The sequence below is a fragment of the Solanum verrucosum genome, unplaced genomic scaffold (assembly GCF_900185275.1).
Source record: "Solanum verrucosum unplaced genomic scaffold, falcon-dt-bn FXZP01000040.1, whole genome shotgun sequence".
NCBI classification, from domain to species: Eukaryota; Viridiplantae; Streptophyta; class Magnoliopsida; order Solanales; family Solanaceae; genus Solanum; species Solanum verrucosum.
This window is the reverse complement of record NW_026020323.1, coordinates 902,557-963,504: the sequence shown is the minus strand read 5'-3', so window position 1 is coordinate 963,504 and position 60,948 is coordinate 902,557. Positions and strand designations below refer to the sequence as shown.

Genomic DNA, 60,948 nt, shown 5'->3' with positions numbered 1-60,948 from the left:
AGCTGCATTTTGCAATACCAATGTCTGGAGTGGTTCTTTGTACGTTAAATACTCGTCCTGATTCATCAATGGTAGCTGAGTTGTTGAAACATAGAGACAATGGAAAATGTGCCAGCTGATGGAAAGACCATTAATGTTGAGATTGTGTGCAAAGGAAATATATACTTGTGATGAATGGATATTTGAAAGATGTTAAAAAGAGGAGAAAATCACGACCTGTTACACATAATTTCTCAATACTTTCCATTATCTTCAAGTAACTTGTGACTACAGACTCCGTAATCATAAATGATTAAACTGTTAACCCTATAACTTGTAACACCTATAGTACAAGACAAAGCTAAGCAAATAAATCTATTGCCAAGTATATTAACTACCTCTAGTTAACATAAACTTCAATCAAACACACCACGACTTACTCTTAGCCATGGACTCAACTTCATGATGGTTACAAATGAAATGATCTATATTCCTCTATAGTTTAGGAATAGATCTTACAATGTACTAACACACAATACAACTTTCAACTAACAACTCAATTTTTTTTGCAGATCACTCGATTAGGTCCCTTGTTGTTCATGATAGATTATTCTTACTTCGAAAAGAGGATTTTGCTTTTTTGAAAATTCTGTCATGCAAAAACTAAGTTATTTCTTGTCAAAATATGCAATATATGATGGACAAAAATTACCTAGTAAACTCCCATTGGCCGAGTGTTGACACCCAATTTTGGACCTCCACAATATAAATTAATCATCGAGCTTCTTAAATTTCAAATGACTTGAAAAAATTGACTTTATAAAATTCAAATATTTTTTGCGAGTTATTTTCAAGTAATTTTATAATATTAAATAATTTTATATAATTATGTGTATAATTAGTATATTTTATAAATATTTGAAAATCATTTCAAAAAAAAATTAATTTTAGAAAGTATTTTATTAAATTAGTTTAGTTTAAATTATGGTTATAATTTTGAATCATTAATTTACAATTAAGTTCATTATTTTATTTTGTTAATATTAAGAAGCTCGTTAATTAATTTCTTATTAATTCATCTTATTTAACTTTTAGCCGAATCACCAACTAAACTCAATTCAGCTATTTCTTAAACTCCAAAATCTAATCAATCTTTGGCCCACCCTAAACCCATTTGGACAAACCAATTTTGGGCCTTTTATCTTTGCAAATTCAGCAGTCCAACACTAAAAGCAGCAGTCCAATACTCTTAAGACCAAATTCCCAGCCCACTCTTTAACATCCAACCTTCCCAATTCCATTGCCTACAATTCCCAACCCATTTTTTTTATATCCAAAAGACCCACCAGCATATAATACATACAACAATACACGTACAACAAGACCAAATACCACAAACACCACCCGACATTCTTCTTCTTCTTCCAGCCGAGAGGAAACCCAGAAAACTCCAGCGATCCAGCGAAATTGCAGCCCAGACCCGAGTCCATCGCACATCCTCTCCTCTCTCCTCATCATTTTCGTACAAGAGCATTCTAGAATCGGGACGGGTGTAGAAATCTCATGTGTTCTTCGTCCTTTGCTCAGAAATCGAACGGCTCTCCTCAAAATTCCGTTGGAATTAGTACTAGTTGGAGCTGACAGCCTTACCTTTTGAAGGAGTTTTGAATTTCAAATCTAAAATTCTAATCCTTTTCTACCCGATTCCCCCCTAAATCTCCCCGATATAAACTCTCCTCTTATTCTTTGTAAAAGGTCGGAAAAAAAAGGGTGGAGAAAATAGAGGAGGGAGGACGATTTTTAGGCAAAAGAACTGTGTTTTTATAACACCGAATCCATAGAACTTTGACCCCTAGTTTTTGATTTTATTTTTTTTCATCCGAGCTTTTCCTCGGAGCTCGCCAAAGCTAAAGGGTGGTGGTGGAATCGTCTTTGGAGTCTCGAGTCCCGGAGTCGCTGCTCCGAAGATGGTAATTCTCCTCACCTCTTAAATTTGTTTTGTCATTCTAGCTAGATTTAGATGTGCTTTATGTAACTTTAGTTCACTTTTGTGATTCGAGTTGATGATTTTATTTATTTTTATTTTTTATTTATTTTTTATGAAAGATGTGATTGCATATTGTTTAAAATGGACAAGTTTGTGATCTCATCACTGCCTACTGTTTTCTTTTGATATGATGCATACATCTAAGATACAAATCGATTTGAGTGTTATATGTTATTGTTGCTTTGATTTCATTTTATTTTGAAAAGAGATGGGTTGATGTATCCTACTAAATTCACCAAGAGTTTTCCCCTTTCTATAGCTTGCAAATATGTGATTGTTTGCTACAAGTTTAATTAGTTTGTCTTAACTTTAGGATGCTTTCTTTCATGCCTTGTTCTTGATGTCATAGTGTGAAGATATGAGGCAGTGTTGAACTCTATGTTTCAATTAGTATTGTCAAAAGGTGCCGAAAATGCTTATTTGAATTCCTTGTTTGGAAGGTTGATGCCATGTAAGACATTCTGTCATTATGCAAATTAGTCGGTATAAGCATCAAACATGTTTCTGTTTGAATGAGTTCTTTTGCTTTGACATTAATCTCATGTATGCATTTTTTCTAAAAAAATAATATGACAAATTGTGACTGAATAGTTTAGGCAAAGGTGTATGCCACCTACTCTAGGATAAGTAAAGTTTTTTTTTTGGCTAAGGTTTGCCTTCTAACAGTTTTCTCATTTCACAAATTTGAAGTGGTAATATGTTTGTCTCCTATTTTTTTTTTTTATGTATTGTTAATATGTGACATCTTGTGATATTGTTGCCAATTTGCTTTGATTTTATTTATCTTTCTTTTGACATGAAACTTATCTAAACCTATCTCGTTTCAATGTTACTTGGTTATTATATCAAATTCATTCATTAGTCATTTTCTAATCCTTGTCTTTATTTCTTGCATGAACTCCCTCGGTTTGAGTCCATTTGACTCCCTTTTATTCCTCTCCTTGCATCTCGAGTTGGTTTAAAACTCAACTCTCATCTCGAGTCAGTCCGTTCATAGAAAAGTCGGTGGACAGGTTGAAAGCTACAAATAAAGGCTGAAAACTAAAATTACAGTTTCCAAAAGGCCGAAAATAGGCTGAGATACGGCCTATATACGCCGATATACAGTGGCGTACGTTGATATACAAGTCACAAATTGCAGGGATACATGCCCGAAGGCAAAAATACAAATCAAAGCTGATATGCAGGGGTAATACAGGAAAACAAGCCTAAAATATGGCTCGTATACAAGGGTATACCTAAAGTGTATACACATATTTCTTGAAGGCAAATGGGGCCCAAAGCCTAAGGAAAATTCAGCAGGCCCAAGATTTGGAGGATTTGGGCCAGAGGCCCAAATTTGATATTCCCTTTTCTTCTCTTACTCATTTTATTGTATTTAACTAACACTCTAATTATCTTATGGTTTAATTTAATTAAATTCCCCAAGAATGGTCATTCCATTTTATTTTCGAATTAAAGTATATATATTTTATTAATTTTTTTTTTTATTTAAAAATTAGTCTTGTTGACATTTTAGGAACTATTTCCCCTTAGAAAATTTTTCTTTAGTTCGTTCCCCCTTAAGATAAGAAAATGATAGAAATAGTAGTAGTAATAAAATAATAAGTCAAAATAAATGAGTTATTTACTTAGCTAAAATTTCAAAAAAAAATTAGTTAAAATAAATGAGTTCTTTACCTACTTATAATTTCAAAAATTAATCAAAATAAATGAGTTCTTTTACTCAGTCAAATTTTCAAAATTAGTCAAAGTCATGATGATTTTTTTTACTTAAGTTAAAATTTCAAAATTAGTCAAAATCATTTTGGTCAAATCGCCGGTCAACCGCAAGTTAGCGGGCAATCCGAGGGCCTAACACCTTCTCGGAATGTATATTGAACTTCGAACCCGTTCTCAATTGATTTTATCTGTTTAAATCTTTTGAAAACCTTAAGTATTTTTTCTTGATTTTTTGCTAAAAATTAAGTGGCGACTCTGTCCTTTTGGAAACCCGATTTCTCTTAAACCATAAGTTTAATTGATTTTTCGAGAATTAAGTCATTTTTCCTTGTATATATCTTTTTTAAATAAAACACTGAGCTCTACCCCTAAGCTGTCGTGCTCACCTACCACAACAAGCGTGACAACTTTATAACTGTTGTCCATTCACTTTTCCTGAACGATAGACACTCGGGGGATCTATATAAACTTTGACAAATATTTTACGATGTATTTTTTCATCATATTGATATGCAAAAAATACGATTTATAGTACTTTTCGTATAGTCACTAAAAGAAATGTGATTTTTTGTGAAAACTTTTAGTGGCGACACATATAGGTGCCACAAAATAGGAGCTTTTGGGGCGACTTAAAATGGTTGCTGCAGAAGGTGATAGATTTAGTGGCGACCTTAAGAGTCGCCATTACATATGACATTTCTAGTGGCGACAATCCATAAGTGGTCACAAATATGAAATAATTTTTCCAATAAAATATCAATGAGAAAAGTATTTATGACGACCTATAAGAAGTCGCTACAAAAGGTCTTTTGAAGCGACACTGTCGCCACTGAAGGTGGAGCTATTGTAGTAGCTTAAAGTCGTCACAAAATCCTTTATTTCATATTAATTATATAATTTTGTATATAATTCAAAATTTTCTTAATAAATGTAAAGAAGTAATCAAACCTATATTCGGTCCTTTATAAGTACTAAAATAAGTATTTATAGTAATTTCACACATATAAAAATATATTTTTAACAGGGTGAAAATCATTTACATTCCTCAATCTAAATAGATGATCACATAGGAATTTATTATAAAATATTTGTTTTTTATTAATTTTTTTGTATTCTCTTTATTAAAATATATTTTAAAAGTTATTATTACCTATTATTGAATAAACAAATGTTAGAGATCTGATTATTAATATTAAATAAGTATTCCAAACATTGAAACTATTTGCGCACAACAATAATAATAACTATATTTTAGAGACATCTATTTATTTTGATTGATTTTATTTTATAAAAAATGCATTATTAAATTCTTAATTTAGATAATTTTAAAAAATAAATAATTGGACGACCAAGTCGCCACTAAGGGTGTGCTGAAGGAAAACATTTTCCGAAAAATGTTTTCCAATTTTCTCATCTTTGGTTGGATTAAATGTTTTAGAAAATGTTTTCCAAATCAACTCATTTTCCTCAAATTTAAGGAAAATGACTTCCCTTCAAAACTTAAGGAAAATATTTTCCAAAACTCTCTTCCAACTTTAAATTACAATTATTTTTCTGTTGAAAAATTCAATTTATTTTGTCCCTACCCTCAAATCAGCCCCCAACCACCCCCCAACAAAAATAATAATAATTTTCCCTACCCTCAAATCAGCCCCCCACCCCCTTCAAAAGAAAAAAAAATTAAGTTTGTTTTTTAAAAAATATTTTCAACTTCAAATTTTCATTTTTTTATCCCGATCCTCGTCCACCCCCCCCCAAAATAAATTGAGTTTGTTTTTAAAAAATATTTTCAACTTCAAAATTTTCTTGTTTCACCCCTACACTCAACTCCCACCCCATCCCCTACCAGCCCCCCACCCCCCAAAAAAAATAATTTAAGTTTGTTTTTAAAAAATATTTTCAACTTCAAAATTTCATTTTTTCACCCCTACCCTCAACCCTCCCACCCACCCCCTACCCAGCCCCCCACCCACCCACCCACCCCCTACCAGCCCCTCACCCCCCAAAAAAAATTAAGTTTGTTTTTTAAAAAATATTTTCAACATCAAAATTTCATTTTTTCACTCCTACCCTCGACCCCCCCCCCCCCCCCATGCACCCCTACCAACCCCCCCACCTCCAAAAAATAATTTTAAGTTTGTTTTTTTAAAAAATTTTCAACTTCAAAATTTCATTTTTTTTCATCCCTACCCTCGACCTCCCCACCCACCCCCCAAAAAATAAATTTAAGTTTGTTTTTAAAAATATTTTCAATTTCAAAAATTATTTTCTACTCTAGTAAAAATAAAAGATATTTCTCAAAAACATTTTTCATTCATAAATCAAACACTAAAAATCTTTTTCGAAAAATATTTTCTACTTACCAACCAAACATGAGAAAATAAGTCAAAATCAACTTGTTTTCCAGGAAAACATTTTCCAGGAAAACATTTTCTAGGAAAACATTTTCCATGAAAAATATTTTCCTTCGTACCAAACACACCCTAAGAGTCATTTTCCCAAATATATTTGCCTAATTCTAGACGCGACCAAGTCGCCACTAAATATGTACTTCTTGTGACGACACTAATAACATTTAGTTATGGAAGTACTAGCCACGCCACGATCCTAATGTCGCCACTAAATGTTATTTGTGGCGACTTTGTGGACTTTTGTAACAACTTTTGGCGCCACAAAATGTAAGATTTCTTGTAGTGAGTTTTTGAATATCTGAATTTTTGTTTAAAATATCAAATTAATATAATCTAATTTAACATTAAAAATTAGTCAAATTGACTTCCAAAGAACGCAACGTGATAAAAAAAAGAAAAAAAAAGAAAGAGCGCAACGTAACAAATAATAGTGGACGAAGAGAGTACTAGTGAGCTCAATCATGCTTTGCGAGGATTAGAATTTTTCTAATAGTATAGTTGTAGAAAATTAAAACTAAACACAACCAAATGAAATTTTAAAATGCACCTCGCTAACATATGACATTTTATCAAATTAAGCAAACTTTAGAGTTATTTATTCAAAACAATTTGTCTTCGTCACAATCTTAAGAATATTCGAGAAAAGTACTACTCCCGCTGTCCCTATTTATTTTTCAAATATTTTTTAATTTGATGTTCCTTTTTACTTGTTATTTTTGACAAATCAAGGAAGAAAAAAATTATTTTTCCTATTATACCCTCAATTTATTAACATTGAATTAATGTTTTTAAAAAATGTAATGAGTAAATATGTTTGAGATCATATCAATTAATAAATGTAAAATGGTAAACTCATTATACCAATTATTATTTTCTTAATAAGTGTGTCAAATCAAAATTTGACAAGTAAATAGGAACGGTGAGAGTAATACTTCCGTTTGAAAATATACATATGCAAGAGAATTGAATTTATATAAATGCAAAAGGAATCAAAATTAAATCAAATCCTCTCAAAAGTCCTACTCGATTAAGTGCCAAAACAAGTCATTCTAATTAAATAAAATGATACCTATAAAAGCTTGATATAATTTATTTGTTAGGCAGCCAGAATTAGTTAGGCAAAAAAGCTATTAATCAATGTGCAAACGCTCTTCAATATATTTCATGCTTTTAACGGCTAATTAATTAGAATTTTACCTTACTTTATTGGAATTTCATGAGAAACTTATAACTTTTGTGCAAGCAAAATACTCCCTCTATTCTATATTAATTGGATTTCCAGGGTTTTTTCTCTATTATTTAAAATAATTGAATTGTTCAAAGTTCAAGATGGATGTTTGGATTTTTTTCTTCATCTTAGCCCTTTCCTTTAATGAAGTTTGATATTTTTTAGGAAATAAGCTGTACTATTTACAAAGTTACATTTATGATAGAAAGTAAGATTTAAATTATGTCATTGAATGTTTTCTAAATAAGTGTGCATTGGTTCACGAATTCAGTTAATATGAAATAGAGGGAGTATTAAACGATGATCTGAATCCAAGTTGGAGAGGATTTTAATGGATCAATTACTAGGATTTACTAATGTTTTTAGAAAATTAAGTAAATCTTGATGACCAGATACTTATCACTACAACTAAAATAACTTTTATGGAGCTAAAATCTTTACCGGCCTTAGTTAATTTCCATTAGATCCAATGTTGCTATAAGTTTTAACGACATTTATAAAGAATGGTAAAATGTAATTGTAATCGCAACACATTTAGTGACATTGCCTTAAGTTTTGTTGGCGAGGTAGCAGACGAAATTCATTCTTCAATTAATGCAACACTAAATTGAAGAATATATATATATATATATATATTACTGCATAAAAGTATATTTGCATAGTTTTTAGGCTGCTGCACCATGAATAAATTCTTCAAAACCTCGAATATTGCACTAAGGTTGTTTAACCGATCAGTCCAATTACACGCACCCACTCAGAGGGTCCAGCAACTTGCTGGGAGTATTGAATCAACGGATGAGTCCCGAAGATTATTGGAGGGTCTTGTTACAAGTCCAGCAAATTATGTTCCATTGACACCTATAAGTTTTTTGGAGAGAGCAGCAGATGTTTTTCGCGATAGAACTACGGTTGTGTTTGGGTCTTGTGTGAAGTATACTTGGGAAGAGACACACTTTAGGGGTGTGTTTGGTATGAAGGAAAACATTTTCCGAAAAATGTTTTCCAATTTTCTCATGTTTGGTTGGGCTAAATGTTTTGGAAAATGTTTTCCAAATCAACTCATTTTCCTCAATTTAAGGAAAATGACTTCCCTTCTAAACTTAAGGAAAACATTTTCCAAAACTCTCTTCCAACTTCAAATTACAATTATTTTTTTGTTGAAAAAATTAATTTATTTTGTCCCTACCCTCAAACCCCCCCACCCCCCCCCCCCCCCCCCAAAAAAAAATAAAATAATTTTAAAGCTTATTTTTAAATTCAATTTTTTTACCCCACCCTCACCCTTACCCCCACCCCCTCCCAAAAAAAATATTAAAAATTGTTTTTAAAATATATTTATAATTTCAATTTTTTATTTTTTTACCCCCCCCCCCCCCCCCCCAATCAACCCCCCTATCAGCCCCCAACCCCCTTCAAAAAGAAAAAAATTTAAGTTTATTTTTAAAAAATATTTTCAACTTCAAATTTTTATTTTTTCATCCCGATCCTCGATCACCCACTCCCCTCTCCGGTCACCCCCATCCCCCCCCAAAAAAAAAATTTGAGTTTGTTTTTGAAAAATATTTACAAATTCAAAATTTTATTTTTTCACCCTACCCTCGACCCCCCACCCACCTACCCCTACCCCCCCCCCCCCCCCCCCCCCCCCCCACAAAAAATTTAAGTTTGTTTTTTAAAAATATTTTTAATTTCAAAATATCATTTTTTCACCCCTAGAACCCCCACTCCCCACCCCAAAAAAATAAAAAATTTCAAGTTTGTTATTAAAAAATATTTTCAATTTCAAAATTTCATTTTTCACCCCTACCCTCGACCCCCACCCACCCAGCCCCCACCCCCCCACGCCCAAAAAAATTTTTAATTTTGTTTTTAAAATATATTTTCAACTTCAAAATTTTATTTTTGGCCTTGACCTCCCCACCCACCCCCCAAAAAAAATTTAAATTTGTTTTTAAAAAATATTTTCAACTTCAAAATTTCAATTTTTCACCCCTACCCAGTCCCCCTCCACCCCACCCAACCCCTACCAGCACCCCCCCCCCCCCCCCCCCACGCCCAAAAAAAAATTTAATTTTGTTTTTAAAATATATTTTCAACTTCAAAATTTTATTTTTTCACCCCAACCCTTGACCCCCCACCCACCCCTTACCACCCTCCCACCCCCTAAAAAAAATCAAGTTTGTTTTTAAAAACTATTTTCAATTTCAAAAATTATTTTCTACTCTAGTAAAAATAAAAGATATTTCTCAAAAATATTTTTCATTCATAAATCAAACACTAAAAATCTTTTCCGAAAAATCTTTTCTACTCACCAACCAAACATGAGAAAATAAGTCAAAAATCAACTTGTTTTCCGGGAAAACATTTTCTAGGAAAACATTTTCCATGGAAAACATTTTCCTTCATACCAAACACACCCTAGGTGTCTAAAACTTGCCTCTGCTTTAGTTCAACTTGGAATTTCACGGGGAGATGTGGTAATTAAAATTTTTCTTTTCTCAACAATTCATTTATTTTCTTGGTATAATTAAATTTGACAATTATTGCTGCAGGTTGCAACTCTGGCTCCGAATGTACCAGCAATGCATGAGTTGCATTTTGTAGTACCAATGGCTGGAGCTGTTCTATGTACGTTAAATACTCGTCTTGATTCATCAATGGTAGCTGATTTGCTCAAACATTCTGAAACCAAGATAATATTTGTTGATCAACAATTGCTCCAAATTGCTCAACAAGCACTACTTAACCTTCTTTCAAAAGACAAAACAATTAAACCACCAATTCTTATATTAATACCCGAATCCAACAATTCATCTCCTCTCGTACTTGATGTATCTAACATTCACGAATATGAAAATCTGTTGACTAGTGGGAGTAGCAATTTTACAATAAGGTGGCCAAAAACTGAAATGGATCCTATTAGTGTTAATTATACTTCTGACACAACGTCATCACCTAAAGGAGTTGGGTACAATCACAGAGGTTCATATCTTAATACTATTGCTACTTTTCTCTGTCATGGCATGGGTCCGATGCCAACGTACCTTTGGACACTTCCAATGTTTCACTGCAATGGATGGTGCATGATTTGGGGAATGGCTGCACTTGGTGGCACAAATGTTTGCCTTAGACATGTCTCCGCGAAAAATATATTTAAAAATATTTCTATCAACAAGGTCACACATATGAGTGCAGCACCAATTGTCTTGAGTATGATGGCAAATTCTTCACCAAATGACAGGAAGCCACTTCCCCATAAGGTCGAAATAATGACAGGCGGATCACCACCGCCTCCACAAATTCTTTCCAAAATGGAGCAACTCGGATTTGGAGTATCCCATGGATATGGACTAACAGAAACTTATAGTGCTGCTACGAGTTGCTTGTGGAAGCCTGAGTGGGATTCTTTGCCCCTTGAAGAACGAGCCATGCTTAAATCAAGACAAGGGGTGCAAAGTCTTTGTATTGAAAAAGTAGACGTTATAGACCCTGATACCATGGAAAATGTGCCAGCTGATGGAAAAAGCATTGGTGAGATTGTGTGCAGAGGGAATACTGTGATGAGTGGATATTTGAAAGATGTTAAAGCAACTAAAGAAGCTTTTAAAGGCGGATGGTTTCATACTGGTGATGTTGCAGTGAAACATCCAGATGGGTATATAGAAATTAGGGCTAACCCATCGGTGGCCCCCTAAACTTGGCACGATCTTTCACTTAGACACCTCAATTGAAGGATTTTCATTTTAAACACCTAACGTAGGGTTCCCATGTGTTACTTTAACACTTTTTACACAGACATCTGTTGACCATAAGCGCGTGCAAGACAACCGTTCTACGTGGATTAACTGACCAATTATATGATGCCAACTCTTAAACCTCTTTACACGTCGTTTTTTTTCAAACTAAAAGAAAAATGGAACCATTTTTGTTATTTTTCAACTTCCTTCTTACGATTCTCTCTCTTCTCCGAGAAAACCCTAGGTAAATCTCCCTTCTCGTCACATGTATTTCTTTGTTTTTTCTTCAATTCGTTGTTAGTAATAACCATTGTTGTATTTTATGTCGCCATTTTTCAGGTTTAAGGTTGTATTGACGAGGTATCGGGCTGTGCGACATTGGAGAAATTGAAGAAATTAAAGGTAATGGTGTATTTTGTTTTCTACCTTTGTTTTTGTTTTCTTCAAGAAGGTGTATATTGTTGTTGATTCCACTTTTTTTATTTTCAGTTTTAATATAGGTTTTGGCTGGTAAAGTAAGGGGCTTTTTGGGTATTTCCTTTTATTGGGGTCTTCTTTTCGAGATATGGAAAACTATATTTTAACTTGTTTTCATCATGGGGGGTGTGTTGTTGGAAACCCTAACCCTACTTACCAACGAGAAGTAGATGTATTTGGTGTTGGCATAGATAAAGACCATTTTAGTCTTGTCGAGTTTCTTTCCTACACTAAAGACCTTGGGTATACAAATGTGAAGGGATTTTACTGTGAAGATAACAATGAATTAGTTCAAGTTACTTCTGATACTCAATTGTTAGAATTTGTGAAAGACTTGGTAGATGGTGATGAGTTTCATGTGTATGTGGTCCATGAAGTTGATGAATTGGAAGAATTGCCTGCTCCAAATGGTCTTTTACCATGGTTTGATACTGTTGATGAATCTGTGGGTATAAATACTGAGGGAACTGTGGAGAATGATTCTGATTTGAATGGAGTTGATACAGAACTGCCTAGAGGTAATACAAATCAAAATGAAGCTGAATCAGATCTGCCTAGTAGTGACACAGATGTAGATGTTATTCCAGATGAAGATGATTCAGATGTTGATGAAGAATTGAGATCCCTTAGGGCTGAAAGGAGAAACATAAGAAATCCTAATCTTAGGAAGAAAAGAGATAGGGAGAAGAAAACAATAACTAAAGAGGTACCAATAGGTGAGGCTGGTGTGGATAGAGGTTTTGAAGATATTGGAATAAATAAAAAGGATAGATATGTTGGCAGATTGGGAGGAGATGAGAAGTATATTGATAGCTCAGAATGTGATAGTGATGATAGCACTGATATACTAGATGCAGAAGCTGTTGGAGGTGTTGATCTACCAGGCAGAAGAAAGAGCAAAAAGGTCAGGTATGATGATCAATGTACTGTTGCTATTTTTGAACTTGGAATGATTTTTGAGAATGCTAAGGAATTTAGAAAGGCTTTGGCAAAATATGCTGTTGAAAAAAATTATCAGATTAAGTTAAGGCCTAATGAAGCTCATAAAGTGAGAGCTAAATGTAAATTCAAAGAAAAATGCAAATGGTTGTGCTATGGTGCTATTGATAGGGATTCTGGTAACTTTATGATTAAAAAATATTATCCTATACACAAATGTTTACCTTCAAATAAGAGCAAAATGTGTACAACTAAGTTCCTAGCAAGTAGATTCAAGGATGAAATAACTAAACAACCATCTTTGATGATTTGGGAAATACAAGAGTTGTGCAGGGAGGAGTTAGGACTAAAAGTGGGTAGAACAATTTGTTACAAAGCAAATATGATGATTCTTAGAGAAAACATGGGTGACTGGAATATGGAATTTGCAAGGTTATATGATTATGCTGAAGTCATAAAACAAACCAATCCTGGTAGTTCTGTTTGGGTAAGGATGGATAGAGAAACTGTACCAGGAAAGAATTTGTTTGTGTATTTCTATGTATGCTTGGATGCATTGAAGAAAGGGTGGAAGGAAGGATGTAGAAGAATAATAGGATTTGATGGATGTTTCTTAAAGGGTGCTTGTAAGGGTGAACTTCTTGTAGCAGTTGGAAGAAATGGAAACAATTAGATGTTTCCTATAGCCTGGGCAGTTGTGGACAAGGAGACTAAACATAGTTGGAGTTTCTTTATCAACTACTTGAAAGAGGACCTGCAGTTGGGTACTGGACAGGGTCTTACTGTAATGTCAGATATGTAGAAGGTAATTGTCTATTACTTTGATAATTGTAGATATATAGAAATGTATTTTCTTTCTTGAATTGTATTGAATTCTATTTTATTATAGGGTCTTCAAGCAGCTGTTGGTGAACTGCTGCCAAATGCTGAAGTTAGAATGTGTGCTAGACACATCTGGTCTAATTGGAGTAAAAGATGGAAGGGAGAGGAAAGGAGAAAACAATTCTGGAGATGTTCGAAGGCAACTTTTGAAGTGAAGTACAGTGAGGAGCTTTACAAAATGAGCAGACTTGGTAATGAAATTAATGATGATTTATTGCATTATCCACAAGTGTCATGGGTTCGAGCATTCTTTCAAGAGCATTCCAAATGTGATGCAGTTGAAAATAACATGTGTGAAACCTTTAACTCATGGATCTTATCATGTAGACACAAATCTATAATAACCATGTTGGAGGAAATTAGGAGAAAATTAATGACTAGAACTGTGGATATGGTTAAGTTTGCTGACACATGGATATGTGATATTGCACCTATGGCTAGACTTATGTTGGAGGAGAATAAGGAAAAGTCTAGGGCATGCAAGGTGCTGTGGAATGCTGATGTTGGATTTGAGATTGGAGAAGGGCAGTATAGGCATACAGTCAACTTGACTAATAGAGTTTGTAGCTGTAGAACTTGGCAATTGAGAGGTATTCCTTGCCAACATGCTATTTCTGCTTTGTATCATATAGAACAGGAACCTGAACCACTTGTGGAGCATTGGTATAGGAAGGATACATTCTTAAAGGCTTATAGTCATTTTATTCAACCAATTTCAAATATGAAGATGTGGCCTGAAACTAACAATCCAAGGATTGAGCCTCCTGAACCTAAGCAAATGTTGGTAGACCTCCAAGAAATAGAAGAAAGAGTAAAGATGAATCAAGAAAGAAGTATGGAAAGATGTCCAAACAAGGGTTGAAAATTACTTGTTCCAAGTGTAAACAACAAGGCCACAACAAGAAATATTGCAAGGTAAAATAACTTATTATTTGTTTGTGCCTTTTAAAAATTCTTCTTGAATGTAATGAACAAACTTTATGTTTGATATTTAGGTTGGTGTCCATACTTCACAACCAGCTAGCCACAGTTCACAATTTACTGCTGGTCAAAGTTCACAAGGAAGTTGCCATCCTGAACCAACAAGCTCCTTCCAACCTGGACCAACAAGATTCAACCAACCTGCTTCAACAACATCAAACAGTCATGCTTCTTCAACAACAGTTTGTGGTGATACCAGTAGAGTTAAGAGGGCAAGGGAAACTGCAAAAACAAGCCAACCACCACCATTTGTGGATACAAGTATTCCTGTTACAAGAGGAATAACCAGTCAACTACCTACAAAGACAAGACAAACTGCTAGACAAAAAAGAGGAAGAGTTGCAACTGGTGAAGATTCTACAAGAGAGGGGCCAACTAATGGTGGATCAAGTAATGTTGGATTTGGCATCTACACAAGTGCAAGTGGAACCCAAATGCTAAACGTAAGTTTGTCACAAACTGTCTCTGAAATGAATGCAAGTTTATATATTAATTTTGGTTTTTTCTTCAAAAAACAGCCTGGGACTTCAAGTCAAAGGATTCTACCAACAGGTTTAAGTTATAAGGATGCAAGTTTAACGGGTATAGACCTTGGTTTTAAGCCTAGAGGCTTGAGATGGAAAAACAAGGATGCTGTCACCACTTCCCAATTGCAGCAAATGACAAACAAAAAGAAGAAGTAGCATCAACTTAGAATAGGTTGATTTTGGGCCCTTATTTTGGTACTAGTAAACACTTTTGTGAAGGTTGTATGTAGCTTTTGATTATGCTAACTTTATTTTGGGGACCTTATTTTGGTACACTTTTTTTGAAGGTTGTAGCCTTGAATGGTATGCAGCATAATGCTAACTTTGAGCTCATTATGGAGCATGCAAATATAACTGTTTATGTTTTATGTAATTTGGGTGTTACATTGTGACGAATATGGCCAATTGTATGTGTAATTTGGCTATTTGATTTTGGTGTTAGTGAGAACGAATTTGAGATTTGTATGTAGCCAAAAAACCAATTTTACTGCAACAACAACATAGAATTTCATTGAATCCAAAATGCACATTTACATCGAAAATTTACAGCAACAACAACATCAAAATACTACTAGATCGAACACCAAATACAACATCAAAATACTACTAGATCGAACACCTCAAGAACACTAACAATTAGGCTTCAATTTCCATATTCCAAATATCAGCAACCCAGTAGCAACGACACCAACAATAAATATATTTTTTGCTCGGTTTAATTTTTCATCAAAAGCATTGACTTTCTTCAACAATCCCCACATTACCCTATTTGCTTGTGGAGGGTATCGATCTTCATACCAAAGAAAATAGTCACAACCACCCATTTTCTATAAAACCAATCAAAAAGAATTAGATGCTAACAATTAATCATCTAATTGACTTGAAAAAAATAAGCGAACAAAGAATTTTACCTTTGAAATTCTACAAGTAAAAAATCTACGCCCTGGATTTAATTGGGTCCATGAAGTCTTTAATAGTGCTTCATTACCACACCTACAATATCGACCTTCATCCACAGATGCCATGGAAGAATTGGAGAAGCTCGACATGAAATTATTAAGGGCCAAGAATTAAAGAAAGGCTGAAGAAGAGAGAAATTGGAAAAGAATAGACAAATTGGGGTCTTAGTTATGGTACAATTGGAGAAAAAATAATATAAATAGATGATATGGAGTAATATTACCGTTGGGGACGCCACATCAGACGAAATTTTGATGTTTACGCGCCTTGAATGAGTGAAAATCACGCGACACTCCACCTGTGCAAAAAGTGTTAAAGTAACACATGGGAACCCTACGTTAGGTGTTTAAAATGAAAATCCTTCAGTTGAGGTGTCTAAGTGAAAGATCGTGCCAAGTTTAGGGGGCCACCGATGGGTTAGCCCTAGAAATTAAGGATCGGCTGAAGGATATTATAATTTCTGGAGGTGAAAACATAAGCACACTCGAAATGGAAGGAGTTTTACATAGTCACCCAGCAGTTGTTGAGGCAGCAGTAGTCGCACGACCAGATGATCATTGGGGACAAACACCTTGTGCATTCGTGAAGCTGAAAGAAGGATCTAAACAAATAACTTCAGATGAAATAATCAATTATTGTAGGGATCATTTGCCACATTACATGACTCCTGGAGCAGTCGTTTTTGAAGATTTACCAAAAACTTCAACTGGCAAGGTACAAAAATTCATCTTGAGAGAGAAAGCAAAAGCTTTGGGCAGTCTTTTCAACCCTGAAAGAAAAGTGTAATAAGTTGTTTGCATAAAAATCCTCAACACTCCAAAAGTACTCAAAATAAATCAATTCAAACCTGCTCTATAAATAAATGTATTATGTTTCAAACGCTATGTATGAAGCATTAGTTTGCGAAATATTGATTTCTTCTGGGTGCGGTTATTTGCCAAGAAATTATCATGAATGAATGTTAATGTTTCTTATACGCCTTTATCAAGCTTGGGTAAAAATACCTACACACCTAAAAGTCTTTTTCCGGCTAAAGACGACTAATGATAATTGCCTTAGATCGCCTCTGTACTTTCCAAAACGTTCTTGAATGATAATGGGTGGTGTTGGATTTTTTTTTATACATTTATAGCGACTTACCCCCGCGTAACAGTGTGTCTTCCTCTGCATATTTTTGTTTATTGTAGCTTGGGTTCTGTTTGCCCTCCTTTTCTTCTTGGTTGACAAAGTCAAATACAAGAACTATAAGGTTTCCATGTATATTTGCTACATTGATCTGTTTTGTTTGCTGTCGTTTGCTAATAATAGAGTCTGTTTGAATTGACTTATTTTAAGTGATTTTAAGCTAAATTAACTTTTAAGTATTTTTTTAGTGTTGAGTAGATTAAAAAAAATGCTTATAAAAATGATAAATTTGACACACATGCCTATCTCTGCTCGCCTCCCTCCCCCATCTCACTCGCCTCTCTCTATTTTAATGTATATATGTTGGAATACTAACTCCTAGATTTGCCTAAGGAACATGCATATTCTATATGTTCCTTTGCAGATTACATCAGTTACGTTATGTAAAGAAAATAAAGTAATGACACAATATTTTATCGTGGGAAACCCCAACCCATAAAGGGTAAAAAAACCACGACCTACACCTTTGTAGGATTTAACTCCACTTCATTAAATTTTGAGCCTCAACTAAAGATTACAAACCTATGTAACCTAAGGAATTATAAACTCCAATTCCTAGACGTCAACTACCAACTAGATCGTCGACCCCACTTCAAGTTATGAATTCAGATTACAACTCTTGCAATCCTAGGAACTAACTCTAATTCCTAAACTCCAACACAAACCCCCCAGGTTTATGTTCCCAAGTCTTTAAGTCACCCCAACTTGAAGACTCTATTCCTACTCCAGTTTATACTTCACTGGATCTAGAAAGAATCAAAGATACAACTCGATAAAAACTCAAAGGTTCTTCAATTCTTGTTTCCTTGCGTTGGCTGCACTTCATAATCGGAAATCACTCAAATATGAACTTCCTCTAGTTGATTGTATCCTACTTGTAATTCTCTGTTTAAGTGCGCAAGTTTCGTTGGAAGATCCTTGCTCTATTTATAGACTAAGTAGATCAAGAATTCTTTTCCTACTTCAACTCTGCTTCAACACATTTTTTAGTGATTCCTTATCCGTGTGGAATTTGGAAATTCTTGCAAACTGATTTTATGCATTATACACGTTTCCTCTTCCTTGAAGGAATTCTTTATGAAAGGAGACTTTTTGCACTAGCTAGTTTCTTGTTGAAAAAAGCAATCCTTCCACACTTTATAACTTCTAGTTCGCGTGGTGATGTTCTCCTTATCCCAAGTGGATTCGGTTTGAAAGGAACACGTAGACGCAACCTGCTCCTTTCATTTGTTTCCTTATTTGTCAATCATCAAAATCCTTCTCGATCTAACAATATAGTAGCAAAAATAAATGTATCTTCCTCAATATATGATAGAAAATTCTTAATTAGTGGTAAAATATATAATTATTTGTAAATATAGATAAAATTAGTATATATGGTATGAATGTATGTCTAGTAAGATAGTTTTTTCTACTCACAACCCAGCCCGGTAGTAGCTGACTTTTTAGGGGAGCCAGGTTGGCTCAGAGGCTTAATTATAAATTAAATATCTGCCATCTTCATCACAAGATCGAGTATAAGTATTTTCTTCACAATATTTATAGCGTGATCAACTTTTAAATAATTAATTATTCCTGTAGTGATGTTATGCTGCCCCACTAAACAAACATTTCCTCACGATCACCTCATTACTTCATCTATCTATCTATATATATAAATACTGCTGTTTAAGGCTTCTCTGTCTCTTGTCCTCTGCATTATATTCTACCATGAATAAATTCTTCAAAACCTCCAAAGTGGCTCTCAGGTTCTTTAATGGCGGCCTCAACCGAAGCAATTACGGAGTCCGCCAGCTGTCTCAATTTGCTGGTGACTTTGAAACTGAGTCCAGAAGATTACTGGAGGGTGTTGTTACTAATTCCGCTAATTATGTTCCATTGACACCAATAAGTTTCTTGGAGAGAGCAGCAGATGTTTATCGCCATAAAACTTCCGTTGTGTTTGGGTCTTGTGTGAAGTATACATGGGAAGAGACACACTCTAGGTGTCTCAAACTTGCTTCTGCTTTGGTTCAGCTAGGAATTTCAAGGGGAGATGTGGTAAGATTTCAGTTTTTCTAACATTTTGTTCAAATTCAAGATTTCTTTTCGTGATTGTATAATATAGATTTGAACAATTTTTGCAGGTTGCAGCTTTGGCTCCCAATGTACCAGCAATGCAGGAGCTACATTTCGCAGTACCAATGGCAGAAGCAGTTCTTTGTACACTAAACACTCGTCTTGATTCATCAATGGTAGCTCATTTACTGAAACATTCAGAAGCGAAGATAATATTTGTTGATCAACAATTGCTCCAAGTTGCTCAACAAGCACTCTCTCTTCTTTCAAAAGACAAAATTAAACCACCAATTCTTGTGCTAATACCTGAATATGAGAATTCCTATCCGACCAATGACATTCATGAATACGAAAATCTTTTATCAAGTGGGAGTAGCAATTTTACAATAAGATTGCCAAAAAGTGAATTTGATCCTATCAGTATCAATTATACTTCTGGCACAGTGTCGTCACCAAAAGGGGTTGTGTACAATCACAGAGGTGCATATCTCAATTCTATTTCTACTTTCCTCTGTCATGGTATGGGTCCGATGCCAACGTACCTTTGGACACTTCCAATGTTTCACTGCAATGGATGGTGCTTGATTTGGGGAATGGCTGCACTTGGTGGCACAAATGTTTGCCTTAGGAATGTCTCCGCAAAAAATATATTTGAAAGTATTTCTCTCAACAAGGTCACACATATGAGTGCAGCACCAATTGTCTTGAGTATGATGGCAAATTCTTCACCAAATGACAGGAAGCCACTTCCCCATAAGGTCGAAATAATGACAGGCGGATCACCACCGCCTCCACAAATTCTTTCCAAAATGGAGCAACTCGGATTTGGAGTATCCCATGGATATGGACTAACAGAAACTTATAGTTCTGCTACGACTTGCTTTTGGAAGCCTGAGTGGGATTCTTTGCCCCTTGAGGAACGAGCCGTGCTTAAATCCAGACAAGGGGTGCAACTTCTTTGTGTAGAAAAAGTTGACGTTAGAGACCCCGAGACCATGAAAAAGGTGCCTGCGGATGGAAAGAGCATCGGTGAGATTGTGTGCAGAGGAAATACTGTGATGAGTGGATATTTGAAAGATGCTAAAGCAACTGAAGAAGCTTTTAGAGGCGGATGGTTTCATAGTGGTGATCTTGCGGTGAAACATCCAGATGGGTACATAGAAATTAAGGATCGATTGAAGGACATTATAATTTCTGGAGGTGAAAATATAAGCACACTCGAAGTGGAGAGAGTATTATATAGTCATCCAGCAGTCGTCGAAGCAGCTGTGGTCGCACGACCAGATGATCAATGGGGACAAACACCTTGTGCATTCATAACACTAAAGGAAGGATTTAATGAAATTACTGAGCAAGAGATAATCAACTTCTGTAGAGATCATTTGCCTCGTTACATGGCACCTCGAACAGTCCTTTTTGAAGATTTACCAAAAACATCAACTGGCAAGGTACAAAAATTCATATTGAGGGAGAAAGCAAAAGCTTTGGGCAGTCTATTTTCCACTGAAAAGAGAAGTGCTGCAAGTTGTTAGCATATAATTAAATGTGTGTATATTTACTTTGGTTCTTCATTGTTTACTATTTCAACATTGCATATTCTATATCAAAAGCTATGTATGAAGCATTAAATTGTTTATTTTTTATGGAACACTGAATTGTTCACTTTAAAATATCTGGATTTTCTATGTAAATTGTTCGTTGTTTCAAACATTTCAATAACAACGTTTTTCTTGTAATGTTCCCTTTTTTTCCTTTCTTGAATAGTAAATGACCATTTCAATAGGTATACAAGAAAACCACAAAAGACAGAGAGGGAGCCTTTCTCTTTAGCAAAAGTGGCCAATTTTTCTACATTTTCTAGCAAAATCCTATATGCTCTGAATAGATATGAAGGTTATGGTCACAGTTAGATGTCTTGACGTAACAGTGGGCAAAACCATGACTGATCTGGGGAGATTTAAACGCCATACTATCCGTGCAAAGCAGACTGAATGGTGCACCAGTCACAACTATGAAACTTCAGGAGTTTTCTGATTATGTTCAACCAATGCAGCTGAATGAACTCAAATTGCCAAGGCGTGGTAACAATGATGTATGCTGAGTTTATACATGAAGTATATGGAGTGAGAGGAAAAAATGGATATTTGAGAAAGCTAAGAGTACAGGGTATGTGATAGCAATAAAAGTAGCAAATGTATGTTGTGTTCAAGCTTCTCCAAGAGGGAAAATTTTGCTAGATAGGTATAGATTTGTTGACTATGCATTCCTTCCTGGTACCACCTTTAATTTACGGTGGACCTGTCTCGATAACAATTTTCAATCTTCACCTAACAATTCATTGAATGGCTTTGATTACTCAACTTTTCTTATTAACTATCTGATGCACAAAATATTTGCATAGTTATTAGGCTGCTGCACCATGAATAAAATCTTCAAAAGCTCGAATATGTTACTGAGGTTCTTTAACCGATCAGTCCAATTACCCGCACGCAATCACAGGGTCCAGCAGTTGTGCAAACTTGCTGGGGGCATTGAAACGACAGATGAATCCCATAGATTACTGGAGGGTGTCGTTACAAGTCCCCCAAATTATGTTCCATTGACACCGATAAGTTTCTTGGAACGAGCAGCAAATGTTTTCGGCCATAGAACTTCGGTTGTGTTTGGGTCTTGTGTGAAGTATACTTGGGAAGAGACATATTCTAGGTGTCTGAAACTTGCTTCTGCTTTAGTTCACCTTGGGATTTCTAGGGGAGATGTGGTAAGACTTAATATTTAGTGTTCCTCTTCAAATGTGTGAAATGTTTTAATTCAACTTTTCATGTAGAAATTGAACAACTTTTGCAGGTTGCAACTCTGGCTCCTAATATACCAGCAATACAGGAGCTACATTTTGCAGTACCAATGTCAGGAGCGGTTCTTTGTACATTAAATACACGCCATGATTCATCAACGATAGCTGGTTTGCTAAGACATTCAGAAGCGAAGATCATATTTGTTGATTATCAGTTGCTCCAAATTGCTCAAGGGGCACTCGGTCTTCTTTCAAAAGACAAAACAATTAAACCACCGATTCTTGTGCTAATCCCACAATCTAAAAATTCCTCTCATCCTTTACTTGAGACATCTTACATCCACGAATATGAAAATCTCTTAGCAAGTGGGAGTAACAACTTTACAATAAGGTGGCCAAAAACTGAAATGGACCCTATAAGTGTGAACTATACTTCCGGCACAACGTCATCATCCAAAGGAGTTGTGTACAATCATAGAGGCGCATATCTCAATACAATTTCTATAGTTCTTGTTTGTGGAATGGGTCCGATGCCTACATACCTTTGGACAGTTCCAATGTTTCACTGCAATGGATGGTGCCTGATTTGGGGAATGGCTGCACTTGGTGGCACAAATGTTTGCCTTAGGAATGTCTCCGCAAAAACTATATTTGAAAGTATTTCTCTCAATAAGGTTACACATATGGGTGCAGTACCAACTGTCTTAAATATGATAGCAAATTCTCCGCTAAATGATAGGAAGCCACTTACACGTAAGGTTGATATACTTACCGGTGGATCATCACCACCTCCACATGTCCTTTCCAAAATGGAGGAGCTTGGCTTTAGAGTAACTCATGGATATGGAATAACAGAGGCTTATGGTGTAGCTACATATTCCTTATGGAAGCCTGAGTGGGATTCTTTGCCCCTCGATGAACGAGCTGTGCTTAAATCAAGACAAGGGGTGCAACATCTTTGTATTGAAAAAGTTGACGTTAGAGACCCCGAGACCATGGAAAATGTGCCAGCTGATGGAAAGAGCATGGGTGAGATTGTGTTAAGAGGAAATACCGTGATGAGTGGATATTTGAAAGATGCTAAAGCAACCGAAGAAGCTTTTAGAGGTGGATGGTTTCATAGTGGTGATCTTGCGGTGAAACATCCAGATGGGTACATAGAAATTAAGGATCGATTGAAAGACATTATAATTTCTGGAGGTGAAAACATAAGCACACTTGAAGTGGAAAGAGTTTTATATAGTCATCCAGGAGTTGTTGAAGCAGCTGTGGTTGCACGACCAGACGATCGATGGGGACAAACACCATGTGCATTCATAAAACTAAAGGAAGGATTTGATGAAATTAGTGCACAAGAAATAATCAAGTTTTGTAGAGATCATTTGCCTCATTACATGGCACCTAAGACAGTTCTTTTTGAAGATTTACCCAAGACTTCAATTGGAAAGGTCAAAAAATTCATCTTGAGAGAGAAAGCAAAAGCTTTGGGCAGTATTCATTAAATTGAATCAATGAAATTCTTAATAAACTTGTTTGGAAGTGTGTAGACATTTCTTTTTCCCCATTTTATATATCTTGATTAGTAGCATAACCATTTTCACAGGTACACATGAAAAACACAAAGTTCGTCATAATTTCTATGAAAAAGATGCTATAATATTTTAACCAAAATACATTCTTTCTATCTTTGAACAACATTTACAACTAAACTCTAACACATAAACTATCTTTAGATTTTGCTCATAACTCCTACACTAAAACAACAACACCAGAAACCTCAACATATAGTCATCAAAAATCATTCTTTTGCTTTGGACATCCTAGATATGAGCTCAGAGAAAAGAGAACATACTTCACAAGATCATAACCCCAAAAAAAGAAGACTTGATAACTGCACCACTCTCACCCATCAGTCTTGGTTTCTTCGGAGAGTTACCATCTGGTACATGTAGCGGGACAGCAACAGAAGGTGCAAATGGCACTGGTCCACCGTGCAAACTTGTATTCTCATCCGAAGGAGCCCATGAGATAGGATTAACTATCACAACAATAGATATGCTTTTATTAGTGATGAATACAAACTTTAAGGCTAAATGCAGGAAGCTATTAGTTGATAATCTAACAAGAAGCTCAAGCAATTGGATAACAAACTTAGTAATCAGCTCAATAAAACTATTAGTTGATAGGGATCAAGGACATTATAACATAGATTATAATATAACAAAACATGTCACAAGGTTTTCAATCTAGATATTTAGAACACTCTAGTAGATATGCCCAACTGAACCAAGTTTGATCTTACAAGTATTGTTAATAGCCTAAGAGGTGATTGCTAGCTAGGATGCAACATAGAGTAAAACAGTGAAATCCACTTATATCGATAGATGTAGAGGCTAAATGCAGGAAGGAGTAAGCCAATAGTGAGGTTTCCTTCTAAGATATTAGGTATATTATTACACATAAGAGAAGTTTCCATGATAACATTCTGACAAAAGAGTTCACAATTTTTTTTTGTAACCCTGGTGTCTGATCCAACATGCACGCACCTCGATTAATTCCATGGTAAGAGTTGACATATTCTATAATTTAGGATTTCCAGGTATATTAAATACCTTTTGACACAATTCCATCAAACATTTGGTGCATTCACTTGTGAATGTTGATTCATTATAGACTGACAAATGATCCACATAACACATTTAGAGGGGGAATTACAAAGTAGTATCCCAATGAATATATATTTGATAAAACTGAGAGTACAGGGTATGTGATAGCAAAAAAAGTAGCAAATATATGTTGTGTTCAAGCTTCTCCAAGAGAGGAGATTTTGCCAGAAATTATTGAACAGGGAAGACATTAAAATAAATATATACTTTAATTAAAGAGGAGAAACAAATTCTAGTAAGTTTGAATTAGTTTCTAATGCAGACATTACTTCTTCTTTCAAACTCACTAGTACTTCAATTCCATCCTCATTTTGGCTGTCCATCAAGAATATTTTCTTATTGATTGGTACACTTCCTAAACACACTCTTGTAGGACCACCCCATCCATAGTCCATGTCACTGATACGGAATTTACTCAAGCTTGTACACTTGTACACATCAACATCATCGTCGTCCCTTGCAAGTTGATTCTGAAGCGACTTAACTTTCTCAAACATTTTCGTTGACACTAAATTTTTAGTTTCCCATTCTCGGCTGAAATACATTTCCTTTTCCTTCCTCAATTCACTAATCAATCTGTGCAGTTTGATCTCTGTGGGGTCCGCAATCTCTGGTGCCATTAATAGGAAACTAGCATTACCTTGGAACCTTCTGGCAGCATTTTTTTCATAATTTGTCGCAAATTCACCGATTGTGTGAATATGGATGGCCTTGTTGAATTGGATGCCATGCACTTGTAGACAAATGCACTAGCAGCTTCAACAGAAGAAGGATCAATACTACTACTTTTTGTTCCTGATTCAGCTGCAATCATAGCCTTGAGGTAGTTTATTTTGGACCGCGAGAAGAGGTATTTTTTCGATATGCAAGGATGGTTTCCTCTGGTTTTACTTTTAAGTATTGCCTCAGCCATAGGGCTACTTACGGGTGGAAAATGTTAGGATTTGAAACTTTTAGAGAAAAAAAATAAGGTTCAGCAGAGGAAATTTTCATTCATTTCAGCTTTTTAAAAAACACACACATATATCTACATAAGCTTTTTCAAAGTTAGCAGAGAACCATACATATCCGACCACTATTGACTTTCTTACGAAACATATTCCATAAAACAGACTACCTTTCCTTTACATACTTAACATAATATTTTAAAAAAGAACAATTAAACAAAAAACCATCTAGAAATATCTCATTTTCTAACACTCCTCCTTGAGATTTTTCTTGGATACTCCCAACTTAGCCCTTAGAACTTCAAATTTCCCTTGAGGAAGAGCCTTGGTCATGATGTCTGCAATTTGCTGATCTGAGCTGCAATGAACAAGTTTAACTTCGCCATCCTTCTCTGCTTGCCTGATAGAGTGAAACTTCACATTTATGCTTGCTACGACCATGTTGCACTGGATTTTTGGCCATAGATATTGTTGACTTGTTGTCAACCTTAATGACAGTAGCTTCAATGTCATTTTGCTCCAGATCACGTAGAATCTTTCTTAACCATAGAGCCTGATTAGTTGCACCAGCAACATCGATGTATTCTGCTTCTACAGAAGATTGAGCTACCACCTCTTGCTTCTTTGAATTCCATGAGAACATGCCTGAAACAAGTGTAAAAGCATATCCAGAAGTGCTTTTCATATCATCAACGCTTCCTGCCCAATCACTATCTGAATAACCCATCAGTTGCTGTTGCTCTTCCCTTTTAAACCAAATACCATAATCAGCAGTTCCTTTGATATATCTCAACGTTCGTTTAGCAACACCAAGATGAACTTGACTTGGAGCTTGCATAAACCTCGACAGTAGACTTGCCGCGAACATGAGATCGGGTCTTGTTGCTGTCAAATACAGCAAACTACCAATCAGACTTCTATAAACTGTTGGATCAGCCCTGTCACCTCCTTCAAACTTCGAAATCTTTTCATTGTGAACCAGTGGAGTCGGTACAGACTTGCACCTCTCCATCTTGAACCTTTTAAGAATATCCCATGCATATTTTCTCTGAGAAATAAAGATTCTAGCAGTAGCTTGATGAATCTCCATTCCCAGAAAGTAACTCATTTCACCCAAATCTGACATTTCAAACTTGGTCTCCATTTCTTGCATGAACTAATTCACCATTTCTTTATTGCTTCCTGTTACCAAAAGATCATCAACACAGAGTGACCCCACTAATACATCTCCTCATTTAGCCTTCTTCACATATAAAGTGGCTTCATTTTCACTTCTCTTGAAGCCACAATGAATGAGATGATCATCAATCTTACTGTACCATGCTCGAGGAGCCAGCTTTAATCCATACAATGCCTTATGAAGTCGGTAGACTTTATTCTCTATTCCTGCAACTTGAAAGCCTTCTGGTTGATCAACATATATCTCCTCCTGCAACAGTCCATTTACGAATGCAGATTTCACATCCAAATGATACAACTTCCAATTTGATTGAGCTGCCAAAGCAAATAGTAGCATTATTGTATCATGTCATGCAACAGGTGCAAACGTGTCTCCATAATCCGGACCTGCAACTTGCGCGTAACCTTTCACAACAAGCCTTGCTTTGTATTTATAAACTAAGCTATTTGGATTAAGTTTGGTTCTATAAACCCACTTCACCCCGATCACATTTCTGTTTTTGGGTTTATCAACCAACTTCCAAGTATCATTTTTTTCTATCATACCAATCTCCTCCTTCATGGCTTCAATCCAAACTTCATGTCTTGATGCTTCTTGATAGCTATTTGGTTCCGAGATTGCAACATTACATCTTTCATATATCTCAGAAAGAGACCTTGTCTTCAAAATTGGCGAATCAAGTGAGAATTCCCCGTCTGATTCTTCGTCTTCTTCCAAAGTTTCAGACCCAAATGATTTGATTTCAGGCAATGGACTCAAGTTCTGAAAAATTGCATTATCTTTCTCAATTTGCTCCTTATCCCAGTTCCAATAAGCATGCTCATCCACGACTACATCTCTTCGGATTGAAATACTTTTTGTTTGCAAGTTGAAAACTCTATAACCCTTGGCTTGTGATGAATAACCAATAAAGATCCCCAATTCACCTTTTGGTTCAAGTTTGCTTCTTTTGACAGAAGGAACATGAGAATAACACATCGAACCAAAAACTTTTAAATGCTTGGCAGATGGTTGTATTCCACTCCATGCCTCAATAGGAGTCTTTTCATCCACAACTTTTGTTGGCAGCCTATTTACAAATACACTGAAGTATGAATAGCTTTTGCCCAAAAGCTTTGTGGCAGTTTCTTTTCCAGCAACAAACATCTTGCCATTTCAACTACTGTTCTGTTCTTCCTCTCTTAGACTTCATTTTGTTCGGGCGAATAGCTTACTATCAACTTGTGATCAATCCCCATATCTTCACAATACTTATTGAACTCATTTGAAGTGTATTCGCCACCATTGTCCGACCTCAATGCCTTTAGCTTACAACCACTTTGTCTTTCCGCAAAGCTCTAAATTTCTTGAAAACTGAAAATACTTGAGACTTGTTACTCAGAAAACACACCCAAGTCATCCTTGTTAAGTCATCAATAAAGAGCACAAAATATTTATTGTGTCCCAAAGATGATGCCTGCATAGGTCCACACACATCAGTGTGAACTAGTTCAAGTTTTTCAGTTGCCCTCCAGGTAGCACTTTTAGGAAATGATTTCCTGTGTACCTTACCCACCTGACATGACTCACAAACTTCTTTAGACAGTGAAATCTCAGGTAAATCCTTAGTCAAGCCCTTTTCATACATAAACTTCGAAGTAGCATAGTTAAAATGAGCATATATTTTGTGCCACAACCATGACTCATCCTTACTTGCAAAATTTGAACTATCAAACCTCCCATCTAAAGGAAAAGTTTTATCCACCATTTCTAGTTTTAACAATCAAACTATCTTCATAGTCAAAAATCAAACAATGTTTGTCCTTAAAAAATAAGGAATAGCCTTTAGACATCATTTGAGCCACACTTAACAAATTACATGCTAAAGAAGGAACATACAACACATCATGTATAAACTTTGTACCTTGTGTAGTCTGAAAGGAAACTGAACCCTTTCCATGTGCATCAACCATTTCACCATTTCCCATCCTAACTTTAGCTTTGAATGACTTGTCAAGTGTGTGAAACAAGAGCTCATTGTGTGACATATGACTCGTACATCCACTATCTATGAACCATGAGCATTTGTTGGCTGTGTTTTCTACATGAGAAGCCATAAACAAGATTTCTTCTTCATTTTCGGACTTTTCAACAAAATTTGTCTGCTGCACATGGTTTTGTTGTGGTTGATTCTGCCTGGCCTTGCAATTTTTCTCAATATGACCCATCTTTCTATAGAATCTACATTGAATCGGTGGCTTTCCTTTGAACCAACAATCTTTTTCTTGATGATTAGTTCTTTTACAGTGACTGCAAGGTGGAAAATTCCCTCTCTTTGAAGATTCCTTCCTTGGTTTTCCCTTTTCTAATTTATCTCCTTCCATCTTTCTATTGTCCTTCATATGCTGTTTGCCTTTATGTTGTGCTTGAAATGTCGCTTCTGCTACTTCTTCATCTCTTATACTTGATCTTTGTTCTTGGGCTTGCAACTTGCTGATCAGTTCTGCCACAGATAAAGTCTTCAAATCACAAGATTCTTCTATTGCTGAAATCTTGGACTCAAACCTTGCTGGTAAGCTTATCATCATCTTCTCCACCACCGTTCAATCTGGAAAGGTTTCACCAAACAACCTTACTTTGTTTACAATCTCCACAAGTTTGGCAGAATACTCTGTCACAGTATCTCCTTCTTTCATCCTTAACATCTCAAATTCTCTTTTGAGTGTTAAGAGTTTGACAGTCTTCACTCTGTCACTTCCATCGAACTCCTCTTTTAGCTTCTCCCATACTTCTTTAGGTGTTTCACAAGCCATTATTCTTGTGAAAATCACATCTGAAAGTGCTGAATGAAGACATGTGAAAGCCTTGGGTTTCCTTGACTTCGCATCTTCATAAATCTTCATTTGTGCAACTGTTGGATTTGGTCCAAGTGGAAGAGGATCATCTTCACTTTCAATTGTTTCCCATAGACTAAGAGCTTTGAGATAAGCCTTCATATTTATCACCCATATGTGATAATTTTCTCTTGTAAACATAGGAGGGCCTGCACCCAAGAAGTTGTTGGATGCCATGTTACTACTGCTCAGCTCTCACCTTAGAAGGAGAAAAAACCTTAGCCTTCTTGCCTTCACAGATCCCCCAAGAAGAAGGGCTCTGATACCACTGTTAGGATTTGAAACTTTTAGAGAAAAAAGATAAGGTTCAGCAGAGGAAATTTTCATTCATTTCAGCTTTTTAAAAAACATACACACATATATCTACATAAGCTTTTCCAAAGTTAGTAGAGGACCATACATATCCAATCACTATTAACTTTCTTACAAAACATATTCCATAAAACAAGGACTACCTTTCCTTTACATACTTAATATTTTAAAAAAGAACAATTAAACAAAAAACCATCTAGAAATATCTCATTTTCTAACAGAAAAACGGATCCTCCAACAAATTGGAAAGATGGTATCGGGGCACTTGGATTACGTGCCATAGTTGACCAGTGATTAATAAAATTTGCCATGCTTGAACCATCAACAATTTTGTGTGAGACACACACACTAATTGCTATTCCTCCGCAATTGAAATGGTTAAGTTGAGCTACGACTAAATTTTCTTTGGATGGGGTCTAAGGTAAATCTTTTGGGAATACTAAATCTTCGGCCTCACTACTACTGTGATTAATTTATGACATTGGACAATCTATTTTCGCTTGAAGAAACTTGGCCCCCACGTCATTGCATTCGACATGGAGACCATCGTCTCTAATTGTTCCAGCCAATGGATAGTATGAAGTAAGAGCTCTTGATAGGGAATTCTCAAGAATTGTAGATATATGAGTAGGATCAACTGGGAGAGTAGGATTGTATTGTTTTGGGAAGAACATGCCAAATGACATGTAATTAGAACATGGATTAAGTTGATCAAATATGGAAAGCTTTTGAATTCTACGAATCAATGGGGTTGGAGATGATGGTTTAATGATTTTTGTGGAAATCAAATCAAGTTGTGGTGACGCCATTTTTCTTTAGGAAATGAGAGTTGTCTACCTTTTGTGCACTCTACAACAGGCCTTGAGGTGGTTCTTTATATGCATATGTGGTTTAGGGACCAACTAATTAATTAAGGGTTAGGTAGTTTAATTTAGACGTGAGCAATGCAAGTATTAAATTTTGTATAAGCAATATATTATGTGTGGTAGTTGATTAATTAGGAGGTAAATTATTCATGTATAAAATTAATACGGTGTTTGGTTTCCAATATAGAAATCTGCATAAACTAATACACATATAAGTTATGAGAGACTCTATGTATTACTATTTTATTAATGATAGAAGGTGAATAAAAATCTGCATAAAATAATACACAGATTCATTAATAACTAATCCCTACATTACTAATACTTGCATAACTCTAACCAGCTACCAAATGATCCTTATTGTTTGGTAGCTAGGTAGAAGAAATATTATACATAATACATGTATTAGATTTTGCATAAGTAATAGCATATTTGGTAGTTGGTTAGGAGTTAGGGCTATGTTTAAAATTCAAACAATATTTTATTTATAATTTAAAAACATGCATAACTCCCGTATGTCCCATTTTTATGTGATACTCTTCCTTTTTAGTCAGTTTAAAAAAGAATGTCAGCTTACTATAATTAAAAATAATTGTTTACTTTAAAATACCCTAATTTTACCCTTAATGAAATAATTTTCAACCACACAAATATATATGAATTGTTCTAGACCACACGCTTTTAAAGTTTTTTATTTATTAAATATTGTGTCAAGTCAAACGATGTCACATAAAATGAGATGAAGGAGATACATGTATAACTAAACTCTGCTTAACTAGCTACTACATCAAATAATACATCATACATAACTCTCGCCACCTAACTAGATAGAATGAAGTGGCTCAAATAAAAATAAAGAGAAAAGTTGGCACCTGAGCGGATAAAATTAATTATTTAGATCTCTCTGAGCGGATATTCGGTATATGGAGATAATATCTCAGATGGTCACTCAACTTTGAATAGTTCACCTAGAAAGTCACTCAACTTTGAGTTATTCACTTGGAAAGTCACTCAACTTTGTTTTATATAATTTTATGTAAAAAAATTAACAAAAAAGTATTCTTGGTAAGAATTTGAGGCCCCCCAAAATTGGGGGACTAAGGCATATGCCTCAAATTTTGTATGCAAGAGCCGCCCCTGAACTATTGTCATTTCACTTAGAAAGTCACTCAACTATTGGTATTTCACTTAAAAAGTCATTCAACTATGGATATTTCACTTAGAAAGTCATCCAACAAATTTAAATAATTTATTCAATAAACTTTATTGAAATCTAATTTTTATTGTAAACTATTTTTTTAGCAAATAATAAAATGTCTATTTAATTATCTTATCACTCCAATTATTTAACTTACATTTTTTTAAAAAAAGAAGCGTACATCAGCATAGACAAATTTAATATGCTGAAAAATGATCCAAAAAAAGAAGAAGATTGGAATTGAACGGAAGTAATTAAGGAGTAACTAAAAAAAAAATGCACAGTAGCATAAAACAATCTTTTATTATTTTTTAAGAAAATAGTTTTAAACAAATTGTATTCAACAAAATTTTATAAAATAATTAAAATGAGCATCTTTTTGTTGAAAAAAAAAAAACAGTTTAAAACAAAAATTGTATTTAACAAAATTTAATGAAAAATTATTTAAATTAATTGGGTGACTTTCTAAGTAAAATATCAATAGTTGAGTGACTTTCTAAGTGAAATGACAATAGTTCAGGGGTGGCTCTTGCATACAAAATTTGAGGCATATGCCTTAGTCCCCCAATTTTGGGGGGCCTCAAATTCTTACCAAGAATACTTTTTTGTTAATTTTTTTACATAAAATTATATTATTTTGTTCTCCTTAACCCCATTCAAATAGAAAAAATCAATTATTTTTCTCTAACATTCATTTTATTTATCTGTTTGAACTCTTTTTTTTTTTTCAAATCTTTGATAAGGTAGAGCAATAGTCTGTCAAAATATGAATCAACAGTCGAAAGTGTTGAACAAAGTAAATTACAAATTCTTTTTTTATTTCTTCTTAAATTTTCAAGCAATACAACAAACATATTAAAGTAGGATATACCAAGTTATCAACTTCTTGAATCAAATTCTATGATTTTAACTCTTGTTTTTATTTAAAGTTTGTCAACTTATTACTAAGAATTATGTTAACAATTCATATAGTAATGGCCCCAGTAAAAGAGTGTTTTCTAATGTTGAATTGATAAAATCTTACCTAAAACTATTAATAATAATTTTTTTTTTTGAAGAAATCATCTATAAAGAAATTTTAAGCAAAAATTTACATCTAAAAAGGTAGAAAATTATTTTTCAAATAAATACATATGAAGTTTATTTAGATTTCAGGCCTCTAATTGAAATTTAAAAGTTAGAAAAATAATTTTTAAATAAATATATATGAAGTTTATTTAGATTTTAGGCCTCTAATTGAAATTTTGCTTTAGACCTCTAATTACTTTGAGCCGCCCCTGCAATAGTTGAGTAACTTTTGAGTTATAAAACATAGTTGCTATTTAAAGTTGGGTGACTTTCTAAGTGAACTATTCAAAGTTGGGTGATCATATGAGATATTATACTCTCGGTATATGTCATGCAATTAGCGGCTAATGGATCTTAATTAATTAAATTTAATCTACTTAATTTGGCAAACCTATTTTTGAAAACTCATTGATGAAACTGGAACTGCTAACATGATTTTAATTTTTGTTGGCTATGCTGCCGGAGAAATTGATTGTTCAATTAATGTAACAGTAAATTGAATGTTTTCCATAAGTTAATTTCGTCTTGATATAAAAAGGAGTAGTAAATCCAACTTTGCAAGTATTATTAACTAGCTCGATCATACTCAACATATACATTTGCTTAGCTTCTCCATGACTATATTAATATTGTTGACTAGCTCGAATGTTGCATTATTGAGGTCCTTTAATGACCTCAACCGATCAGTCCAATTACACGGACGCACTCAAAGGGTCCAGCTGAGGTGCAAACTTGCTGGTGATATCGAGTCCCGAAGATTACTGGACGGTACTGTTGTTACTAGTTCCGCTAATTATGTTCCATTGACACCAATAAGTTTCTTGGAGAGAGCAGCAGATGTTTTTCGCGATAGAACTTCAGTTGTGTTTGGGTCTAGCTAGTGTGAAGTATACATGGGAAGAGACACACAATCTAGGTGTCTAAAACTTGCTTCTGCTTTGGTTCACCTTGGAATTTCAAGGGGAGATGTGGTAATATTTTTTATTTTTCCTTGATAAAATTATATTTCAAGTGAATCACCTTCTCAATTCTATTTACTTTTAGATATGATTTGAACAATTATTGCAGGTTGCAACTCTGGCTCCCAATGTACCAGCAATGCATGCAGGAGCTACATTTTGCAGTTCCAATGGCGGAAGCAGTTCTTTGTACGTTAAAATTCATCAATGGTAGCTGAATTGCTTAAACATTTAGAAGCGAAGATCATATTCTATTTGTTGATCAACAAGCACTTTCTCTTCTTTCAAAAGACAAAATTAAAACTCCAATTCTTGTGCTAATCCCTGAAAATGAGAATTCCTCTTCGACATATGACATTCACACATACGAAAATCTTTTGTCAAGTGGGAGTAGCAATTTTACAATAAGATGGCCGGCCAAAGAGTGAATTTGATCCTATCAGTATCAATTATACTTCCGGTACAAGGGGTCGTGTACAATCACAGAGGTTCGTATCTTAATACTATTGCGTCTTTTCTCTGTCATGGTATGGGTCCGATGCCAACGTACCTTTGGACACTTCCAATGTTTCACTGCATGATTTGGGGAATGGCTGCACTTGGTGGAACAAACGTTTGCCTTAGGAATGTCTCCGCAAAAAATATATATATATTTGAAAGTATTTCTATCAACAAGGTCACACATATGAGTGCAGCACAAATTGTGTTGAGTATATATGATGGCAAATTCTTCACCAAATGACAGGAAGCCACTTCCCCATAAGGTCGAAATAATGACAGGCGGATCGCCATTGCCTCCACAAATTCTTTCCAAAATGGAGCAACTCGTATCCCATGGATATGGACTAACAGAAACTTATAGTGCTGCTACGAGTTGCTTGTGGAAGCCTGAGTGGGATTATTTGCCCCTTGAGGAACGAGCCGCGCTTAAATCAAGACAAAGGGTGCAACAATATCTTTGTATCGAAAAAGTTGATGTCAGAGACCCCGACACCATGGAAAGAAAGGGTGCCAGCTGATGGAAAGAGCATTGGTGAGATTGTGTGCAGAGGGAATACCGTGATGAGTGGATATTTGAAAGATGTTAAAGCAACCAAAGAAGCTTTTAAAGGTGGATGGTTCCATACTGCTGGTGATCTTGCCAGAGGCGTATCCAGGATTTTGAGATGATGGGTGCACTGTTATATAAAGGTTGATCTATGATATAAATTTGATCGGTTCGACATTTAGGTTTTGTTATTCGTCTTGTATTCCTAAGATACTTAGAACAAAACTTTGAAGAACTTGGTAAGACACAATAAAGTTTAAGAACATTTTCACAACTAGAAAATTAAAACTAGTAGAGAAACTAGAATCAGAAACAGATTAGAAAAAAATATACGAAATATTTTTCCTTAAAGAAGAATTGTTGTCAATCTGTGTTTAAAGAATCTTACTAATTCCAACAAACTTTGCAGAAACACGAAGTTACCAAAGTTTAATGAACCAGTGAAGAACAGAAGAACATAAATTAATTCACAAATTTAAAATCTGTAACACATACCAGAATTTGGAAAAACAGAAAGAAGATCAAGTCCACTGAATGCACAGTGTCCCCTTAAGGAAATTATTCCCCTCTAGTATCCGAGGTTTGATTTGGAATATGTCCTCCCAGGATAGAATGATCTCAATCACCAGTGTATTGATACCCAAAACACTGGTGTCAGCGAGCCACTCAATGGCAGTAAAGTACACTTAGAATACTAGATTTAGTAGTAGAAGAAGTCCAGAAAAATTCTGTTTTTAAAATGAGAGGAAATTCCTCAATTTATAGAAAACAAAGGGTAGTGTGAAAAGGTTCTTATTGTGCCTTACCGGAAAGGTCACAAACCTTTGGAACAGTCACAATCTTTCGGAAAGGTCACCACCTTTCATAAAAGTCACAACTTTTCATAAAAGTCATAACTTTTTCATAAAAGTTGCAACTTTTCATAAATGTCACAACTTTTCATAAAAGTCGCAACGTTTCATCAAAGTCACAAATCTTCATAAAAGTCGCAACTCTTCATTTTCCATTCACACCTTTTAAAACTCAACAATCCCCCGCATGAATGGGGAATGACTCCAAGACAAAGAAATGGACAAATATGTGTACTTTACAAGCAAGAATTAATTGCATCTGGATAAGTAGGTTTTCCCTTGGACTTTCCGTAGTGAACATATGTCGGATATACTCGGTCAATCGGTAGATGCGATATCTTTGAATCGTCGAGCTTTGGTGTATACCTAGACAACCATATGTCACATAATTAAACCTTTACCGTTTATGATTCTTATGGTTGTGTTCGTTTCAGCCATGAACACCTCCTAGTTTCATGAGTGTATAGAGAATAAGCTTTTGACAATAATTCTCTTTGAAGCGGCTTACACTTCACACCCACATAGGTGATTTCTAACCGTGTTATTGCGTAGATACACTATTTGATCAAATCTGCCAAACTTAGCAAATCATTAAAAACATTAAGCTTTAGTAACTCATTAACAAGCCTTAATGTTGTATCCTTGTTCCTGAGCATTGTCTTCATCATGAGAATGGATTGAGTTTGTTGACAATGCCGAACCGTCAGTCATAACTTTGTTTTTCTCCTTGAATCTAGCTCTTGGGATCTCCAGTCTGCTAGATAGAGTTACCGTCATGATGACTTGTCCTAAGCCATAAAAACCCATTCCCTTAGATGATCTTTAAACTCTCTCTCTAGTTAGGCCTTTTTGTAAGTGGATCCGACACATTATTCTTTGACTTTACATAGTCAGTTTTGATAATTCCACTAGAGAGTATTTTTCTAACGGTATCTTGTCTATGCCCTATATGACTAGACTTTCCGTTATACATCATTCTCCATGCCCTACCTATTGCATCTTGACTATCAAAGTGTATGCATACTGATGCCAAAGGTTTGGGCCAAAAAGAATATCTATCAAGAAATTCCGGAGTCTTTCAACTTATTCACCGACCTTATCTAGAGCACCTAGCTCAGAGATCATTGTAGAGATAGCGATACATATCTCTTTTTTTTTCTTTTTTTTTTAAAAATATTTCCAAGAGACTTGCTCCTCTACCAAAAGTAAATACATATCCACTCGTGGATTTTACTTCATTTGTCCGGTGATCCAATTCGCATTACTATATCCTTTCAATACTGTTGGATATTGTTATAATGCAAGACATAGTTTTAAGTATTTCTTAAATACTCCAAAATTCTTTTCATTGTCATATAATGAGTTCGATTGGGTTCACTCGTGAACCGACTCAGTTTATTAATAGCAAATGCTATATCTGATCGCGCACACTTCGTGATATACATCATACTTCTCAATACTTTAGCACAATCCAATTGTGAGTCACTTTTGCCTTCACTCTTTTGAAATGCAAAGCTCACATTTATTGGAGACTTGACAATATTGAAATCCAAATATTTGAACTAGTCAAGTACCGTTTCAATGCAATGAGACCGCGAATATGCTAAACATTATGGAGTTCTAAGGATTCTTATACCTAAGATCGCATTAGCAACTCCAAAAATTTTCATTCCAAACTTGCTTTCTAGCATACGTTTAGTAGCATTTAGTGTCTCCATTGATGATCAACATATCACCAATTATACAAACAAACAATGACCTAGTGATTTTAATGTAAACACATTTTTCACTTCCATCATTCTTAAATCCATTTACCAACATAGTTTGGTCAAATATCTTATGTCATTGTTTGGGCGCTTGTTTTAGTCCATAAAGTGACTTAACAAGTTCGCACACTTTCTTTTCTTTACCAGGAACCACAAAACCCTCGGGTTGTTCCATGTAAATTTCTTCCTCTAATTCTCCATTTAAGAGAGTTGTTTTCACATTCATTTGATGAATTTGGAGGTCATATACCACAACTAATACAACTAACATCCAAATGAATGTAATTCTAGTTACTGGCGAGTATGTGTCGAAAAGATCAAGACCTTGTTTTTGTCTTGCTTTATATCTGTCAACAGTTCTATCGACTTTCATTTTCCTTTTGAGGGTTCACTTTGAACCCAAAAGTTTATTTCCTGGGGGAAGATCAACCAACTTCCAATAGGATTGCTCAAGATTGAACCAATCTCACTATTAACACCATATGTCCAAAAGGATGAGTCTACAGAAGACACAAGAAATGTTACAAAATCATATTCGAAGAAAGTAGATGTCCTTTGACATTTACTACAACTCGGAATATCTTTATTAAGTACATTCTCCTTTTATTCTTTCCAAGGTCGTTTAGACCTTTCACTAGACTACTCAAGTCTAATATTACAGTCCACTGTCTTAGGTCCTATTTTAATCCTTTTAGGAATAGGAACTTGGACTTTGGCTAGACACCCCCACACTTTAAAATATTTCAAGTTGGATTTCCTTCATTTCCATTTCTCATATGGAATAGATTGTGTCCTGAAAAAACAAAATTTTCAATTGCTTTCTTTATGAAAAGGCAAAACTTTTTGTTGTTCCCTGTTGCAGTAAGGATAGTTCCTCCACACAAGTTTTGTGGTAAACCAAAACTTATAAGTAATGCATTGATCATTTCCTTCAAAGTTCAGTTTTTTTTCCCATTAGATTGAGGTGAATAGGGCAACAGTTTGATGGATAATTCCACTTTTCAAACATATTTCTGCAAAATGAGATTTATACTCTCCATCCCTATTACTTCTTATCTTTTTCTCAACTGATTTTCAACTTCAATATTATATTGTCTAGACGTTTCTATTGCTTCATCCTTACCATTCAACAAATAGACATAGTCATTTCTAATGCAATTGTCAATGAAAGTTACGAAATACTTTTTTACACTATGAGATGGTGTTGACTTCATATCACAAATGTCAGTGTAAATCAATTCTAAGGGATTAGAATTCCTTTCAACAGATTTATAAGAATGCTCAGCATACTTAGATTTCACACAAACTTGACATTTTTTTATTTATTGCACTCAAAGTTAGACAAAACTTCTAAGTTGATCAATTTTCCTTACAAAGTTTTGTAATTGACATGTCCCAAGTGTTCATGTCACAAACAGTTTGACTCAAGCAAGTAAAAGAACAAATAAAAATATTGAGTTTGAAAAGCTCTCCGCGAGGTAGCTTTTTCTCACAGATAATTGTTCCTATTTCTTACAATTTTGTATGACACAAACATTGTTTATAGTCATCACCTTGTCAAATGCCCTTTTCAGCAGGACCTTTCCATAACTTTCAATTTGATTGTAATAGAACTACCCGTGAACAAAATTTCATCAAGTCCAATAAAGACAATATAATCCAAATGTTTCTTTTACAAAACATAACGAATAACTATTCACCAATAATCATGTCTATGCAAATACTTTTATTATAATAGACATATATTTTCATGAAAAATCACAACATTTTAAGTGACACTTTTTCATAAAAGAGCACAATTATTTTGAACAACTATATATATAATTTGGTAGTTTCATACTAGTCACATCATATACTAGTAATAGAGAAACTCAACAACCACAATACCGAATATACTCCAAGAATTTTGTGGGTCTAACATAATACAAAAGTATCATTGAATTTCATATCTTTTGCTCCAAAATTAAATTAGACACCAAGTCTAATTCTATCTTTATCATAAGCAAAGAACCCCCCACATTTTAAATATGATCTCAATTTTTTTTCTCAAGTATTTGAAATAGTTTTTCCACATATTTTCACAGACTATCAAAATGTCATTGGCACTATGAAACCTCTTTTGGAAATATTATTCTACAAAAGAATTATATTGCTTCAATTCTCTTTGACAATATTTACATAGTGTCAAAGTTCATTCATAGATGCACAAAATCACAAACTCTAAGTCACTGGTATTTTTCCATCTATCACAAATAGACATACCACTTAGTATTTAGAATACTAACAATAAAGACAAAAAAATTTGTACTATTTGTTTCTATATAACAGTGAGTTTATAGAAAGTCAAAAGTACAACATTGACTTATTTGTGAAGTTTTCATAATTTTTCAAACCAATTGCATAGTCTGATTTATCTAGAGTAATAAACTACACAAGTTTTTAGCCTACAAAAATCAGACACAATCAAATTTCACATGGAGTACAAAACTACAAGAGTTTTTTTTTTTTTTTTTTTGTCTCCAAACAGAATTAAACATATTCTTTATCACATAGAAATGTTTTTCTTTTCAAATAGCTTCCAACTATAACATTTTGACATACTATTTTATCAAACAAAAATGTGCATCTCTCATTTTGCAAACTAAAGAATTTTAAAGGCAATACTATTTGCCAAGAAAAATTCATTCCACAACAAATGGTTTGCAGATCTTTTTCCAAAGATACACATGATAAAAGATCAAAATTGTTAACTCTTAGAAACTACTTTCCTCCTTAGATAAATAATAAGAAGGTTACCTGGTGTAATCTTTAACCAGAATTGTCACGCCCCGAGCCTACACCCTGGACGTGGCTGACACTCGAAGACCATTGCTGGCCCCCAAGCGAACCCTTGGCCTAGCTTTCTTGACTTAGCGGAATAACTCAATGCAATGCAGAGTTTTTGAAACAACCTGACTGAAATAAAATCTGGCCACAAAGGCAACTCGAGTCTCAAAATAGAATATTTACATATACATAGATGAGAGACTCCAAACCAACTGACTGACTGTCTATGAAGCCTCTAAAATACTGAGATGGATGTTGGGACAGACCTCACGACATCCTAATAAAGCAAAACTTGAGAGAACAAAATAACCGAGTCCTCCAAAATGCAAAGAGGCTCACCACTGACTCTGAAGTACTCAACTGGATCAACGGCGAATCGGATGCTGGCCCTGGGTACCTGTGTCTGCATTATAATAAGATGCAGGCCAACTGGCATCAGTACATTGAATGTACGAGTATGCGAGCTGGAAAGCTAAACCACAACTTAAGCTTGGAAAAAGTACAAATGAACTCTTACCTTGGCTCTGTTCAACTCATGGATAACTGAACTCAATATATAAAGCAATACGACACATGCAATATATAAAGCTTGTAAAACAATGTAAACAACTTAGCTTGTTAAAGATAAAACAATAACAACTCAACTTTACTTGTATAAAAGTAATATAACTTTAGTGGGAGACTCTTTCAACCGACAATCACCACTATGAGCCCTAGTGGTGATACAACGTTTTACCTCACGTTGCCCAAGGACCATCCTATACCTTGCCGTGATATAGGAAACTAACTTTACTAAGTGGATCCACTAGCTTAATCTTACGGATTCATCTAAAAAGTATGACCTGTTAACTCCCATGTTGGCGCATGGTTCTTATGGAGAGTTGAGTTTATATGAACTCGTGTCCCCAATTCGGTGCTCAAGACTACTCCCAATAATACTTAGCTCATAAGTGTTTTAAACACATCTTTCTTTATTTGAGATAATTACTCAAATCTTTGCCCGAAGGCTCACTTGGAATCGATGTTCCTTTTCTTGTAAACTAGCACAAAGTCTCTTTCGGAAACATAGTTCCTTTTCTTACTCAAATGTAAAAACATTTAGAAACTTCTTTGGGAATACATAGTTCCCTAATACTTTTGAGAAATGAACTCAACTTTAAACTCTTTACTTAACTTGAAACTCTTTACTTAACTTGAAACTCTTGACTTAACTTGAAACTTGAGCCTTAAAATGAAGTTAAAACATTCAATAAAGACTCTTGAATAACTTTACAACTTGCTTTGACTCCCTTCTTGAACTTCTAGACTCAACTCTTAACTTCACTTGACTTGGAAACTAACTCTCCTTGAATTGAAATTATGAATTCAAGGTGTTTGATCACATGTTATGAACAAGTTCTTGACGTTTAAACTTACATTGGAGTGTTGGAAACAACTTGGGAACATAGGTACAATACCTAGGAACATGCATGAGAAAGTGGGAAAAGAATGGGAAAACTTGGCGCTCTGAGAGGCGCGGAGCGCCAGACTTCAAAGGTCAGAAGGGTCTGGTTGGGGCTCTGGTAGGGGCGACACCCCAAGGGCTGGACCTCAGAGTCCCTCTTGGGGCGCGCTGGCTGGCGCGACGCCCCAGCCCTTTTCCCCGAAAAACTGATCAAAAATCAGTTTTACACCTTAATATATATCCAAAGACAAGGCTAGGGAAAAGACCAAAATACCCTTACAATTTCCGGACAGATTCCCTGCCAACTGCCCAACTTTCAAAGGGCATAACTCGCTCATACGAACTCAGAAACGAGAAAACTCTATGGCGTTGGAAAGATCATTCCACGTACTTTGCAAAAATGACTGGAACTACACCTAACTCATCCTGAGCTAGGAGTTATAACTGTTCAAAGTTGGCCAAAAATTCATTATTTTCCATACTAGCCAAATTTTCTAGATTTTTAATTCTTTCCAAAAAAACTATTTCCAAGTTTTAACCTCTTCATAGTTATTTCAAATTGCCGGATGTTACAAGAATAGCACCAATTTTTTCTGTACATTCTCACTTCGACCTTGCTAAACAAAACACCAAATTATGGAGAAGTAATGGCTTAAACTTCTACTTCCATGATCTGTTTCTCTCAATCAGTAGAATACAAGAAATACCAACAATATAATAATTTCCTTAAGATTGTTATTCATCTTGTATTCCTAAGATACTTACAACAAAACTTTGAAGAACTTGGTAAGACACAATAAAGTTTAAGAACATTTTCACAACTAGAAAATTAAAACTAGTAGAGAAACTAGAATCAGAAACAGATTAGAAAAAATATACGAAATATTTTTCCTTAAAGAAGAATTGTTGTCAATCTGTGTTTAAAGAATCTTACTAATTCCAACAAACTTTGCAGAAACACGAAGTTACCAAAGTTTAATGAACCAGTGAAGAATAGAAGAACATAAATTAATTCACAAATTTAAAATCTGTAACACATACCAGAATTTGGAAAAACAGAAAGAAGATCAAGTCCACTGAATGCACAGTGTCCCCTTAAGGAAATTATTCCCCTCTAGTATCCGAGGTTTGATTTGGAATATGTCCTCCCAGGATAGAATGATCTCAATCACCAGTGTATTGATACCCAAAACACTGGTGTCAGCGAGCCACTCAATGGCAGTAAAGTACACTTAGAATACTAGATTTAGTAGTAGAAGAAGTCCAGAAAAATTCTGTTTTTAAAATGAGAGGAAATTCCTCAATTTATAGAAAACAAAGGGTAGTGTGAAAAGGTTCTTATTGTGCCTTACCGGAAAGGTCACAAACCTTTGGAACAGTCACAATCTTTCGAAAAGGTCATCACCTTTCATAAAAGTCACAACTTTTCATAAAAGTCATAACTTTTTCATAAAAGTCGCAACTTTTCATAAAAGTCACAATTTTTCATAAAAGTCATAACTCTTCATAAAAGTCGCAACTTTTCATCAAAGTCACAAATCTTCATAAAAGTCGCAACTCTTCATTTTCCATTCACACTTTTTAAAACCCAACAGGTTTTTACTACTGAAAACTGTTAAAATTTTAAAATTATAGGTCTAAAATTAATTCTTATATACCAATTACCACTTAGAGAAGTGTTATCTAATTTTAGAAAGAAAAATAAAATAAGATAACTATAAAATTCAACTTTCTAACCTTGCTGAGAGAGGTGCACCCAGTCATAATCGCATTATGTGATACTTGAAGTGTGGGTTCACGCATCTATATTTCAATATTTTCTTAAAATTATAACACTACTATATATGATCTTGGGAGGGGACCATGGGTTCACGTGAACCCGGTGACCCCCCCTTAGATACTCCTCTGGACTCATCTTGCGGTGAAACATCCAGATGGGTACATAGAAATTAAGGATCGATTGAAAGATATTATAATATCTGGAAGCACACTCGAAGTGGAAATAGTTCTCTCTAGTCATCCAGCAATTATTGAAGCAGCAGTAGTCGCACGACCAGATGATCATTGGGGACAAACACCTTGTGCATTTGTGAAGCTGAAAGAAGGATATGAAGAAATAACTTCAGATGAAATAATCAAATTTTGTAGAGATCATATACCACATTACATGGCGCCTCGAACAGTCCTCTTTGAAGATTTACCAACAACTTCAACGGGTAAGGTACGAAAATTCATCTTGAGAGAGAAAGCAAAAGCTTTGGGCAGTCTTTTCAACACTGAAAGAGAAGTGTAATAAGTTGGTGGCTTACATCTACTTTTTTTTTTTTTTCTTTCACAATTTACTGGTATCACTAATGGTATAGCTGTTTCAACTATAAAAAGAAAATAATATATATATCATTGTTTTTTCAGGAGTTGTGTTCTGTTTAAAAAGCTATGTATGAAGCATTAGTTTGTGCAGTTTGCAAAATATTGGTTTCAATTAATGTTGTTTTCTTATTTCGAACATTTCAATGAAATTTTTGTCGAGGTACAAACGTTGGTTAAAATCAAATAAAATTACAATGAAATAATTAAGACTTGTTATTAAAGACCTAAACTTGGAGAAGCAAATTCTAGTAAGTTTGAATTAGTTTCCAATGCAGACATGTCTTCTTGTTTCAAACTCACCAGTACTTCAATTCCATCCCCATTTTGGCTGTCCATCAATAATATTCTCTTATTAATTGGTACACTTCCTAAACACATTCTTCTAGGACTACCCCATCCATAGTCGATGTCACTCAAATTGAATTTACATAAGCTTGTACACTTGTACACATCAACTTCATCGTCGTGATCCCTTTCAAGTTGATTTTGAAGCGACTTAACTTTCTCTAACATTGTTGACATTAAATTTTTAGTTTCCCAATACATTTGTTTTTCCTTTCTCAATTCACTAATCAATCTATGCAATTTGATATCTGCAGGATCTGCAATCTCTGGTGCCATAAATAGGAAACTAGCATTACCTTGGAACTCTTCTGGCAACCATTTTTTCATAATTGGTCGCAAATTGACTGATTGCGTGAATATGGATGGCCTAGTTGAATTGGAAGCTATGCACTTGTATACAAATGCACTTGCAGCTTCAACAGACGTAGGATCAATACTACTACTTTTTGTTCCTGATTCAGCTGCAATCATAGCCTTGAGGGAATTTATTTTAGACCGCGAGAAGAAGTATTTATTCGATATGCAAGGATGGTTTCCTCTTGTTTTACTTTTAAGTATTGCCTCAGCTCTTGGGCTACTTACGGGTGGAAAATGGGATCCTCCATCGAATTGGAAAGATGGTATTGGGGCTTTTGGATTATGCGCCATAGCTGCCCAGTGATTAATGAAATTTGTCATACTTGATCCATCAACAATTTTGTGTGAGACACACAAACCAATTGATATTCCTCCGCAATTGAAATGGTTAAGTTGAGCCACGACTAAATTTTCCTTGGACGGGGTCCAAGGTAAGTCTGTTGGGAATATTAACTCTTCGGCCTTAGTACTGTTTAGATTAAAAATTTCTGACATTGGACAATCTATTTTCGATTCAAGAAACTTGGCCCCCACGTCATTGCATTCGACATGGAGACCGTCGTCTCTAATTGTTCCAGCCAATGGATAGTATGAAGTAAGAGCTCTTGAGAGAGAATTCTCAAGAATTGTAGATATATGAGTTGGATTAACTGGGAGAGTAGGATTGTATTGCTTTGGGAAGAACATGCCAAATGGCATGTAAGAACATGGATTAAGTTGATCAAATATGGAATGCTTTTTAATTCTATGGGACAATGGGGTTGGAGATGATGGTTTAATGATTTTTTTGGAAATCAAAGCAAGTCGTGATGCAGCCATTTTTCTTTAGGAAAACAGACTTAGCTTGTCTACCTTTTGTGCACTCTATTATAGGCCTTGGGTGGTCCTTTTTATACATATAAATACTTATTTGGTTTAGGAACGAGAAAATGACATAAATAGTCTTTTAACTATGGAAGTAGGTTTAAAATGGTCTCTTAACTATATATATTTTACGGATTTAGTCCTTTAACTATTCAAAAACTTATCAGTTTTGGTCTCTTAACTATACACTTATCGGTTTTAGTCCCTTAACTATAAACTTACCGATTTTAGTCCTTTAAGTATTCAAAAACTTATCTGGTTTGGTCTTTCTCCATTTTTTTTTTAATACAAATAGCTTAGGTTTATATTAACGAATTATCCATGCCTCAAGAAATTAAATCATTTAGCAACTTTTATAGTTGTTTCTTTCTCTCCGCTACTTTATCTTCAAATTAACCTTATGCGAAGAACCTTAACCTCAACGATTTAAAATAAAATTCACAAGGAAAGAAAATATAAGTCATAATTTTATTCAACAAAGGATAAAATGAAGCATCTTATTGCTACTAATGACTTGAATATGCTAAACTTTATTATAAAAAGAAAAAAAATATTACCCGTTAAATCCTAAATTTGTACTCTAACGACTTCATTAAACGGAAAATTTGTTTAATTTTTCAGAAACTGAAATTTATAAAATGGTAGATTTGCAATTTTTTTAATTTTTTTAAATAGATCAATTTTATTATTCTATTCATTTGATTTTACGTGAAGAAATTTGAGTAAATTAAATAAAATCCGCACTGACTAGCATATTTAAGTCATTAACAACAATTATATGCTTAATTTTATCCTCCATTGAATAAGATTATGACTTATATCTTCTTTCCTCATTAATTTTATTTTGAATCATTGACGTTATGGTTCTTTACATAAGAGTAGTTTGAAGAAAAAAGGGCGGGGATAGAGAAACAACTTTAAAAAATGGGTTAAAGATTTAATTTCACGAAGATTTCAGTTAATATAAACGTAAGCTATTTCTATTAGAAATGGACAAAGACCAAACTTGATAAGTTTTTGAATACTTAAAGGACTAAAATCGGTAAGTTTATAGTCAAGGGACTAAAACCGGTAAGTGTATAGTTAAGAGACCAAAGTTGATAAGTTTTTGAATAGTTAAAAGACTAAATCCGTTAAGTTTATAGTTAATGGACCATTTTAGACCTACTCCCATAGTTAAGGGACTATTTATGCCATTTTCTCGTTTAGGAACCAACTATGTAAGGAGTTGTTTGGCAAAGTAATGTATTTTGAAAAGATAATGCATGTATTATTTTTGCTTATTAGTACTAATATTTTGTTTGATATAATTTTTTCACTTATGTATATTTAATGTTTGTGTTAGTTATCCATAGTCATACGCTCTCACTACGGCAAAAACAACTTTTAGTGGTAAAAAATATAAATATTATGAAAGAGTGCTAAAGCTGTACCGGCATTAGTTAATTGTTATTGGATTCAATGTCACTATAGGCTTTAGAGACATTTACAAAGAGTGTTGATTACCACAAAAGATCATTTTTGGTGTAGTGTCTATTTAGTATTAAGGTATGTATAATAATACATAGAAATTCATGATATTGTAATGCAAAGTGTTTTAATGCATGCCTTAGCATGATTAAAGACAACTGCTCCTCAAAATTTTTTCTACATCCTTGCCACTATATTTGTGAAGGGTGTTATTTTTAATTTTTTTTTATAATTATACAAGGTATGTTAGTTTTAATACAGTAAATAAAAAAAACGTAAAAAATAACTTTTACATAAATAATGTCAACATAACCAATACCATCATTAATCATTACTAATACATTTCAGATTCACCATTCAACATTATTATTATACACTCTGTTTGTGCATCATACTCTAATATTTCTCGTTGGCATTTCATTGGCGTGCAAGAACGTTTTTGTGTAATGATCGATTCTCAAAGTCAGATAGGGAACAGATCTCATATTCCCTTCTAACTCGTTTTGATTAATTAATGCTTTATTTTTATGATCCAAAAGTTGACATGCAACAACGTGTAAAGGCAGACAGCTTTCATCAATTGAATTATTAAACTATACTATATAATATTGGGATCAGATCTCTTAATTGAGATGTATTTGGTTGATAGATACGCTAAAAATTTCTTCCGGAGAGAAACGTGCGTCGACTAAGATATATACAATTAATATGAATTTGTCCCAAGCATATAATTAAAATTAGCTCATATTTTAAAATTTTATAGTATTTATCTCATGATCTTGTATATTATTTGAAATACTTTAAGGGGAACTCAAAATCCAAGGGGAGACTCGATCAACATCTAACTACTTATCTTATAGCTTTCTATCTAATTTAATTAATGATGTCACTACTATCTCCATGAAAGAGATATAGTACAAATTAAACTACTTGTGCAAGGAACCAGGTTCCTTTAAATATGTTGTATGGTAAACAACCAAGTAGAAACCAGAATTTTTACCGTGGAAAACATTCTTGTTCAAGGGAATAAGAATTATGACTTACAATATGTAGGATTTCAGTAACCAAAGTTCCACTAATTAATATCAAAAGTGGTATCAGATTACAAGGAATAACCTAAGGGGTCGTTTGGTTGGAAACAAGTTATCCCAGGATAAGTCATTCTAGGGTTAGCTATCCTGGGATAACTTATCCTACCATGTATATGGAATAACTTATTCCATCACTATGATATAAATGGTGGGATAAGTTATCCCAAACATGGCAACCAAACAACATAATTTTTTTTTTATCCCATCTCTATTATTTTTAATCCTTCACACCAAACGAGCCCTAACTCTAGTCCTGTAACTAAACAGAAAACTTAACTGTTCTAATAACTCTCCAAGAAGATAAACTCTCTTCTTGTTACAAACCTGCTCATAACTATTCACATTTCACGCTAGGATTTATTACAACCCAATAATAATCCAAGAGCAATATCAACTATGAAAGAAAGAATACACTAATCGCTAGTTTTCTTTCTTTTCCTCGACGGCTGCTACTACCACCTGAATACCAGAGATAAAGTGGAACCATTCATCCACTGGAAGATCAACAAAGGCAACATCATGTTCTGGTGGGACAACTGGACCTCTAAAAAACAACATACACTTCAACAAAACGGTCTCGTACGTAGCTCAGAAGGTCTGGAGAATAATTGCAACACCTCTTGGACTACACAGTAGAGTCAACTCTATCAAAGACATCATCAACATATATATGGTGGAAGAACAAAGCCAAAAATACCACTCAGAGATACCTCCTTAAAATCACCCCTGTTATTGTGTGCTGGGAACTATAGAAAGCAAGGTGCAACAATAAATATGAGAAAAAAAACATCAATATCTACAAAATATGCTATCAGGTTCTATTCCAAGTGAAAATATCAATGCGGCAGAAATTTAGCACCATGGACTGGAGTTGGTCGTGGCCGAAGGTCTGTCAGGTAGCTGAATCTTACAAACCAAGACTCAGAGAGCATTATGGTGAGATGAATCAGATCAGAAGTTGACAAATGAAAACTCAACACGGATGGCAGTTTTATTCTCTCTATTGGCAAAGCAGGGACCGGTGGAGTTGTTAGGACTGGAAATGGACAAATGGTCATGGCCTTTGCATCACCAATTCATTTACATACTAACAACTATTCAGAAGCTCAGACAGACTTGTAGGGTACCTACCCCTATGGTGTTGTTAACAACATTGTCACAACCAGGGGCGGCTCAACAAATCTCGTGGCCTAAGGCAAAATCATATTAAGAGGTCCTCAAATTTATTTTATAAAATTTATACACTAACAAGAAAAATTATTTTCTACACAATAGATTAATCATTTAAGACAAAAAAAATATTAAATTTTGTTGGAGAATAAGTACAGAGAAATCTGGAAACAATAAAAAAGAGAAGGAAAACTGCGACTTCTTTCAATTTATGATTAATTGGAAGTTACAAAATAACAAAATATGCCCACATGATATATAGGCTAAGTGATAAATAACTAATCCTAAAATATAGGTCCTATAACCCCACTAAAACACTATTTCAGCAACACTAGGAAACTACCTAACAGAATGCAGAAGACTAGTTCAACCAAACTATCCATGTCCTAATGTACGTGTTCCTACTTTGTTTTGAATCACTTTTCAACATTCCCTCTTGATTCAAAACTACAGACACCAAATAATCCTCTGAAATAGCAAAATTTCTCTTTAGATAAAGCCTTGGTAAGTACATCTGCCAGTTGGTCTTGTGTCTTGCAATACTCCAACAATATTTCCTCCTTTGCTACCAAATCACGAATAAAATGGTAACGAATATCAATATGCTTTGTCCTGCTATGGAATGTTGGATTCTTGGTCATGGAGATGGTTGCTTTATTGTCACAAAATATCTCTGTTGCTCCCTTCTACACTTGTTGAAGGTCTGCTAATACTCTTCTTTGCCAGACTATGGGTGCACATCGGTCGGTTCGGTTCGGTTTTAGGTGTTATTAGTTCGGTTTATCGGTTTTCGGTTTGTAAATACTTCAAACCGATAACCAAACCAATAACATATTTCTTATCGGTTTTTGGTACTTAACGATTCGGTTTTCGGTTTAACCAATAAAAAAATACTCATATATATTATATACACGATAATAAAATTTTTAAATAAACCATATGATTTTTCCAGCATTTGGCATGAAAGTAATAATCATAAATGTAGCAATCATTTTTCTTGCAAGTTTAGACACTAGACACATTCAAAGGAAAACGTGTGAAAGTAACAATCGTTTAACCATTAACAAAAAGTGTGAAAGTAACAATCGTTTAACCATTAACAATAAGACTAGTAAATTTAGTATAGTCTTATTGGGTTATCGGTTTAACCATTAACAAAAATTATAAAACCGGAAACCGAACCAATAACCCAATAAAAAAATTTGCAAAATCGTTTAAAAACCGTTAGCCCAATAACCCAATATCAATAAACCAATAGTGTTTTTTTCGGTTTGGTTTATTGGTTAAATCGGTTTTTGCACACCCCTAAGCCAGACAGCTTGACAACCTGCTGAAGTTGCTGCAATATACTCAGCTTCTGAGGTTGAGAATGTAGCTGTAGCTTGCTTCTTTAAACTCCAAGTCACCGCACCTGAGCCTAGAGTGAAAACATTTGCTGAAACACTTCGTCTGTCATCCAATGAACTTCCATAATCGCTATCTGTGTACCCACACAATCTGAAATTATTGGTATTTGAGTACCAAATGCCATAGTCCAAAGTTCCAGCAATGTACCGCAAGATTCTCTTTGCTGCTCCATAATGTACCTTTGAAGGTTGCTGCATAAACCTTGAAACAACACCAACAGAAAATGCAATATTAGGTCTAGTGTGCATCAAATATATTAGACCTCCAACCAAGCTTCTGAACCTCCTTGCATCTGCTAACTCTTCTTCATTCACTTGCTGTAATTTTTTATTTATAATCATTGGTGTAGCCGCAGGCTTGCAATTGAGCATGCCAAATTTATTGAGAAGGTCTCTGCCATATTTCCTTTGTAAAAGAAATATTCTATCCTCGGTTTGGTGGACTTCAAGGCCCAGAAAATAATGCAATAACTCCATATCCGACATCTCAAACTCATTCATCATTTGAGACTTGAAATTATCCACAAGAGAACTAGAAGAGCTACTGTAAATGATATCGTCAACATAAAGGCATACAATGATGAAATCATTATCTTCCTTCTTCACATATAATGTGGGTTCATTCTCACTTCTCATGTATCCATTTTTCTGGAAGTAACCATCGATCTTGCTATACCACGCTCGAGGGGCTTGTTTCAAGCCATACAATGCCTTTTTCAGCTTGAACACCTTTGTTTCATTACCTTCCTTTATGAAACCTTCAGGTTGAGTTACATAGACTTCTTCTTGTAAGTCTCCATTGAGAAATGCCGACTTGACATCAAATTGGTAAACTGGCCATTTCACCTGTGCAGCCAATGCTAGAACCAGCCTCACTGTTTCAAATCGAGCTACCGGAGAAAATGTTTCTTCAAAATCAACACCATACTACTGTGCATAGCCTTTTGCCACAAGACGAGCTTTGTGCTTTTGTAGGCTACCATCTACAACAAATTTTGTTTTAAACACCCATTTCAGACCAATTGCGTTTTTTCCTTTTGGTAACTCTATCATTTCCCATGTTCCATTCGTTTCAATGGATTTCATTTCCTCCACCATTGCTTTCCTCCATTCTTCTTTTTCTGCAGCTTCTTCATAATTTAAAGGATCTGAAACAGAAAAAACAAATTGACAAGTCGCATAAAGGTTATTAGCATACTTGGGATTTGGCGTTCTAAGCCTTGTTGATCTTCTTAATGGAACTATCCCATCTGAAGACTCTTCATGAGTTGCTGAAATCGGTGAGGTTGGTAACTCCATGGAAGAACCTAAAAGTGAACTTGCAGGGGTTGACCCTTTTTCTTCTTCTTCAATGATTCCAAGAGGCATAGGAGTTTCTTGTCGCACCAGCTTTTCACTCCAATCCCAACTTGCATTTTCATCAATTATTACATCCCTTCTAACTGAGATCTTGCCATTAAAAGGGTTATACAATCTATATGCTTTGGAGTGAGTACAATAGCCAATAAAAATGCATTTTTCAGATTTTTCATCAAGCTTTTGACGAGCTTGTGAACTTACCAAAGCATAAGCAACACACCCAAAAACCCGTAAATGACTTACATTTGGTTTCCTACAATGCCAAGCTTCATAAGGAGTTTTATTCATAACAACTTTTGTTGGTGAAAGATTCAACAAGTAAATAGATGCTGCCACAACTTCTGCCCAGAACTGATTTGCAAGTTCCTTTGCTTGCAACATTCTCCTTGCCATCTCCACCACAGTCCGGTTCTTCCGTTCAGCGACACCATTTTGCTCTGGGGTATAAGGAGTTGTTAACTCCCTATGGATGCCATTTGTTTCACAAAACAAATTGAATTCGTTGGACACGAACTCTCCTCCTCTATCTGTGAGAAGAACTTTGATACTGCAACTACTTTGGTTTTCCACCAAAGCTTTAAATTTCTGAAACTTTTCAAATGTTTCAGACTTGCTCTCCAGAAAATACACCCAACTCATGCGACTATAATCGTCAGTAAACAACAAGAAATAACGACTTCCACCTAAGGACTTAGTCTGCATAGGACCACATAAGTCAGCATGTATTAATTCTAAACATTTTGAAGCTCTCCATGCTTTTCCAACATGAAAAGATTTCCTAGTTTGTTTCCCATAAATGCACCCTTCACATAAATCAAAAGAGCTAATTTTCGGTAATTCAAGAACCATACCTTTATCACCTAGCAATTTCAGGCCCTTTATATTGAGATGACCGTACCTCAAATGCCATAGCTTCTAGTCGTCCTTTGCACTTGCAGCGAGAGCAAAATTTTCCATGTTAGAAACATCCAGCGGAAACATATTGTTTGGTGTCTTGGTGATGTGAACCTTTTTGCCCGACTTCTTGTTTGTAATGACACAAGCATCATCATCAAACAAAAGAGAATATCCGTCAGCCATTAGTTGTCCAACACTTAACAAATTGAATCCTAAATCTGATACGAATTGAACATCATCCAACATTTTTACTTTGTCGTGGCTAGTGTCTACAACCACCTTGCCTTTTCCTTCAACCTGCATCTCTTTTGTGTTGCCAAGCTGCACCTTCTTCTTTTGCTTCTCATCAAGGTCTCTAAACATAGATTTGGCCCCTATCATATGATTTGAACAACCACTATCTACGAACCATATATCACTTGGCTTATGGTTTGCATCAATGCAAGCCATAAAAAGATAATTCTCTTCCTCATTTTCATCTGCTGCAAAATTCATTTTTTGGTCTTTAAACCAACAATCAGCCTTTATATGCCCATAGCGGTGGCAGTGATGACATTGAACGCCATTCTTTGTGTTGCCTTGCTCATTGGACTGCCTATGCCCATTATTTCTTCCTCTGCCTCTTCCATAACCATGGCCTCGACCACCGCGAAATCCTCCTCTTCCTCGGCCTCTACTTGCTGGACCATTATTATCTCCATATTTAGTGGTTGCGTCTTTCACTTGGAATGCCTTTTCTTCATTCTTCTTTACCGATCGATTGATTCTCGTCTCATGAGCTTGAAGAGATCCCATCAATTCATCAAAGGAAAAAACTGATAGATCCTTAGATTCTTCGATAGCCGCAACTACGTGATCAAATTTTGGATTCAAGCTCTCAATACCTTTTCAACAATAATCTGATCAGTAACCTTCTCTCCATAGGATCGCATTTGACTGACAATTGTCATTGCTCTTGACAAAAAAAAGCAATAGATTCACCACTTTTCATCATCAAGGTTTCAAAGTCACGCCGAAGCGATTGCAGTCTCACCACAATGACCTTTGAATCTCCTTGAAACTCTTTCTGTAGAATGGACCAGGCTTGCTTTGATGTTGTTGCTGTTGCGATTCGTGAAAAAATGTTGTCATGGACAGCCTGCTGGATAAATACCAGCGCCTTAGCATCTTTTTTCTTGTTGTCTCGCAACCTATTTTCTTCATCAGGATTTGTATATCCACGCTCTACTAAGTCCTAAAGATCTTGAGACTTGAGTATAGTTTTCATACGTATACTCCAGAATTCGTAGCATTCTCTGTTGAAGACAGGAATAAGTGGTTGTGCCACACTCAATGAACTACCTTTAGTTGCCATGACTGGCTCTGATGCCAAATTTGTTGGAGAAGAAGTACAGAGAAATCTGGAAACAATAAAAAAGAGAAGGAAAGCTGCGACTTCTTTCAATTTATGATTAATTGGAAGTTACAAAATAACAAAATATGCCCACATGATATATAGGCTAAGTGATAAATAACTAATCCTAAAATATAGGTCCTATAACCCCACTAAAACACTATTTCAGCAACACTAGGAAACTACCTAACAGAATGCAGAAGACTAGTTCAACCAAACTATCCATGTCCTAATGTACGTGTTCCTACTTTGTTTTGAATCACTTTTCAACAAATTTCACACAAAAACAAAAAAGAAAGGAAGATGAGAACGAAAAATAAAAGTGATGGGTCATCGATGTTAAGCTTCAAAACTCAAATTGAAATTTTAATTTGGCTATCATCACAAATAAGAAAAAGAAAAGAACATACATAACTTTTTAGTTGAAGTTTTGAGCATGGATAGTAACAAAAATATCCAAATTTCTGATCAATTTAAATGATATAATTCATTCCATTTTTTTTTGGTTTCCCACCCGGTGTTCGGAGCCCACATTGGAGCTCCGACTAAATCCAGATCGCGCACAGCAGGGCCCATTCGGGTGTGGCGCTCCCAACAAAATTTTCTCCATACCCAGGGCTCGAATCCGAGACCTCTGGTTAAGGGTGAAGTACTCCCACCAGTGCACCACAACCCATGTTTGTATAATTCATTCCATTAAGTAGCATTCATTGGTGAGTATCTAAAACAAACTATAAAATTTTCATATAATATATTAAATTAAACCGAAAAGGAAACTTGTGCATGAATATTTTTGTGTTCACGCAGTTTAAGAAAAGATTGAAAAGAATTCATTATGTTATCGATATATATAACTTAGTTCCTATATAAAAAGAATAAATTTTAAGATTGGAAGTTAAAACAAATATATCAAATAATGAGTGAAAAGAGTATGAGAATTTATGAACTTATTGGTAAAAAATACTCTCAAATAAATAATAATAAAGTATATACAATAACAATTTTATTTATATAAATTATATTCATATATAATAAAATTAATAATAATAATAATTTAAACAAATTTGGGCCTTCAAATTTTTGAGGCCTAAGGCAATGGCCTCACTGGCCACGCCTTAGAGCCGCCCCTAGTCACAACTTCACTTTGGAACTGGACTCCCTACTCATAGTTAATATGATTCTTGGTCTTGATAATATTCTATGGAAGCTACAAGAGATTATTAAGAAAATTCAAAAGAATGTGGAGCTCCAGGGTATCACAGTGCAACATTGCTACAAAGAAGGTAATACAGTTGTAGACTCCCTTGCTAAGTATGCTACCAATATCACCAACAACGAAGTGTTCCTCCAAGAAGATGATCTCCCTCAAGAAATCAAAGGTGCACTTCGAATAGACAGACTTCATATGCCTTCCTTTAACCTAAGAAGCATTCAAATTAGATTTTCGACCCCCTATAGAATTGTAAAAGAGGTGCTACTGGAGGCTCATGATTACAGCTTCAGAGTAGCCCTCCTCCCCTCCCAATGTGCTTGCACATCTTTTGTCAATAAGTTGTTTGTTTCCTCGGGTCTATGTCAATGTCCCTCTCGAATATATTCATTGCTTAGTAATATACCGGCTAGGGGGTTTATGCCAAACCCCCCACACTTAGAGAGCTCGTATCCTTGGTAGTTGGAGTTTTTTTTTTTTTTTTAAATGGGATATATATATATATAGCTTGAACACGTAGAATAAAAATTCATTTATAAAGCAAAAAAATGTGTTTCTGTATATGCAACAAACACGCCTTCTATGGGTCGAATGATTTGCCTTTTATAGTTAGACTCACGTATGAGCGGCAACTCCAATTGATTCACATAAGAAAACTAACTCCTTGTTAATTTGGCTTCCATAATTAGAATCCTTTAAGGACTGTATTTGCATAGTCTAATAGTCTCTTTCCTTTTTCTATTCATGTTCTTTGACCTATTACGTCATGTGAGTGAACCTGATTCACATTTATTCTGCTACATTGTTGAATAAGGTTCTTCAGTATCTTTGTCTATCATTAAACCTTCAATCGTCTAAAATTGTGCATTCAATCAATTTCCTCCTTTTTAATGCACAACATCCTACACATTGATATTAGACTGCATATGCATAGTGGTATAAATATTTTCTCATTTTTGGCATCACTGAAATTAAACAGAAGTTGATGTTCTTGGATCCGAAGTAGAATTCACCTTCTTCATTACCAAAAACTTGGCTACATTTTGATTTACCTTAGAGGTTGAAAGGGATGGATTATAGTGTTCAAAGACCTGGTCCTCAACCAGACTATCATCCATTTCAATATATAGTCCACGGGCTGAAGTGGGAATTTGCCTATTAAACAATGTTATTTTACTAGTAAATTATGCAGCCTAATCCAGAGCATTATGCATAGTGTTTGAGGTCCTTTTGTTTTGATGCTGATGTGTTTTCTAAGCACTAGAATGGAGTTGGACTAGTTTTTAAATAAGAGGAACGTCTTCCTTAGACATATTATATATAATTTGTTTGGAGGGTCTGGGTTTTATTTCTACCTCCTTTGTCTGAGGAATTGAAGACCAAGTGAAGATAAAATTAATGAGTCATGAGCTGAAGTGGATAGTAGGGGTGGTTGAGATATCAATGTTCCTGATATAGAAAAAGGAACATTTGGTGAGGGCAAGAGAGAATGTGTCTCAATGAAATGTCAATAGGGGATGGGGGAGAGAGAGTGTGGGAAGGAGGTAACAGATTTTTAGTAGATGAGGGTTCCGCTGAAGGCAGTGGTGATTAAGGGATGGAAGACCTGAGTTTATACTTTATATATACACTACTCATACATGTACATAAGATAGTGTAAGTATATTGTATAATAATGTAGAAGAAATGTATATCTACGTTTATACATCAATATACATTATATATCCACCACTTATACATTGTTATACTTTATATATACATTACTCATACATGTACATAAGATAGTGTAAGTATATTGTATAATAATGTAGAAGAAATGTATATATACGTTTATATACATCACTATACATTATATATGCACTACTTATTCATTGTTATACTTTATAAATACATTACTCATACATGTACATAAGATAGTGTAAGTATATTGTATAAAAATGTAGAAGAAATGTATATATACGTTTATACATCACTATACATTATATATGCACTACTTATACATTGTTAATACATCCGGGGTTGTGAGAGATTGATAATTGGTTCTTAGTTTCTTACTCTTTTCTGGATTTTGTTTTGTTTTGTTTTTTTAGTTGTTAGAGATTTTTTCTCTTTTAGTTTTACAATGGAGTGGAACCTATACATTTTAAACGGAAAGTAGTTATTGAAGCAATTTAACTAACAAAACATATTAATAATATTTTTCTTTTAATTGATTGATTTTAAGCGCTTGGGTGCTTTGAATTAATTGGACCACCACTATATTCTGGGAGTGTCAATGAGACGGTTCGATCAGTTATTTTAAAAAAAATATATCATCTAATTTTTTTGAGTATTATAAAATGTATAATTAAAATTAGATTTCTTAAAATCATCACAATCATATCGGTTGCTCTTTGATATTGGTAAGGTTCCGTTAATTTTCATTTTATTTTTACTTTTAAAGTATCACCTCAAAATACACCATTATTAAAATACTTTTTTTTATAAGTGTGTTCTTGAAGAAGCACTTCAATTCTTCACCAAAAAGCTAAGAATGTATTGTTTGATCTTAAACTTTTAATAGGAGTGTTTACGTTTTGTCGTATTGTTTGAGGACTTCTATTATAATATATTTTGATTTTAACCCTAATTAATTAAAGGAAAAACTACACAAATTGGACTCATTAGACAAGAGTATTTACCCAAATTGGACTCAACCAAATATATTTATCCTGATTGAACCCACAACCCAAACTATTTACCTGACTGCCCCCTTTGTTCTATTCATTGAACCACGACTGATATAATTAGAGTATATATATACTCTGATAGTATCTATATACTTTGATAGTCTCAAGTAGTAATTGAATAGTCTTTTCACTAAAACATTATCTTTTCCTACTTGATACCATCAAAGTGTATATATATATAGACACACACACTTAGGGGTGTACATGAACCAAGTTGGTTTGATTTTTTTAAATACCAAGTTAAATCAAACCAAACCAAACCAAACCATTTATGTCAGGTTTTTAAATCTATATACCAAACCAAATTAATAAATTCAAGTTTTTCAAACTCCATTTTTTTCGGGTTTTTTTTTCCCGAATTTCTCTAGTTTTTGAGTTTTTCTGATAAAGTATTCATACAAACATATAATTAACTTGTGTTTCAAATATTTCTATTGTCTTACCAACATATAATTATCTAAGGTCTTTCTTGAAAAATAACCCAAAATATGATATGAGTGATGACACTAAAATATTCAACAAAAATAATAATGAAATCACATAAAACAAATATTACAAATAAATAACTCAAAATGAAAATGATCATAAATTTAAAGTATAAATCATGCTAAAATAAGTCTAAACAAATATATAACTAAAGAACAAATATTCAATATTATTGACATTCTTAGTATTTGAGTTGATTTTTTTGTTAGCAATATTGATTCGAGCTTTGATAGAGTTACTAATATCTATAGAATATTACCTTTATTGTACTATTCAAAATTTTAAGTCAAACCTGAAATAATATGATAAAAGATAAAAATTATGAAAAAGTATAAGAAATATTTATAAATTATATCAAAGTAAATACTTTTATGTATAAAACAATTTTCAAAAATTATATATATGATGTCAGATTGGTTTGGTCTCGGGTTAACTTTTTAAAGTTAAAACCAAACCAACCCAATATAGTCAGTTTTTTTCTTCAATACCAAACCAAGTCAAACCAAATCGTTAATCGGATTTTCTTTCTTGTTTTGATTCAATTTGTGTTTTGGTGCGGTTTTCGATTCGGTTTTGACCACCCTCATATATACTCTAAGGTATCAAGGAGTAACTGAGTGTGTTTTCACTGAAGGGCCGCTTCTTCCTCTTTGATACCATCAGAGTATATATATATATATACACACTTTGATCATATCAAATAGTAAACACAAATTTGTAATTAAAAAGAAGGGGTATGAAAGTAAGGGGGTAGCCGGTTGTATCCCTTAATTAAAGGATAGTTAAAGGTCAGAGGCATGTGACCTAGATTATATTTATATTTGAAAATATTATAAATATATTTATATATAAAATTTAACATATAGTTAATGTATAAAATATTTGCATACATGTAAGGTTATTCGGCTCGGTTTGAAATTTTTTTGTTTTTCTTTCATAAATTTAAAAGTTTATCCCAATTGTTTGGTATAGGTATACACTTAAATAAAAGTCCACAATTTTATTAAAAATATATAATAAATCAGTTTGATACAATTAGATTCAATTGGTTTAATTTGATCGTTTTTTCATATTCTTTTGACACCTCTACCTATTCCATGATCAAGTAAAATATGAGAATTGGAATCATTAAATGTAACATTGCCATTTGATAAGTTTTTTGAAAGAACTTTCAGCTAGCTATGTCTGATTTATTATACTTGTATATCTTGTAAAATGTAAAAATCCCTATAAATTAGGCCTTTAATTATGTCTAGACCTAAATTAGTTCTCTCCAAGCTAAAAATCAATTTTTCGGTCCATTTTGTCCACTTATAAATTCCTCCAATTAATAGCCCATCACCTTCAATATTAGTTTGTTATTCATGCCAAACTTTTACCAAACTTTTACATCTCACTTAAAAACTAAACCAAAATATTGATTTCACGTCTTTAATGCTCTAACAAATAAAATTAGTAAAAATTAGGCAAATGACATAGTATAAGAAAAATTATTTCCTTTTCCTACTCTTTCATTAAGTATAAAAAATTCCTTTTTTTAGTGTTTTTCGGATACATAATATAGTAGTGTGGATACTTAATATAGCAGCGCGGATACTTTAATTAATAACGGGCGGATACTTAAATTATTAAATTGTTAGCAGCACAAATACTTAATTAACGGGCGGATGCATAATATAGCAGCGCAGATACTTTAATTAATAACGTGCGGATACTTAAATTATTAAGTTGTTAGCAGCACAGATACTTAATTAACGGGCGGATGCATAATATAGCAGCGCGGATACTTTAATTAATAACGGGCGAATACTTAAACTAATAAAGTATCCGATTAAGTTGAATTGAGGGAAAATAAGGGATTTTTGTATTT

At 34.4% G+C, this 60,948-nt stretch overlaps 4 protein-coding genes and 1 pseudogene across 4 annotated transcripts; 3 read left to right on the top strand and 2 right to left on the bottom strand.

Moving 5' to 3' along the window:
• The first annotated feature begins 8,067 nt into the window (after nucleotides 1-8,067).
• Nucleotides 8,068-16,681, top strand: LOC125835528 (butanoate--CoA ligase AAE1-like). Its single transcript, XM_049514658.1, has 4 exons — nucleotides 8,068-8,341; nucleotides 9,806-9,864; nucleotides 9,940-11,058; nucleotides 16,326-16,681. The coding sequence occupies exons 1-4, from the start codon at nucleotides 8,068-8,070 to the stop codon at nucleotides 16,674-16,676; spliced, it is 1,803 nt and encodes a 600-aa protein (XP_049370615.1). The 3' UTR covers nucleotides 16,677-16,681.
• Nucleotides 16,682-18,785: 2,104 nt separating this feature from the next.
• Nucleotides 18,786-20,866, top strand: LOC125835424 (butanoate--CoA ligase AAE1-like). The gene is made up of 2 exons (XM_049514551.1): nucleotides 18,786-19,115; nucleotides 19,202-20,866. The coding sequence occupies exons 1-2, from the start codon at nucleotides 18,786-18,788 to the stop codon at nucleotides 20,663-20,665; spliced, it is 1,794 nt and encodes a 597-aa protein (XP_049370508.1). The 3' UTR covers nucleotides 20,666-20,866.
• A 686-nt stretch (nucleotides 20,867-21,552) lies between these two features.
• LOC125835503 (butanoate--CoA ligase AAE1-like) lies at nucleotides 21,553-23,429 on the top strand. Its single transcript, XM_049514636.1, has 2 exons — nucleotides 21,553-21,894; nucleotides 21,981-23,429. The coding sequence occupies exons 1-2, from the start codon at nucleotides 21,553-21,555 to the stop codon at nucleotides 23,427-23,429; spliced, it is 1,791 nt and encodes a 596-aa protein (XP_049370593.1).
• A 1,376-nt stretch (nucleotides 23,430-24,805) lies between these two features.
• LOC125835459 (acyltransferase Pun1-like) lies at nucleotides 24,806-30,721 on the bottom strand (annotated as a pseudogene).
• A 13,796-nt stretch (nucleotides 30,722-44,517) lies between these two features.
• Nucleotides 44,518-45,862, bottom strand: LOC125835497 (acylsugar acyltransferase 3-like). The gene has a single exon (XM_049514628.1). It carries the CDS (start codon nucleotides 45,820-45,822, stop codon nucleotides 44,518-44,520), a length of 1,305 nt encoding a protein of 434 aa, XP_049370585.1. The 5' UTR covers nucleotides 45,823-45,862.
• Between the last annotated feature and the right edge of the window lie 15,086 nt (nucleotides 45,863-60,948).

Bases quoted from the DNA above. Each gene is read 5' to 3' on its own strand.
- LOC125835528 (XM_049514658.1), top strand. From the start codon at position 8,068: ATGAATAAATTCTTCAAAACCTCGAATATTGCACTAAGGTTGTTTAAC. The intron at 9,865-9,939 runs GTAATTAAAATT...TTATTGCTGCAG, and splicing joins GAATTTCACGGGGAGATGTG to GTTGCAACTCTGGCTCCGAA. The intron at 11,059-16,325 runs GCTAACCCATCG...CTAGAAATTAAG, and splicing joins ATGGGTATATAGAAATTAGG to GATCGGCTGAAGGATATTAT.
- LOC125835424 (XM_049514551.1), top strand. From the start codon at position 18,786: ATGAATAAATTCTTCAAAACCTCCAAAGTGGCTCTCAGGTTCTTTAAT. The intron at 19,116-19,201 runs GTAAGATTTCAG...CAATTTTTGCAG, and splicing joins GAATTTCAAGGGGAGATGTG to GTTGCAGCTTTGGCTCCCAA.
- LOC125835503 (XM_049514636.1), top strand. From the start codon at position 21,553: ATGAATAAAATCTTCAAAAGCTCGAATATGTTACTGAGGTTCTTTAAC. The intron at 21,895-21,980 runs GTAAGACTTAAT...CAACTTTTGCAG, and splicing joins GGATTTCTAGGGGAGATGTG to GTTGCAACTCTGGCTCCTAA.
- LOC125835497 (XM_049514628.1), bottom strand. From the start codon at position 45,822: ATGGCTGCATCACGACTTGCTTTGATTTCCAAAAAAATCATTAAACCA.